At 48.4% G+C, this 72,089-nt stretch overlaps 2 protein-coding genes across 4 annotated transcripts in view; both read right to left on the bottom strand.

Annotated features, from left to right (window-relative positions):
* Positions 1-23,509: 23,509 nt before the first annotated feature.
* lin7c (lin-7 homolog C, crumbs cell polarity complex component) lies at positions 23,510-33,174 on the bottom strand. Its single transcript, XM_033038638.1, has 5 exons — positions 33,088-33,174; positions 31,860-31,978; positions 29,644-29,715; positions 26,948-27,157; positions 23,510-24,302 (listed from the first exon to the last, which is right to left on the bottom strand). Exons 1-5 carry the CDS (start codon positions 33,122-33,124, stop codon positions 24,141-24,143), a joined length of 600 nt encoding a protein of 199 aa, XP_032894529.1. The 5' UTR covers positions 33,125-33,174; the 3' UTR covers positions 23,510-24,140.
* Positions 33,175-57,748: 24,574 nt separating this feature from the next.
* The window catches only part of bdnf (brain derived neurotrophic factor), a 15,108-nt gene continuing 767 nt past the window's right edge, over positions 57,749-72,089 (bottom strand). The window contains exons 1-2 of one of the 3 annotated variants that reach the window (XM_033038635.1): positions 71,002-71,258; positions 57,749-59,418 (exon numbers count right to left, since the gene is read on the bottom strand). In XM_033038635.1, the coding sequence (XP_032894526.1) occupies positions 58,663-59,397 (735 nt within the window). In that variant the 5' untranslated portion in view covers positions 59,398-59,418; positions 71,002-71,258 and the 3' untranslated portion in view covers positions 57,749-58,662. Of the gene's footprint in view, positions 59,419-65,037; positions 65,180-71,001; positions 71,259-72,089 lie in introns of those variants that run through there. The other 2 variants (XM_033038637.1, XM_033038636.1) reach the window with 2 other exon arrangements.

Here is a 72,089-nt window from a genome sequence, read left to right as displayed (position 1 = left end):
ACTACACTCAACTAAACTATAGGTAGTTTACACCCCAGCGGTATGAACATTGACTTCTCTAATTTTAGATAGTCCTTGCTTTCCCCCTCCCCCTTCCCAGCTCTCCCACAAAGCCCACCGTCTCTGCCTCTTCCCTTATTTTTCCCACCCCCCGTGACATCAGTCTGAAGAAGGGTCTCGACCCGAAACGTCGTCTATTTCCTTCGCTCCATAGATGCTGCCTCACCCGCTGAGTTTCTCCAGCATTTTTGTCTACCTCCGATTTTTTTTCCAGCATCTGCAGTTCTTTCTTAAATACTAAATCATCAAAACACTCATCAGGAATGCCAGAGAGAATTCCAACGGGAAGAACAGGAAGAGAAACAGTGTAAATGGCTGGAGGTCTTCTCACCAATGGAGTTCCAGCAATTAATAACCAAAAATCTGTAGACTCCAAAAATCTGGTATTTTGTTGGTTCACATGCTTGATCAATGGTGTTTTATCATTAATGTTTTATTATTATCAATGTTTAGTATTTTCTGAGTCATTCGTAACCGTCACTGTATGTCATGTTGTTACTTGTGGGCGGAGCACCAAGGCAAATTCCTTGTATGTGAATACTTGGCCAATAAACGTACTTACTTACTTACAATAACAGCATGGGTCCAGAGATCCTCAAAAGTGCCAAAGGTAGACAAAAATGCTGGAGAAACTCGGCGGGACAGGCAGCATCTATGGAGCGAAGGAATAGGTGACGTTTCGGGTCGAGACCCTTCTTCAGACTGATGTGGGGGGGTGGTGGAGAGGGGGGGGCGGGAAGAAGAAAGGAAGAGGCGGAGACAGTGGGCTGTGGGAGAGCTGGGAAGGGGAGGGGAAAGAGGGAGAAAGCAGGGACTACCTGAAATTGGAGAAGTCAATGTTCAAACAATTTAAACAACCATAAATGCCAAGGTCATCATTGTAGGAAGAAAGTGAAAGCTTCAAGGAGATCCACTTTACTTGAAGGCTGAGTCGCTGCCACACCTGGTGATGCAGCCTGACTTCTGTCAACAAACGTAAGCACCTGAAAGGGCTTAAGCATTCTGCTGATTAATATTGAACAGGCATTTACCATGGAGTGCATTTAAAATAATTGCTGATAGGATTATCTCTTCCCCAACATCCTGTCTTCCTTTCTTTGTCGATAAGACTGATGTCTCAAATAACAAAGTGTAGGAAGGAACTGCAGATGCTGGTTTACCTTGAAGATGGGCACCAAATGCTGGAGGAACTCAGCGGGATGGGCAGCATCTCTGGAGAGACGGAATGGGTGATGTTTCGGATCTGGACCCTTCCTGAAACGTCACCCATTCCTTCTCTCCGGAGACGCTGCCCGTCCCGCTGAGTTACTCCAGTGTTTGTATGCCTCTCACAAGACAATGCCTGATGCGCCAGCGAAGATAGGACACAGAGTGCTGTAGTCGCAGCGGGCCAGTCAGCCTAAAGAAGGGTCGCGACCCAAAACATCACCTAGCCACGTTCTCCAGAAATGCTGCCTGGCCCGCTGTGTTCATTAGATCATGTGACAGGAGCAGAATTAGGCCATTCAGCCCATCAAGTCCACTCTACCATTCAATCATGGCTGATCTATCTCTCCCTCCTAACCCCATTCTCCTGCCTTCTCCCTGTAACCTCTGACACCCGCACTAATCAAGGACCCGTACTAATCAAGTGTTACTCCAGAACTTTGCTTCTTTTTTTTTGGTAAACCAGCATCTGCAGTTCCTTGTGTCTACAAATGGCGTTCGCAGGGACTAAGGGGGGCGGCTCTGAGTGAGTAGGGGGGTGGCTCTGAGTGAGTAGGGGGGCGGCTCTGAGTGAGTAGGGGGGCGGCTCTGAGCTGGGCTTCAAGCTTTGACCATCCCGCTTGTTAGATCTATACTTATCCAGACAACTCACGAGGATTCCGATGGCCTTCTAAGTTGGGTCCAGTAAATGATCTGCCCAACATTCAAGGTATGTGAACGGCAGAGTATACGATTCCTTCACTGGAATCTTTGTTTCCACTAGTAGGGAAGCACATTGGCAACTGGGGCTGGGATGGCAGTGTGTGTACTCGCAAGCAGGGGGCGGAAATCGCTTTTTAAACATGGGGGGGTGTGGGGGGGGACACAATGAGGCCTGACATCATAGGACAGGTGTCGGCAACCTACGGCCCACGGGCCGAATCCGGCCCCTAGCCCCAAATCATCTGGCCCTAAGCCGTTTTTTTTTTTCAATTCGTTTTCTCGACCTGTGCGCTACAGCCAGTCCCGAGTCACGCAGGCGAGCTGATCTGGGCGTGCAGGTGACCTGGGAACTGCAGGTCCTTTGGCCCACCGTGTCCGCACTGACCAGCAATCACCCCGTATAATACTTAAATTTTGGAAACATACATCAGCCCCTGCTCTTACGATGTGGATTATAAACATGTCTGAGATGCTACCTCTTGAAAATATTAGACTTGTCTTGGCAGATAAACCAGATCATTTTTCGAAGATATGACACCATTCATTGATTTATTACAAGGATAGCATGGCACAACACAACTTTGGATTTAAATCTAATTACGGGTTGGGTGAGGTGGGTGGGGGGGGGGGGGGATGTGAGGCAGGTATATCACCACTTTTTTCTCTCTTTCTCTTTTTGTCCTTTTATTTATTTTTCCTATTCCTTTCTTCTTTCTTTCATTTATTCCCTCTTAGTGCTGGTGCTAGTGTGCGGGGTGGTGATCGCTGGTCGGTGCGGACTCGGTGGGCCGAAGGGCCTGTTTGCGCCTTGTGTGGCGATAAGAAAAATGAGAAAAAAGAGAAAAAAGTGGAAAAAACGAGAAAAAAAGTGAAAAACAAAAAAAACAATTTTTCTCTTTTATTTGTTTTTCACTTTTTTTCTCGCTTTTTTCTCTTTTTTCTCATTATCTAATAGAAAATAAGAAAAATGAGAAAAAAGAGAAACGTTGTATCTTCAAAGTCTAAGTGCCTGTCGATCCTGTTTCCTGTGCATCTGCAGTTCTTTCTTAAAGATAGACACATTTAGATCCTGTTTCCTGTTGTCAGGGTGCATCTACTGCACATGTAAAGCCATCTTGTACAGTGTATATACGGGGCAGTCTGCTGACTATCATAAGACAGGTGCAGGCATGTGTCCCCCCCCCCCCACCCCCCCCACTCCCCCTTCTGCACACACGAGAAGTCAAAAGGTTTTCTTTCACAAAACGTGTTCTCTTTGCATCATCGTTCAACTATTTTGAATTTCTAGCCACCCAGCCATGTGTAACGGCACAGATCAAATTAACCAGATGCAATGGACGTGGTCACCAGCTGTCCCACTGTAGCTGAGCCTTGTGAAGGTGGCTGTGTCTCTCTGGGATGTTTCCCTGTTTAGTTTAGGGATACAGGCCCTTCGGCCCACCGAGTCCGCACCGACCAGCGATCCCCGCACACTAACACTACCCTACACGCACACTAGGGACAATTTACACTTACTGTACACCAAGCCAATTAACCTACAAACCTGCACGTCTTTGGAGTGTGGGAAGAAACCAAAGATCCCGGATAAAATCCACGCAGGTCACGGGGAGAACGTACAAACTCCGTACAGACAGCGCCCGTAGTCGGGATCGAACCCAGGTCTCTGGCGCTGCAAGCGCTGTAAGACAGCCACTCTACCGCTGCGCCACCGTACCACTGCGTACGACTATTTGTAACCTCATTCCTCCCACACTCCAAAGACGTGCAGGTTTGTAGGTTAATTTGCTTGGTAAAATTGTAAATTGTCCCTAGTGTGTGTGGGATAGTGTTGGTGTGCGGGGGTCGCTGGTCGGAGCGGTCCCGGTGGGTCGAAGGGCCTGTTTCTGCGCTGTTTCTCTAAACTAAACTAAAGATAGACACAAATAGCTGGAGTAACTCAGCGGGGCAGGCAGCATCTCTGGAGAGAAGGAATGGGTGACGTTTCGGGTCCAGACCCTTCTTCAGACTGGTTAGGGATAAGGGAAATGAGAGATATAGTCTGATTAAGTCTTGAGAGATACAGTCTGAAGAAGGGTCTCGACCCGAAACGTCGCCTATTCCTTCGCTCCACAGATGCTGCCTCACCCACTGAGTTTCTCCAGCATTTTTGTCTATCTTCAATTTTTGCAGCATCTGCAGTTCTTTCTTAAAGATAGATACAAATAGCTGGAGTAACTGAGCGGGACAGGCAACATCTCTGGAGAGAAGGAATGGGTGACGTTTCGGGTCGAGACCCTTCTTCAGACTGGTTAGGGATAAGGGAAACGAGAGATATAGACGGTGATGTAGAGAGATAAAGAACAATGAATGGGAGACATGCAAAAAAATAACAATTAACTAAACTAAATGAGTCTGAAGAAGGGTCTCGACCTGAAACGTTGCCTATTTCCTTCGCTCCATAGATACTGCTGCACCCGCTGAGTTTCTCCAGCATTTTTGTCTACCTTTGATTTTCCAGCATCTGCAGTTCCTTCTTAAACTAAATGAAAAGTAGTTCTCTAAAACAATGAACGGTTTTGCAACCCATGGTTTTTCTGTTGTAAAAGAAAGCTTCACTCGAACCTGTGAGTTGAAATGAGGTAGATCTTAATCAGGCTAAACTCTAGACAAGCATTCTGGTGTCCTGTTGGCTTTCTTTGAACAGATCGGAGGGCTGCCGGCTTTGATGCCACTGATAATGAAGGTAGCTGTTTGTGGTAACTGATAGAGGCTGATCTATTATTGATCGATGTGCAGTGGGCAACAGTAATTATTCATGAAGAAACTATCCCCTATATAAACTAATAGCATCTCTCTAAGAGGGCGGCACGGTGGCGCAGCGGGTAGAGCTGCTGCCTCACATCCCCAGGGAACCCGGGTTCGATCCCGACCTCGGGTGCTGCCCGTGCGGAGTTTGCACGTTCAAGAAGAGAGTCAAGAGTGTTTTATTGTCATATGTCCCAGACGGGACAATGAAATTCTTACTTGCTGCAGTACAACAGAATATAAGTGAATATGTCAACATTGTATATAACTGGAAAAAAAGAAACATGTCAATAAATAACAAATATAGTGCAAATAACAAATAATAATATAGTCTTTTGCAGTTCAGAGCTCAGAGCTTATTTGTTGTGTTTAATAGCCTGATGGCTGTGGGGAAGAAGCTGTTCCTGAACCTGGACATTACAGTTTTCAGGCTCCTGTACCTTCTGCCCGATGGCAATGGTGAGATGAGTGTGTGGCCAGGATGGTGTGGGTCTTTGATGATGCTGGCTGCCCTTTTGAGGCAGCGACTACGATAGATCCCTTCGATGATGTGGAGGTCAGAGCCGGTGATGGATTGGGCAGTGCGTGGGTTTGCATATGATCATATCGCCATTCAATCGTGGCTGATCTATCTCTCCCTCTCATCCCCATTCACCTGCCTTCTCCCCATAACCCCTGACACCCGCACTAATCAAGAAAGGTTTTCTCCGGGTGCTCCGGTTTCCTTCCACATCCCGAGGACGTGCGGGTTTGTAGGTTAATCGGCCCTCTGTTAAATTGCTTCTGGTGTGTAGGGAGTGGATGAGAAAGTGGGATAGCATGGAACCAGTGTGAATGGGTGAGTGGGCCGAAGGGCCTGTTTCCGTGCTGGAATCTCTAATTCATCATCGTTGAAAACATTAGCGACGCAGTGGTGCTGGTTTCCGACAGGTCTCTGTCCTCCAGTTCCTGCGGACTCCCGCCGCTGGAAGTCTAGGATGTTGGTGTGTGTGTGTGTGTGTGTGTGTGTGTGCTTTATCATCACTCCTTACAATGCTACGTACAACAGTGATCGCAACTTCTACTGAAGTGTGTGTGGATGGCCGTTGGCTCGCTAGGAGCTCATCCGCCCTTTGACAGGTCTTGTGTTTGGTCCTGCTGGGGGTCCACAGCCCCCTCCTCACCTGGCAAACCAGGTGGGAGAGACGGTTCAGTCGCCGACTACCCGATCATGGAGCAGGTAGCACGGGATTACATGGTACCCGTGGCGGAGGGGAACTCCCCCCGACCTGTCCTGAGATGTAGCTGCTCTGCTACTTACAGGGGGGTGTGGGGGGGGGGGGGGGGGATTCAGGTCCACAGTAAAGGCAGAACCTGGAGCTGAACATCAGCATTCCACAAACATTTTGCCTTCTCAGAATATCCAATTAACAATTCCGCAATTGTAATTATTTGATGTGGTCGAGAAGATACTTTTCTATCATCAGTGGCTTATTCAGCTTAAGTAAATATTCAAAATCTTTTTTTAAATCCATCTTTTGACACTTTGGATCAGCTGTGAGGTTCTGTGTTTGCATATTTGCCGTAGAAAGAACCACTCCATATATTAAAGGTGAGGCAGCATCTATGGAGCGAAGGAAATAGGTGACGTTTCGGGTCGAGACCCTGGTTCGATCCCGACTACGGGTGCTGTCTGTACGGAGTTTGCACGTTCTCCCCCGTGGCCTGCGTGGGTTTTCTCCGAGATCTTCGGTTTCCTCCCACACTCCAAAGACGTACAGGTTTGTAGATAAATTGGCTTGGTAAATGTACAGAAAATAATTGTCCCTAGTGTGTGTAGGATAGTGTTAATGTGCGGGGATCGCTGGTTGGTGCGGACTTGGTTGGCCGAAGGGCCTGTTTCCGTGCTGTATCTCTAAACTAAATTAAACGTGAAAATCGAAATTCTTCAATTGCAAAAGGCTTCACATCTTTACAACATTTCACAATGCGGTGAAATGTAATTCTCACTGATCTGACTTCCTGTCACTTGACATTGAAGACAGGCTTCGAGTTCTTTCATTATTCCCTTTCAAGGCAATGCAGAATAATTCTAGTTGGCATGGTGCGTACATCATGAGGCTTAAACCATAATTGGTGTCGGCTGATACAAATATTTTGTAATTCAATATAGTTATTACTCACGGAATCCATTCCGGTGAGGCCATTGGCCTTGGTGAATTAGTTATCAAACAGCTTTAGAATTTGAAGCACTAGCCCGATTCTGTCTTCTTCCCATACATCTGTTCGGGACAGTGTGCGATTTGTCACATCAGCACAAACTTACAATTTGTCCCCTCTCCAGTCCACTTTATTCCTATTTATGGTTCCGTTCATCAACACTCAATGTCTTTGAGCTCACGATTTGCGAATCGGGCATTTAGTTTAGAGACTCCGCGCGGAAACAGGCCCTTCGGCCCACCGAGTCCGCGCCGACCAGCGATCCCCCCGCACACTAACACTAGTCCTACACGCACCAGGGACAATTTACATTTATACCAAGCCAATTAACCTACAAACCTGTACGTCTTTGGAGTGTGGGAGGAAACCGAAGATCTCGGAGAAAACCCACGTACAAACTCCGTACAGACAGCACCCATAGTCGGGATCGAACCCCGGTCACTGGCGCCGTGAGGCAGCAACTCTACCGCTGCGGCACCGTGCCGGCCATTTGTTGTAAACCTTTGTAGAGTGCGTTACAGATAGTTAATAGACTCGGCTTGTACTCGCTAGAATTTAGGAGATTGAGGGGGGATCTTATAGAAACTTACAAAATTCTTAAGGGGTTGGACAGGCTAGATGCAGGAAGATTGTTCCCGATGTTGGGGAAGTCCAGGACAAGGGGTCACAGCTTAAGGATAAGGGGGAAATCCTTTAAGACCGAGATGAGAAAAACATTTTTCACACATTTTTCAGTGGTGAATCTCTGGAACTCTCTGCCACAGAGGGTAGTTGAGGCCAGTTCATTGGCTATATTTACAGTGCCTTGCAAAAGTTTTCATACCCCTTGAACTTTTCCACATTTTGTCACGTTACAACCACAAACGTAAATGTATTTTATTGGGATTTTATGTGATAGACCAACACAAAGTGGTGCATAATTGTGAAGTGGAAGGAAAATGATACATGGTTTTCAAATTTTTTTACAAATAAAAAACTGAAAAGTGTGGCGTGCAAAAGTATTCAGCCCCCCTGAGTCAGTACTTTGTAGAACCACCTTTCGCTGCAATTACAGCCGCAAGTCTTTTGGGGTATGTCTCTACCAGCTTTGAACATCTAGAGACTGAAATATTTGCCCATTCTTCTTTGCAAAATAGCTCAAGCTCAGTCAGATTGGATGGAGAGCGTCTGTGAACAGCAATTTTCAAGTCTTGCCAGAGATTCTCAATTGGATTTAGGTCTGGACTTTGACTGGGCCATTCTAACACATGAATATGCTTTGATCTAAACCATTCCATTGTAGCTCTGGCTGTATGTTTAGGGTCATTGTCCTGCTGGAAGGTGAACCTCCGCCCCAGTCTCAAGTCTGTTGCAGACTCTAACAGGTTTTCTTCCAAGATTGCCCTGTATTTGGCTCCATCCATCTTCCCATCAACTCTGACCAGCTTCCCTCTCCCTACTGAAGAAAAGCATCCCCACAGCATGATACTGCCACCACCATGTTTCACAGTGGGGATGGTGTGTTCAGGGTGATGTGCAGTGTTAGTTTTCCGCCACACATAGCGTTTTGCATTTAGGCCAAAAACTTCAATTTTGGTCTCATCTGACCAGAGCACCTTCCTCCACATGTTTGCTGTGTCCCCCACATGGCTTGTGGCAAACTGCATACGGGACTTCTTATGGCTTTTTTTCAACAATGGCTTTCTACTTGCCACTCTTCCATAAAGGCCCGATTTGTGGAGTGCACGACTAATAGTTGTCCTGTGGACAGATTCTCCCACCTGAGCTGTGGATCTCTGCAGCTCCTCCAGAGTTACCATGGGCCTCTTGGCTGCTTCTCTGATCAATGCTCTCCTTGCCCGGCCTGTCAGTTTAGGTGGACGGCCATGTCTTGGTAGTTTTGCAGTTGTGCCATACTCTTTCCATTTTCGGATGATGGATTGAACAGTGCTCCGTGAGATGTTCAAAGCTTGGGATATTTTTTTATAACCTAACCCTGCTTTAAACTTCTCCACAACTTTATCCCTGACCTGTCTGGTGTGTTCCTTGGGCTTCATGATGCTGTTTGTTCACTAATGTTCTCTAACAAACCTCTGAGGCCTTCACAGAACAGCTGTATTTATACTGAGATTAGATTACACACAAGTGGACTCTATTTACTAATTAGGTGACTTCTGAAGGCAATTGGTTGCACTGGATTTTATTTAGGGGTATCAGAGTAAAGGGGGCTGAATACTTTTGCACGCCACACTTTTCAGTTTTTTAATTGTAAAAAAATTTGAAAACCATGTATCATTTTCCTTCCACTTCACAATTATGTGCCACTTTGTGTTGGTCTATCACATAAAATCCCAATAAAATACATTTACGTTTGTGGTTGTAACGTGACAAAATGTGGAAAAGTTCAAAGGGTATGAAAACTTTTGCAAGCCACTGTAAGAGGGAGTTAGATGTGGCCCTTGTGGCTAAAGGGATCAGGGGGTATGGAGAGAAGGCAGGTACGAGATACTGAGTTGGATGATCAGCCATGATCATATTGAATGGCGGAGCAGGCTCGAAGGGCCGAATGGCCTACTCCTGCACCTATTTTCTATGTATCTATGTATCTAATAGACAATAGGTGCAGGAGTAGGCCATTCGGCCCTTCGAGCCAGCACCGCCATTCAATATGATCACGGCTATACAGTCATTTACCTGTACCAGTGATCTGGCACGGTGGCACAGTCGTAGAGTTGCTGCCTTACGGTTCAATCTTCCCCCCCCCCTCACCTTGAACCTGTCTCTCAAAGTTCTTGGGCAATGAGAGGTAAAAAATGTAATAGGAACTTTTTTTTACAAAAGTATGGTGGATGTATGGAACGAGCTGCTGGAGGAGGTAGTTGAGGCAGGGACTGTCACAATGTTTAAGAGACATTTGGATAGGTACATGGATAGGACAGGTTTAGAGGAATAAGGGCCAAGAGCGGACACATGGGACTGGTGTAGATGGGGCATGTTGGTCGGCATGGACAGGTTGGGCCGAAGGGCCTGTTTCCATGCTGTATGACTATGACTCTAAGCAGGACATGTCCAGTCAAATAGAAAAGATGGGTCAAGGAATTGACATAATCTTGTCTTATCTAAAATTGATAATGATGCCATTCAACCCATCATGTCCATACTAGCTGCCTAGAAGAACACTCTGGAGAGGATGTTTCCACTAGTGGGCGAGTCTCGAACCAGTGGGCACAGCGTCAGAATAAAAGGACGTTCCTTTAGAAGAGAGATGAGAAGATGTTTCTTTAGTCAGAGGGTGGTGAATCTGTGGAACTCATTGCCACAGAAGGCGGTAGAGGCCAAGTCAATGGATATTTTGTAAGGTGGAAGTTGACAGATTCTTGATTAGTACGGGTGCCAGGGGTTATGGGGAGAAGGCAGGAGAATGGGGTTGAGAGGGTGAGATAGACCAGCCGTGATTGAATGGCGGAGTAGACTTGATGGGCCGAATGGTCTCATTCTTTTCCTCTCACTTCTGAACTTAAGAACACTCTCATTTGTCCGCTCCCCCCGTCTCTAAACTCCCTGCAGCCCAGCAACTAGTTTTCTCGCACATATCCATCAGCTCCCCTCGTTGGCCTTCATTGCCCTAAAGTCTGCACTAAATTATCAGCAGATCATTAACCTACCAGCTCCTCTTTGGGATGTGGGAAGCAACTTAGGGAAGCAGAGAGACAAGGAGCAAATTTAACGCAGATACTGGCGAGCTCGGGATCAAAACCATGTCCCCGGGACCGTGATCCAAACCTGGAAATAGATGGAGCTAGAAACTTACGATGGAGACTGAAGGTGGATTTCTGAAGATGTTAAACCATGTTTAATATATGAACTTCTATTGAGCACTGCCACCCAGTGTAGCTCGTGCAGAACTGCAGGCCGTTATGCTAACGGTGGACTCAAAATAGCTGGAGTAACTCAGCGGGTCAGGCAGCATCTGTGGAGAAAAAGTCTGAACAAGGGCACCGACCTGAAACATCACCCATCCTTTTTCTCCAGAGATGCTAAGAGCACGGGGACGTCTCTTAGCGCTAACGGCAGGTAAGCACGGGAAGACTCCTGAAGATTTTTCAACATGTACCGAGTACCCACGAGTGGCCATTGCCGTAAATCTCCGAGTTCGAATCAGGGCAAACTCGGGAGAGGTCTTGGAATGAACTCGTACCGTGGGACAGGGGTTTAAGGGTAGGAGACTTATCCTTGGGGGGTAGCCTGCAGTGGTTTTCGCCTGCACGAAATTCAAAGACTTTATTTTTGGGAAGTCTGTGACTATAGAAACAGGCCGCCAGCCGCTGGTCACCATCTTGACTAAACCCGTCCACGCCGCTCCGGGCTCGCCTGCTACGGATGATGATGCAGCTGCAGCTGCAGCGGTTTGATTTCAACATTGTCTACACAAAGGGCAAGGGCCTGCACATAGCTGACACGCTATCGAGAGCCCCACGCAAAACCAGCGAACAACAGCCCTCTGAACAGGACCGGTTCTCAGTCATGAAGGTGTCGTACGTTCCCACTGATTGCTTAAGCAGCCTGGCAGAGCAGACGGCTGCTGACGAGACTTTACAATTGCTGTCCGCGGCCATCCGGCGTGGCTGGCCGGATAAACAACACAGCAACCCGCTCGCGATCCGCCCATACTTCCTGGTTCACGATGAGCTGGTGTTACAGGACGGGATTATAGTCAAGGGCCACAAGGCAGTTGTCCCAGCTGTCCTCCGGGCCAAGTACTTCGACACCGTCCACAGGGGCCACCCTGGCGTGGAGGCAAACGCTACAATGGGCACAGAGCCGTCTCTCAGTCTGAAGAAGGGTCTCGACCCGAAACATCGCCCATTGCTTCTCTCCAGAGATGCTGCCGGTCCCGCTGAGTTACTCCAGCATTTTGTGTCTGTCTTCAAATGACGTCACGCGCTCCAGGCGGCTGTGCGGACGCATGAAGTCACGCGCGACCTTCACGGGACCGTCGCGCCTCAACGCGACCGCGAGGTGGCGTAATTAGCGTGCCAAGGACACGTGAGTGGGGCAGGGGCTTTACTGTAATGTCCTGCAGACCAATGTGTTGTATCGTGACGTGTGCACGACTCGACTCATTACACAACCTCCGCTGGGTTCATCCTTAACTCCCCCCTCCCCCCTCCCCCTCTCCCACAGGTTACAGTTCAGTTTATCGTCACGTGTACCGAGGTACAGTGAAAAGCTTCTGTTGCGCGCTAACCAGTCAGCAGAAAGACAATACGTGATTACAATCGCTCCGTCTACAGTGTATAGATACAGGATAAGGGTATAACATAGTCAGAGTCATAGAGTGATACAGTGTGGAAACAGGCCCTTCGGCCCATCTTGCCCACACCGGCCAACATGTCCCAGCTACACTAGTCCAACTTGCCTGCGCTTGGTCCATATCCCTCCAAACCTGTCCTATCCATGAACCTCTATAACTGTTTCTTAAACGTTGGGATAGTCCCAGTCTCAGCTACCACCTCTGTCAGCTTGTTCCATACACCCACCACCCTTTCTGTGTGGAAAAGTTACCCCTCGGATTCCTATTAAATCTTTTCCCCTTCACCTTGAACCCATGTCTGGTCCTCGATTCACCTTCTCTGGGCAAGAGACTCTAAAGTGCATCTAAAGTAAGTAAATTAAAAGTAAAGGAAGTAATGTTGGTGCAGGAGTGGAGATTGAAGGATGTGGATCGATTGTAATATGTGATGGTAGATCTGCTTCCGTGGCCAGCGCGCAAATAATCGCCTGGGCTGGTCGCCATCTTGCCTTCATTTTGTACCATACCTGAGAAGCCATTGGCTTGTCCACTCAACCCCCATCCAAACCCCACCCAATTCCAGCAACCTGTACACTGGCTGTTTGCCCTTATATGAGTTCCGTCCAACAGAATGCGGAGGCACGGTGGCACAGCGGTAGAGTTGCTGCCTCACAGCGCCAGAGACCCAGGTTCGATCCCGACTACGGGTGCTGTCTGTACAGAGTTTGCACGTTCTCCCCGTGACCTGCGTGGGTTTTCTCCGAGACCTTCAGTTTCCCCCCCCACACTCCAAAGACGTGCAGGTTTGTAGGTTAATTGGCTTGGTGTAAATGTAAATTGTCCCTGGTGGGTGTAGGATAGTGTTAGTGTGCGGGGATCGCTGGTCGGTGCGGACCCGGTGGGCCGAAGGGCCTGTTCCCGCGCTGTATCTCTAAACCAAAAAACTATATTAGAATAGAATGCCTTTTATTGTCATTCAAACAGCTTGGTTTGAACGGAATTGCATTTTCTAGTCTTACATTACAAAAAAATCCATGACCCACACTTAACACAATTTACATAAACACCCATCACAGTGAATCTCCAACACCTCCTCACTGTGATGGAAGGCAAAGTCTTATCTCTTCCCTTTGTTCTTCTCCCACAGTCCAGCAGTCCGGCTGCAGCATCGAGGATCACTGGAGCTACCGATGTTAAAGCCCCCGGCGGGCGATGGTAAGCCCTGTGGCCGTTTAAGCCGCGCCGGGCAATGTTAGGCCCCGCTCCGTGTCCTTTAAACCCCGTGATTCCAGCGGGAGAAGTTGCCGTTGCGGGAGCTCCGAAAAGCGGTCTCCCACCAGGGACCTGGAGCTCCCTATGTTCCTGTCCGCCGGGCCTCAGCTTGGAAAAATCTCCAGGTCAAATCAGGCATTGGGAGATTCAACTGAGCATCCTTGGACGACTCTAGTCACCCCTGTGATCAAACAAAATGCTGGAGTTATGCCCCCGTCCCACTTAGGAAACCTGAACGGACACCTCTGGAGACTTTGCGCCCCCACCCAAGGTTTCCGTGCGGTTCCCGAAGGTTTTTGTCAGTCTCCCTACCTGCTTCCACTACCTGCAACCTCCGGCAACCACCTGCAACCTCCGGGAACCGCACGGAAACCTTGGGTGGGGCGCAAAGTCTCCAGAGGTTTTTGTTCAGGTTTCCTAAGTTGGACAGGGGCATAACTCAGCGGGACAGGCAGCATCTCTGGTGAGAAGGAACGGGTGACGTTTCGGGTCGAGACCCTTCTTCAGACTGAGAGTCGGGGGAAAGAGAAACGACAGATATAGACGGTGATGTAGAGAGATGTGGAACAAATGAATAGAAGATGAGCAAAAATGTAATGATGATAAAGGAAACAGGCCGTTGTTAGCTGTGACCTAGGTGAAAACGAGTTACAAACAATGAGACTCAACAAGCCAACTATGAAGCTGGTACAATAACAAGGGTGAGGGAGGGATGGGGAGAGGGGGGATGTAAGGGTTCCTTGAAGTTAGAGAAATCAACATTCATACCAAAGATGGACACAAAATGCTGGAGTAACTCAGTGGGACAGGCAGCATCTCTGGAGAGAAGGAATGGGTGACGTTTGGGGTCGAGACCCTTCTCCGGTCTCACTTTTCAGTCTCGACCCGAAATGTCACCCATTCCTTCTCTCCAGAGATGCTGCCTGTCCCACTGAGTTACTCCAGCATGTTGTGTCTAACTTCAGTGTAAACCAGCATCTGCAGTTCCTTCCCTCACAATTACACACTCTCAATAGACAATAGGTGCAGGAGGAGGCCATTCGGCCCATCGTGCCAGCATCACCATTCAATGTGATCATGGCTGATCATCCACAATTAATACCCCGTTCCTGCCTTCTCCCCATATCCCCTGACTCCGCTATCTTTAAGAGCCTTATCTAGATCTCAACTCCTGAATCTTGATTGTTTCATCTTATTTTGTTCTAAATTGGTAGAAGTCTGCCATCTAGTGGATTATAATTACAGACCCAGTGCAAAGTTGCACCAAGAATTTGAATGGCACATAAATTGTCTTGTGTTGGAAGGAACTGCAGATGCTGGTGTCAGATAGACACAAAAAGCTGGAGTAACTCAGCGGGACAGGCAGCATCTCTGAAGAGAAGGACAGCAGGTTGGCTGGATGGCAGAAGACAAAGAGTGGCAATAAAGGGGGCTTTTTCTGGTTGGCTGCCAGTGACTAGTGGAGTCCCACAGGGCTCGGTGCTGGGGCCGCTGCTCTTCACGTTGTATATTCATGTTTTGGACGAGGGGATTGAAGGCTTTGTGGCCAAGTTTGCAGATGATATGAAAATGGGTGGAGGGGCAGGTAGTGTAGAGAAAGCAGGGACTCTGCAGAAGGACTTGGACAGGTTGGGAGAGTGGGCAGAGAAGTGGCAGATGGAATATAGTGTAGCAAAGTGTGGAGTCATGCATTTTGGTCGTAGGAATCAAGGCGTAGACTATTTTCTAAATGGGGAGAGAATCCAGAAATCGGAGGTGCACAGGGACTTGAGTGCTGGTGCAGGATTCCCAAAAAGTTAATCTGGAAGTCGAATTAGTAGTAAAGAAAGTAAACGCAATGCTAGCATTTATTCCAAGAGGGCTTGTATACAACAACAGGGATGTATTGCTGAGGCTCCATAAGTCGCTGGTCAGGCCACATTTGGAATATTGAGAACAATTTTGGCCACCATATCCATGGAAGGATGTACTGGCTCTGGAGAGGGTCCATAGGAGGTTTACAAGAATGATCCCAGTAATGAGTAGGTTAACCTACGAAGAGCCTTTGTCAGGACTGGAGTTTAGAAGAATGAGGGGGGACATCATTGAAACGTACAGAATAGTGAAAGGCTTGGATAGTGGATGTGGAGAGGATGTTTCCACTAGTGGGAGAGTTTAGGACTAGAGGTCACAGCCTCAGAATTAAAGGACGTTCTTTTAGGAAGGAGGTGGGGAAATGTTTTTAGTCAGAGGGTGGTGAATCTGTGGAATTCTTTGCCACAGAGGCTGTGGAGGCCAAGTCAGGGGATATTTCAAAGGCAGAGATTGATAGATTCTTGATTAGTACGGGTGTCAGAGGTTATTCTTGACAAGGCAGGAGAATGGGATTAGGAGGGAGAGATAGATCAGACAAGATCGAATGTCGGAGTGGACTTGATGGGCCGAATGGCCTAATTCTACCCCTATCACTTTTGATCTTATGACCTTATGAATGGATGACGTTTCGGGTCGAGAGTTTTCTTCAGACTGAGTCAGGGGAGAGGTAAAAAAGAGATATCGACAGTGAGATATAGAACAAATAAATGAAAGATATGCCAAAAAGTATTAATAACAAAGGAACGATGATGACGTTGCCTTTATCATTGTTATTTTTAGCATCTTTGGCTTCTGTAAATTGCCCCCTAGTGTGTAACGTGGTCCCGTAGTGGTTAAAGGAATCAAGGGAGAAAGCAGGAACGGGGTACTAATTCTGGATGATCAGCCATGATCACATTGAATGGCAGTGCTGACACGAAGGGCCGAATGGCCTACTCCTGCACCTACTTTGAATGTTTCTATGTGGGGAGTGGGATAATACAGAACTGGGCACCATGTTATAGGAAAGATATTGTCAAGCTTGAAAGGGTTCAGAAAAGATTTAAGAGGATGTTACCGGGACTAGAGGGTGTGAGCTATAGGGAGAGGTTGAGTAGGCTGAGTCTCTATTTCTTGGAGCGCAGGAGGATGAGGGGTGATCTTATAGAGGTGTATAAAATCATGAGAGGAATAGATCGGGTAGTTGCACAGAGTCTCTTGCCCAGAGTAGGGGAATTGAGGACCAGAGGACACAGGTTCAAGGTGAAGGGGAAAATATTTAATAGGAATCGGAGGGGTAACTTTTTCACACAAAGGGTGGTGGGTGTATGGAACAAGCTGCCAGAGGAGGTAGTTGAGGCTAGGACTATCCCATTGTTTAAAAAAGTTAGATAGCTTCATGGTTAGGACATGTTTGGAGGGATATGGATCAAGCACAGGCAAGTGGGACTAGTGTAGCTGGGACATTGTTGGCCGTGGTGGTCGACTCATCTCTCCGCTGCCTTCAGGTAGAAGGTACAGGAGCCTGAAATCTGCAACATCCAGGTTCAGGAACAGCCGCTTCCCCACGGCCATCAGACTATTAATGGCCGTGGGGATTCCCCATCCATATAAACGGGACTGAGGTGGAGCGCGTCTCCAGCTACAAATTCCTCGGGGTACATATCTCGGAGGATTTGTCCTGGTCCCTCAACACATCCAAGCTGATCAAAAAGGCGCAGCAGCGCCTTTACTTCCTGAGGAGGCTCAAGAAAGCCCACCTGTCCCCCCAGATACTGACCAACTTCTACCGCTGTACCATCGAGAGCATCTGACCAACTGCTTCACGGTATGGTACAGCAGCTGCACTGTTGCGGACAGGAAGGCACTACAACGGGTGGTGAAAACCGCGCAGCACATCATCGGTGCCCCGCTCCCTGCCATGGATGCCCTCCACCGAAAACGGTGTCTGAGACGGGCTGGGAAGATCATTAAAGACCCCTCCCACCCCAACCATGGACTGTTTGCCCTCCTCCCATCAGGGAGGCGGTACAGGAGCCTCAGGTCTCGTACCAGCAGGATGAGGAACAGCTTCTACAATTATACCATCACATTGCTGAACTCGGAGTCCCGCCGATAGATTTCTCCGGTCCCTCCGTCCCCATTGTTTTTGTATTTTTGATTATTCTGTATCTTCTTTTTTTTAAATTTCTATATGCACTACTACTACGGACTGACGCAAAACTGCATTTCGTTGTACCCATACTTAGTATTTGTGCAATGACATTAAAGTTGAATTGAATTGAATTAAACTCAACTCAAACAAAAATCTGAACTTTAATATCCTATTGCACTATTTATGTGTGTGTATATATATATATATATATATATATATTCAATGGTATATGGACACACTGATCAGTTCTGTATTTATTTATGCCTACAATATTCTGTTGTGCTGAAGCAAAGCAAGAATGTTGTTGTCCTATCTGGGACACATGACAATCTTGAATCTTGAGTTGGGCTGAAGGGCCTGTTTCCACGCTGTATCACTCTATGACTCTATAACGAGTTTGAACGAAAGGGTGATCGATGGTTGGCGAGACTTGCTGTATCTGTAAAAACTAAACAATGAACGAGACATTGTGGCTCACCATGGATATCATCGGAATGAGCGATTTATAGAATTTTAGGAGGCAGATGGAGATGGTCAGACTGACTGTGGCAATCCTGCCCCTCTCACCACTAACTTGAATTCTCAACCCCAGCAACTAAACTGTTATTTTCAACAAGTCGTCCACTTGCCAGCGTCTTTGCCCCCAAATGCTGCCTATTTATTAGCCACAGTAAAAGCTCACACTTTGAAGTGAAATTGTTTTATACATTGCTCCGTTAAGGAAATGAACAAAAGCAACATTAGATTTTGCAAACGCTTCAATGAAATTTGTAAGAAGAGTGCACACAGGTCTGTCTCTACAACTTTATTTTGAATACAAATCACCACATTCACAAGATAGACAAAGATTAGGTTAAAAGTTCAAATTTAAACTGGTTACAAATCAGACCCTTCAATGCGGGGCGGCCTTGTCTCTGAGAAAGTTCTATTCTACACAAACAAAGTTAGATATTGTTCACAATTGTGTAAGAAGGAACCACAGATGCTGGTTTAAACCGAATACAGACACAAAAAGCTGGAGTAACTCAGCGGGACAGACAGCATTGCTGGAGAGAAGGAATGGGTGACGTTTTGGGTCGAGACCCTCGGTTTGGCTTCAAAATACAGTGCCCTCCATAATGTTTGGGACAAAGACCCATCATTTATTTATTTGCCTCTGTATTCCACAATTGGAAATTTGTGATAGGAAAAAAATCACATGTGGTTAAAGTGCACATTGTCAGATTTTATTAAAGGGTATCTTTGTACATTTTGGTTTCACCATGTAGAAATTACAGCTGTTTATACAGTCCCTCCAATTCAGGGCACCATAATGTTTGGGACACATGGCTTCACAGGGGTTTGTAATTGTTCAGGTGTGTTTAATTGCCTCCTTAATGCACGTATAAGGGAGCTCTCAGCACCTAGTCTTTCCTCCAGTCTTTCCATCACCTTTGGAAACTTTTATTGCTGTTTATCAACATGAGGACCAAAGTTGTGCCAATGAAAGTCAAAGAAGCCATTATGAGACTGAGAAACAAGAATAAACCTGTTAGAGACATCAGCCAAACCTTAGGCTTACCAAAATCAATTGTTTGGAACATCATTAAGAAGAAAGAGAGCACTGGTGAGCTTACTAATCGCAAAGGGACTGGCAAGCCAAGGAAGACCTCCACAGATGATGACAGAAGAATTCTCTCTATAAAGAAAAATCCCCAAACACCTGTCCGACAGATCAGAAACTCTTCAGGAGTCAGGTGTGGATTTGTCAATAACCACTGTCTGGAGAAAACTTCATGAACAGAAATAAAGAGGCTACACTGCAAGATGCAAGCCACTGGTTGGCTGCAAAAATAGGATGGCCAGGTTACAGTTTGCCAAGAAGTACTTAAAAGAGCAACCACAGTTCTGGAAAAAGGTCTTGTGGACAGATGAGATGAAGATTAACATATCAGAGTGATGGCACGAGCAAAGTATGGAGAGAAGGAACTGCCCAAGATCCAAAGCAGACCGCCTCAAATGTGAAACACGGTGGTGGGGGTGTTATGGCCTGGGCATGTATGGCTGCTGAAGGTACTGGTTCATTTATCTTCATTGATGATACAACTGCTGATGGTAGTAGCATAATTAATTCTGAAATGTATAGACAGATCATATCTGCTCAAGTTCAAACAAATGCCTCAAAACTCATTGGCTGGCAGTTCATTCTACAGCAAGACAATGATCCCAAACATACTGCTAAAGCAACAAAGGAGTTTTTCAAAGCTAAAAAATTGTCAATTCTTGAGTGGCCAAGTCAATCACCCGATCTGAACCCAATTGAGCATGCCTTTTATATGCTGAAGAGAAAACTGAAGGGGACTAGCCCCCAAAACAAGCATAAGCTAAAGATGGCAGCAATACAGGCCTGGCAGAGCATCACCAGAGAAGACACCCAGCAACTGGTGATGTCCATGAATCAGCCAAGTGTAGCACTTCAAGCAGTCATTACATGCAAAGGATATGCAACAAAATACTAAACATAACTACTTTCATTTACATGACATTGCTGTGTCCCAAACAGCTTTTTCCCCCACGAGCAGTAGCTCTATTCAATAACCAAAAGTCTGCAGCCTCTTTTTGCTCTGGTATTTTATTTCATTCACATGTTTAAACTATAATGTTTTATTAATGTTTTATGTTTTATTCTTAATGGTTTACTGTGTGTTGTGCTGATACTTGCGAGCGGAGCACCAAGGCAAATTCCTTGTATGTATATATACTTGGCCAATAAACCTATTCATTCATAATGGTGCCCTGAAATGGGGGGACTATGTATAAACACAGCTGTAATTTCTACATGGTGAAACCAAAATGTATAAAAACGGCCTTTATTAAAATCTGACAATGTGCACTTTAACCATATGATTTTTTTCCTATTACAAATGTAAAATTGTGGAGTACAGAGACAAATAAATAAATGGGTCTTTGTCCCAAACATTATGGAGGGCGGTGTAAATCACTGAAAGCAACTACATTTTCTGCTCAAATTGAGGGCAGTTTAACATTAAACGCTGCGGTACTTTCCCCAGCAAGTTGGATAGTGTTGTAATGAATCCCAGGTTGCAGGATAAGACACAAAGTGCTGGAGTAATTCAGCGGGTCAGGCAGCATCTGTGGCGGAAAAGTACGGGTGCCGTTTCGGGTTGGGACCGTTCTTCTAACGGGTTCCGACCTGAAACGTCACCTATCCTTATTCTCCACAGATGCTGCCTGACCCGCTGAGTTACTCCAGCACTCTGTGAAACGTCACCTATCCTTATTCTCCACAGATGCTGCCTGACCCGCTGAGTTACTCCAGCACTCTGTGTCTATCTTCGGTATAAAGCAGCATCTGCAGTTCCTTCCTACACATTCAGCTTGTACGAATTTGCTCAGACCTGTAAACACGAGTCTTTACTGAATCAATTTGAGTTTAAACCTCATGTGTTCCATGATTTGCTCTTCATAGTTTAGGCTCAGTGATTTTTTTAAGATCATTCTCAAAACGATGAACAAAATGCGTATAAAATCAAGGTACCACATCAGTGCATGGAGTGAACTGTCTGCATGTCCTGTCACCAAGTTAAAATGTTATCAATATGACAAGATTAGACATTGTTTAATACAAATATTGCCCAATAAACTGATTTCCAAACCTACAACTGTTGGCTTTCAACAAAAGATTATCTTTTGAATAGAGGCAAGGAAGAAAAGATTTAGTTTAAAAAAGACCTTCAGCCACAAAGTTCAGTAAAGGTTGAGAATGATTATGAAATATATATTTAGCAAATAACTTTATATATATATATATATATTTAGGCTCCTGACGCTAAGGATGTAAGCACTAAGACACAGAATCAGTTCAGCACAACCACCAGAGAAACATTTGATATTTAAATGCATTCTACAAACTACAGCAAAGTATAAAAGAGCATATTACAGTACAGCATTAAATGATGTAACTACAGGACAAGGAAACATGCAGAATTTTGAAAGTTGATTTTAAAACATTTTAGTTTGCAATGCACAAACTGAAGACGTCCAGTTATAGTTTCATGTTATTGTACTTTCCATTATGTGTGAAAAGTTCAAGTGTTGATAAACAGTAGAGCAGTGGGCAAGTTAGAAAGAGACAATAGGCTCAGTGCCACCTCAAACAGTCGACTCATTTAAGCTTCTGTTCCTAGCACCAGCTGATACTGATGGCAGAATGAATGTTCCCTGCTAATCTTTAGTGAGTGGTTCGCGATTGAAGTAACTATTTTTGCATTTAACCGTAGGGCTGCTAAATCGCGAAGTTTCTAAATACAGTTTGGTACAAAGATTAAGATGTCCAAATACAAAATTAGTTCTTTTAAAAACTGTCAATAGAAGTGGTAGAAAAGCTGAAGTAAGAAGTTGATTAACAGAAGCCTCCGTGTATTCAATTTTAAGAAAATATATCCAGCGTCGTTCTGAGATGATAAAAATTAAATTAGTGGATGCAAATCAAGGGTCTGTAAGTGATTTATCCTTGCATTTGATCATAGATTCTCTGTGCTATCGTGCTCTATTGAAAGGTACAAGAAGCTAAGCTCCGAGGAGCTTGGAACTGTGTGAGAGCCATGCACGTCAGACGCCAAGTCAAGCCAAGCAGATTGTCTAACTTTCACTTGATCAATGTGGCCCAAATGTCCAACAGTGGATGACAGCAAGAAGTAACACTAATATGCTTAAGATAGACACAAAAAGCTGGAGTAACTCAGCAGAACAGGCAGCATCTCTGGAGAGAAGGAATGGGTGACGTTTCGGGTTGAGACCCTTCTTCAGACCCATTCCTTCTCTCCAGAGATGCTGCCTGTCCCGCTGAGTTACTCCAGCTTTTTGTGTCTATCTTCGGTTTAAACCAGCATCTGCAGTTCCTTCCTACACACCAGCCAAGTGTAGCAGGACAGAGGGAGAACAGCCCGGCTGCACCTAAACCATTGCCCCCAACACTAACTGGTACACTTTTGTCCAGTCTGACATGACAAAGGCAAAATAGACACAAAATGCTGGAGTAACTCAGCGGGACAGGCAGCATCTCTGGAGAGAAGGAATTGATGATGTTACTTCAGTCTGAAGAAGGGTCTCGACCCGAAACGTCACCCGTTCCTTCTCTCCAGAGATGCTGCGTTACTCCAGCTTCTTGTGTCGATCTTCGGTTTAAGATAGCATCTGCAGTTCCTTCCTACCAATATGCTTAACCCGAACCATGACTAATTTATTACCAGTCAGTTTTACAGGAGCAGAATAACAATTGTTATTGAAAGAAAGGTGATCTCTGCTCAAATCTACAGCAGAGCTGTTTATTCATGTGGAAAACATGCACAAGAAATCTGTAGAAATCAATGCTAGAAATCTGAAAGGGAAACAAAAAAAATGCAGGAAATACTCCAGATCAGGCAGCCTCTGTGGAAAGAAACAGAGTTAAGGATGGGCCTGTCCCACTTGGGCGTCATTTTCGCTACATCATTTACGCGTCATGCACGCACGGCGTGTGGTGAGGCGTGGTGGCGTAGGCAGTGATGCGCGGTAGCGTGCGGCACCCTAGGATTTTGGGATTCTGAAAATCCTCGCGCGCCACCTGCGTGACGCACAAATGACGCCCACGTGGGACAGGCCCTTTAGTGTTTCAGGCCAAGAATGTTTTACAATCGCTTTCCAAGCCTTTTCTGTTCTTATCCATCTGTGTAAAATCTTAACGTCACCTATTCCTTCGCTCCATAGATGCTGCCTCACCCGCTGAGTTTCTCCAGCATTTTTGTCTACCTGCTTTCAAACATGCAACATTTTGGAAGATCAGTGGAAGACATATCTGCTTTTTAAAGACTCCGGCGACAGCTGTTGGGGTTTAGCCCGTGATTAACTTGCCAAAGTGTGTCTAATTGCACCAGAACATGTCATGAGATGATTCACACCTCTGACAACATCATATCATCAATCTTTGTTTCCAGATATTTCATGACAATCATCGGGTCAGGTAGAGGAATAGAAGAACTAGGTGATCATTGAAAAAGTGAGTATTTGAAGCAATTAAATCCATCTACATTATAAATCAAACACTGGAGAAAGATAAAGTTTAGTGTTACATGGTCAATGTGGCCGGGAGGTTTAAACACGGCGCTGTTTGATCATCTTAATCTCGTCACTAGTACAGGTCCACCAACAATTCCCCGGCAACTGATGGGTCGGCACCTCCTTCAATCCAGACAAAGTTACAAGAGAGCACTTGAAATCCGGAGATCCCCCCGAAAATGTGTCCCCTGGGCCGGGTGAGGCGGCCGATCTCGACCTCACCGGGACTTCAGCGGCCGATCGGCGGGTGGAATCTGCCGCCTGTGTCCGGGGCTCTGGAACTCCGGCCCGGGGGCTCTGGAACTCCGGCCCGGCCACAGCCGGCAGATCCGGTTCCATTGCCGACTTCCGATGCCGACTTTGCCGGCCGGTGTCTCGGCACCCCCCCCCCCCCCGGTGGAACGTTCAGGTACCGTTGGAGGCCGTGACCTCTGTTGGTCGGGCAACACGAATAATCCATAAAGGCTCTGGAACCAAGGGTGCCGGGAGATCTGTGGTGGACCTGTAGTATAACACATTGAATAACAGTGGAGGAGGAAGACAGATTATTGAGCTACTTAGTTAGTAATTGATTTGCTGCCTGCGTTTTGCTGATCTCATTTTTTCAAACCGTGACTCCATTTCCTCCAGCACCTTCGGTGTGTATCTGACGACCAACTTGACAGTTCCATGCGCAGCCTTCAGAAGATCAACTGCTTTTTCATGGTGCTCCCCTTCCACACTCTGAAAACAAACAGACACCATTATTTAGTTTTGAATTGAATTGAATTGAATGCCTTTATTGTCATTCAGACCTTACGGTCTGAACGAGATTTCGTGCCTGCAGTCATACACACAATCATACAATAATAACAACACTAAACACAAATTAACATCCACCACAGTGCGTCCTCCAAGCACCTCCTCACTGTGGTGGAGGCAAAAATCTTAGGGTTACTGTCTCTTCCCTCCTCTTCTCCCTCTGCGCTGAGGCGATTCCCCACCGGGCGATGGTACAAACAGTCCCGCGGCTCACCGAACCCCGCAAACGGGCCGGCTCAAACACCGCGGCCCGGGGTGGTCGAAGCTGCCGCCCTCCAGTCCAACGGACGCAGCCGCTGGCCCGCGGCTCAACCCCGGACTCAGGTCATAGCCGCCAGAATGCCGTCCCAGCCACCGGAGCACCGTTCCAGCCCCGAGCCGGATCGCCCTCACGGGAGCGCCATTCCTCCCTCGGGCTGGGCCACTCCGATGGGAGTACCGTTCTCCCTTGGGCTGGGCCACTCCGACGGGCCACAGCCCCTCACGGGAGAGTCTCTCAGCCCCTCGCCAGGCCGCTCTCACGAGAGTGCAGTTCCAGCCCCGGGCTGGGCCACCCTCACGAGAGCGAGCCCAGGGCGAGTCCTGTCAGCTGCCTCCAGAGTCCCGAGGTCGCCAGCTCCGCCATTAGGCCTCAGCGTAGACGGAGGCAGAGAAGGGGGATACGACAAAAAGGTCGTATTCCCCCGAAGGGAGAGACAGCAAGCCCCGTTTCCCCCCCCCCCCCCCCCCCCCCCCCACATAAACACAACCAAAAAAACAAAAACGTAACTAGACAAAACGGAAAAAAAACAACACAAAAAAGTAAAAGACAAACGGACTGCAGGCGAGCCGCAGCCGTTCCCAGCGCCGCCACTTCCGGACATTCAGTTCAGTTTAGTTTGGAGATACAGCGCAGAAACAGGCCCTTCGGCCCACCGCGTCCGTGCCAACCAGCAATCCCCGTATATTAACACCACCCAACACACACACACACACACACACACTAGGGACAATTTGCACTTGCACCAAGCCAATTACCCTACAAACCTGTACATCTGTGGGGTGTGGGGGGGAAACCGAAGATCTTGGAGGAAACCCACGTGGTCACGGGGAGAACGTACAAACACCGTACAGACAGCACCTGTAATTGGGATCGAACATGGGGTCTCCGGCACTGCAAGCGCCATAAGGCAGCAACTCTACCGCTGCGCCACCGTGCCGCCTCTTGTCCTAATACTAAACTGCATACTCCACACTGCCCAAATCTTTCAGCAAATGCAACATTGTCCCAGATGCAATAGTCAAGAGCATTGAATTATCATGCATACCGACAACAGAACAATGAAACACAATAATTAAACTGAATTTTGCATGTTATTGAAGGAATTCTGATTGTTGGACCAGTTTCATAAGTTCATACGTTGTAGGGGCAGATTTTGGTCATTCGACCCATCAAGTCTACTCTGCCATTCAATCATGGCTGTTCTATCTTTTCCCCTCAACCTTATTCTCCTGCCTTCTCCCCATAACCCCTCACACCCTTATTTCTTGTAAATAATGATAAATGGATTAAAAACATAGAAGATAAGTGCAGGTGGAGGCCATTCGGCCCTTTGAGCCAGCACCGCCATTCAACATGATCATGGCTGATCATCCAAAATCAGTACCCCGTTCCTGCTTTCTCCCCATATGCCTTGATTCGGTTACTCTCTCTTGAAAACATCCAGTGAATTGGCCTCCACTGCCTTCTGTGGCAGAGAATTCCACAGATTCACAAGAAAGGTTTAGAAGGATATGGGCCAAACGTGGGCAGGTGAGACGAGTGTAGATGGGGCATCTTGGTCAGCATGGGAAAGTCGGGCTGAACGACCTCTTTCTGTGCTGTATAACTCTATAAACTAACTGTTTAGGTGGAGTTTAAAATCATGTGAAGAGGAGCGAAGACTATTCTGAGTCAAAAAAAACAAACCAATCGACTAAAAGTCTCAGTGGAATGCAGAATGCTTGCCCCTATACTGGAGATTACACGTCAAGAATTATAACCGGCTGCGAGACATTTTGGGACATTGTGTAGGCACAAAAAATAAAAAAGGATAAGTCAAGTTTCTTTGAAAAAAATCGTCAGTCTTGTTCAGGAAGGATCTTTAGATTTCTCCCCAAGAAATGCAGCATGGAAACAGGTCCTTCGGCCCACTGAGTCCAGGCCCATCACCCACTATTCTATGTTATCCCACTTTATCATCCACTCCCTACACACTAGGGGCAATATACAGAGGGCCGATTAACCTACAAATCCGCACGTCTATGGGATGTGGGAGGAAACCGTGGAACCCAGGGGAAGTGAACATGGAGCAACAGAATTCAGAACCCTAGCTGCGTGTAATATAAACAATATTAATCCCGCTGAGTTACTCCAGCACTTTGTGTCCTTTTGTGTATTAACCAGCATCTGCTGTTCCTTCCCACACAAGCAGTTGGATGGTGTTCAGAATCAGTGCCAAAGTCATGACGTATATTCTCTGTCCAACCCCACCCCAGTGCTCGCAGGGTTAGCTTTGTTGTAAACCAGATGTTGGCGATATACTCACCTCTCCATTTACTGACAAGAGTTGATCGCCACGTTTCAGGCCACCGTGTCGATCTGCAATGCCGGCAGGGATGATGCGGGAGATGTATATGGGAGAGTTTTGCTCTTTTCCTCCCATGATATTGAACCCGAGTCCTTCGTCGGTTTTGGGTAATTCCACCACCCTTGGGTGAGAGTGGCCCTCACTGGCAGCAAACGCCGCCACTGTTGCCTGGCAGAGAAACCAACCCGTTACATTCACATTAAACACCACACAACTCAATCCTGTCTGTCATACAGACATTAAGCATCTGCTCATTCCATGCAATACACCCAGTGTTAAACAGCAAGCAAGACTGTCTCACCTCCCCATAGAGTATTCCTTTGTAAAACAGTACAAAGTTCAATATCAGGCTTTACCCAACGCGGTGAAACCTCGTGACCACGGGGCCTCGGCAGCGGTGAAACCTCGCGGGTCGACCCACGGTTGACAGTCGATGAGAGCATAGAGGACCGCCGTGAGGGGGGGGGGGGGGGGGGGGGGAGGGAGGGGAAGAACAATGGAGGACCCGACATGGAGGGGACCGTTGGGAGGGGGGTGGGGGGAGAATAATGGACAATAGGGGAAACTGTTGGGGGGGGGGGGGTGGGGACAAAAAGGGGAGCTGGCGTGCTTTGTAACTTTGTCAGTGCTGTGGTTGGCCGCTATTTGTATACACTGTGTACGCAAGCAAAGAATCTCACTGGTCTAGATTCAGAACCCTAGCTGCGTGTAATATAAACAATATTAATCCCGCTGAGTTACTCCAGCACTTTGTGTCCTTTTGTGTATTAACCAGCATCTGCAGCTCCTTCCCACACAAGTAGGAAGTATTCCTATTCCTATTCTCCCTGCAACAACCACTTTCCAAATCATTTCCCCTGATAGTTTTTCTGCTCTTCCTCAATTACCCAGTTTAATCTCGGGGAATGATACTATGGCACTTGTTCTTGTTTTAACGGGTTACACTGGTGAATTCTCTGTATAATCGTTTTGGATTTCTGAGGTTCTTGACCCGAAACGTAACCTTTCTCCAGACATGTTGCCAGACCTGCTAAGTTACTCCAGCATTTTGTGTCTATTTTAGGTCAAATGTTGTATTAATTTCTATTTTTACATTTCTAAAATTATTCTACACTTTGCAATTAAACTCCTGAATGACTTTAAAACATTTTGTGCGTGGCTTTCTTTTAATGGGCTTTAGTTAACTGTTTGGACCAAAACATTTTCAAAACAGATTGCATAATAATTTCAGTTACATTACTGCATTCAACAAACATTTAGAAAATATAGATATTCTGAAGCTCAATGATGTCGCTTTCCCAGAAGAAAGAATACCTTCATTATTGTGTCTACACCATTTGGCAGAGGATTCATTATTTTACAGATGTGTTTCCCATTCTATTGGTCACAGGAGTTGCAAACTATACATCAAAATTACCGGGCGACACAGTGAAAGTTAGTAGAACAGTTGCCTCACTCTCACTGTACATCTTGTATGTGTCTGTGACAAATAACGTTGACTTGACTCCATGACGCAAGATCAAACTTAATCTCTGCTGCTCACTGTGTGGGACGTGCCCACGCGAGTTTCCTCCCACTTCCCAAAAACATCCTGTTTTTATTTTAGCGATACAGCATGGAAACTGGCCCTTCGGCCCATCGAGTCCATGCCGACCATCGATCACCCGTTCACACTAATTCCACACTATCCCACTTTCTCATTGCACTCCCTACACAATATGGGCAATTTACAGAGGGCCAATTAACTTATAAACCCCCACGTCTTTGGAATAGACTCATAGTTCCCAATTGCCTGCGCTTGGTCCATATCCCTCCAAACCTGTCCTATCCATGTACCTGTCCAACTGTTTCTTAAACGATGGGATAGTCCCAGCCTCAACTACTTCCTCTGGCAGCTTGTTCCATACACCCTCTCATGATTTTGTACACCTCTATAAGATCACCCCTCATCCTCCTGCGCTCCATGGAATAGGGACCCAGCCTACTCAACCTCTCCCTATAGCTCACACCCTCTAGTCCTGGCAACATCCTCGTAAATCTTTTCTGATCCCTTTCAAGCTTGACAATATCTTTCCTATAACATGGTGCCCAGAACGAAACACAATATTCTAAATACGGTCTCACCAATTTCTTATACAACAGCAACGTGACCTCCCAACGTCTATACTCAATACTCTGGCTGATGAAGGCTAAAGTGCCAAAAGCCTTTGTGGGAGGAAACCAACGCAGTCACAGGGACAACGTGCAACATTCGCACAGACAGCACCCGAGGTCAGGATCGAACCAGGGTCTCTGGTGCAAAATGCTTGAGAAACTCAGTGGGTCAGGCAGCATCTGTGTAGAACATGGATAGGTGACGTTTCAGAGTGCTGGAGTAACTCAGCGGGTCAGGCAGCATCAATGAAGAACACGGATAGGTGACGTTTTGGGTGGGAACTTTTCTTCTGACTGATCAAATAAAATGTTGATCAAACATGATTCAATTTATTCCAATAAGATGTGGTGCTTTTGCAGTACTAACGTGCATCGATAGTCCTCACAGCAAACCGCTTAACATGGAGTGCTCAACAATTATATTTAAGAATGTATACAAAGATCTAAATGCTCCCATCGTATGAAATGACAACAAATTGAATGAAGGAATATTTTCTTACCTTTGCTGTGGCATTGGCCCTCACATCGGGAGTGCTGTTAATATCCACAGTCTCGTAAACGTGCTCATAAACCTGCAGACAAAATACCCCACGGTACTGCCATGACCTGACTCATTTCCAGATTTAGGTTTGATATTATCACGTGTACTGAGGTACAGTGAACAGCATTGTTCTGCATGCTATCCAAACACACCAGATAATACTGTACATAAATACAACCAAGTCAAACTCAAGTACAACAGTTGGAGCAAAGGGGAAGATACAGAGTGGAGAATATAGTTCTCAGCATTGTAGCGCATCAGTTCCAGAGACAAAGTCCAATGTCCATAATGGGGTAGAGGTGAATCGGACAGTACCCTATGGAAGGACCATTCAGAAGCCTGATAACAGAGGGGGAGAAGCTGTTCCTGAGTCTGGAGGTGGCGCGCTTTCGAGCTTCCACAGCAATCAGTCAAACCAAAGGGACAAATTCCTGTTGTAGAGTCTTAAAAAATGTAGCTGTACAATGGTACACGAGTTGTTCACAATCCTTCAAAATGTGCTAAATGCTGGAGGTATCCAAATGAATTGGAAAACTAAATGTGACGGCCTCTTCAAGGAAAGAGTAGATAGAATGCAGGAAACATGAAGCCTGTTAGTCTAACGTTGTTGGAAAATTGCTAGAATCCTTGTAAGAATGATGAAATATATACAAAGTCATGAATCAATTAGTGGGCAAAAGTGCTGGAGAAACTCAGCGGGCGCAGCAGCATCTATGGAGCGAAGGAAATAGGCAACGTTTTGGCCCGAAACGTTGCCTATTTCCTTCAGGGTTTCGGCCCGAACGTTGCCTATTTCCTTAGCTCCATAGATGCTGCTGCACCCGCTGAGTTTCTCCAGCACTTTTGTCTACCTTCGATTTTCCAGCATCTGCAGTTCCACCTTAAACACTTAATCAATTAGTGGAGTTGACTAAGTGTTCAAAAAGGAACTGCAGATGCTGGAATATCGAAGGTACACAAAATTGCTGGGGAAACTCAGCGGGTGCAGCAGCATCTATGGAGCGAAGGAAATAGGCGATGTTTCGGGCCGAAACCCTTCTTCAGATCTTCAGGTCTGAAGAAGGGTTTCGGCCCGAAACGTCGCCTATTTCCTTCGCTCCATAGATGCTGCTGCACCCGCTGAGTTTCCCCAGCAATTTTGTGTACCAGTGGAGTTGACTAATTGTGTTTGACAAATGTATTCGAGTTCTTTGACCATGTATCAGCAGGGTGGATAACGTGAACTCAGTGATTAGCCTGTTAGGATCTTGGATAAGCTACGGATAAGATGACTACACGGGATGAGAGATCAAGACATTGAACGCAATTGGGTTTTTTAAGGTAACAGCTAAACAGAGACCAGAGAATGAATGAGGTAGACACAAGGAACTGCAGATACTAGTCTAGAGAAAAAACGTCACAAAATGCAGGAGTAACTCAGTGGGTCAGGCAGCGTCTTTGGAGAAGGTGGATAGGTGACGTTTTGGGTCGGGACCCTACTTCAGACTGATGGTGGGGGGCGGGCAAAGCCTGGCAAGTGATAGATAGATAGATACAGGTGTGGTGGGGGGGGGAGGGAGGCTTTTAGTTGGCAGATGGGTGGGCAAAGGCCAGAGATAAAAAATAAATAAATTGTGAGACAAGGAGAGATGAGGCGTGAAATGTGAAAGTCGAGAAAGGAATATGGGTGGAAGAGAGATGGGGAGGAGGGCGACAGGGGGAAATAGGGAAGAGAGGGGACAAAACACATGCACAAATTGTATTCAGACAGATCAGCCAAGCCCAAGGGATATTTTTATAAAAGAGATGCAGCATTTAAACAGCCCCATCTGCCCGCGATGACCATCGATCGCCTATTCACGCAGGTTCTATGTTATCTCAGTTTCACAGTTTCCGCACGCAAGGGATAATTTACAGTGGCCAATTAACCTACAAACCCGTACATCTTTGGGATGTATGGAGGGGGGAAACCGGAGCACCCGGAGGAAACCCACACGGTTGCTGGGGCGAAGTGCAATCTCCACATACAGACAGCACCCGTAGTCAGGATCAAACCCCGGTCTCTGGCGCTGTGAGGCAGCAGCTCTGCCCACTCTCCGAACTTCAGCTTTTACAAACTATAGTTATGAGTTCAGTGGTTTTAAAATAAAATTGACTGCACAAGATGCATTAGGGAGAAAATGTTCAAATACATACTTCCCGCACGGCAACGCAGAATTCACTCTGAAGCACTCGCTGCAAGGCCTGCAGCTTCTGCGGAGGCACCTCCCCAGTCCGCTGCAACTTCTCCAGCAACTCAATAGCTCGACTCACGTCTGGAAAGCAGAGATTCAGGCACAGTCAGACAGAGACACCAACTCCTTCACCATCCATTACAGTGACCAAATACGATTGTGTTTCTGATCAACTTCCCTATCAACGTACCTAATAGTCATAGAGTGATACAGTGTGGAAACAGGCCTTTCCGCCCAACTTGCCCACACCGGCCACAATGTCCCAGCTACACTAGTCCCACCAGACTGCGCTTGGTCCATATCCCTCCAAACCTGTCCTATCCCTGTACAAAGTTTAGATATTGATCAACAGTAACAGAGTTGGTATTTTGCATTTCCCCACCGAGTCACACTCCATCCCAGCCTCAAGAAACACTTACGCTTATTTAGAAACATAGAAAATTGGTGCAGGAGTAGGCCATTCGGCCCTTCAAGCCAATATGATCATGGCTGGTCATCCACAATCAGTACCCCGTTCCTGCTTTCTCCCCCATATCCCTTGATTCTGTTCACCCTCAGAGCTAAATCTAACTCTCTCTTGACAACATGCAGTCTCTATTCCATGGAGCTCAGGAGGATGTGGGTGATCCTTTAGAGGTGTATAAAATCATGAGAGGAATAGATCGGGTAGACGCACAGAGTCTCTTGCCCAGAGTAGGTGAATCGGGGACCAGAGGACATGGGTTCAAGGTGAAGGGGAATCCGAGGGGTAACTTTTCCACACAGAGGGTGGTGGGTGTATGGAACAAGCTGCCAGAGGAGGTAGTTGAGGCTGGGACTGTCCCATTGTGCAAGAAACAGTTAGTCAGGAACATGGATCGAACAGTGGTTTCTTGGTCCTCCAAAATATTCCAAATGGAATTTAAACTGGAGGTGGTGGAGGGAAGACTTAAACCAGAAAGGGTGTTTGGGAAGAAAGGGCTACCTTGGGATATGGGCCTAGTGTGGCAGGTGGGACATGTTGGGCTAGTGTGGGCAAGTTGGGCCGAAGGGCCTGTTTCCATGCTGTACCACACTGTGGGTGGGTGAGGAGAGTCTGGGGGGGAGAGGGACCGACAGGCCTGGGCCTGCTCTGGGGCTAGGACGGAGCCTCGGGCTCGCGTGGGGCCGCCGCCGCCTCCGGTCTCCGAGCCGCGCGGCCGGGAACTCACCTCGGTCCAGCCGTATCGGCTCCATCAGTAGCGCCATTGTTGCCCCAGCCCCAGCCCCAGGCCTGCCGACTGCACCGCCACCTGCCGGCCGGCGGCCGTCACTGCAGCTGCAGCAGTCCGCCCCCGACACCGCCCCCTCCCGCTAGCGGCCGCCACTGCAGCTGCAGCAGTCCGCTCCCGACACTGCCCCCTCCCGCTGGCGGCCGCCACTGCAGCTGCAGCAGTCCGCCCCCGACACCGCCCCCTCCCGCTGACCACCGTCACTGCAGCTGCAGCAGTCCGCCCTCGACACCGCCCCCTGCCGACTGCACCGCCCCCTGCCGGCCGGCGGCTGCCACTGCAGCTGCAGCAGTCCGCCCCCGACACCGCCCCCTCCCGCTGGCGGCCGCCACTGCAGCTGCAGCAGTCCGCCCCCGACACCGCCCCCTCCCGCTGGCGGCCGCCACTGCAGCTGCAGCAGTCCTCCCCCCCACACCGCCCCCACCCGCTGACCGCCGTCACTGCAGCTGTAACAGTCCTCCCCCTGCCGGCCGGCGGCTGTCACTGCAGCTGTAACAGTCCTCCCCCGTCACCGCCCCCTACCGCTTGCCGCCGTCACTGCAGCTGTAACAGTCCTCCCCCTGCCGGCCGGCGGTTGTCACTGAAGCTGTAACAGTTCTCCCCCGACACCGCCCCCTCCCGCTGGCCACCGCCACTGCAGCTGCAACAGTCCGCCCCCGACACCGCCACCTCCCGCTGCCCGCCGCCACTGCAGCTGCAACGCCCTCGTCTATGTATCAATGACTCTCAAACATGCACAATGCAAATTGAAGCAATGTGTAGGAAGGAACTGCAGATGCAGGTTTAAGCCAAAGATAGACACATAGCATGTCCATGGTCATAATAATACATTTTCTAGACACAAAATGATGGAGTAGCTCAGCGGGGCAGGCAGCATCTCTGGAGAAATAGAATATGTGAAATTAAGGGTCCACCCCATTCTACTGACCAGAAACGTCACCCATTCCTTCTCTCCAGAGATGCTGAACATTGTGTGTCTATCTTCGGTGTAAACCAGCATCTGCAGCTCCTACCTACTCAATGCATTTTGTTATTTTCCACATCTTTTGAATCATAGGGACATACAGCACAGAAACAGGCCCTTCAGCCCATCTTGCCCCTGCCGACCAAGATGCCCCGTCTACACTAGTCCCACTTGCCCGCATTTGGTCCATATCCCTCTAAACCTGTCCTGTCTGCAAACCTGTTCCAAGTGTTTTGTTTCGATGCTGTTATAGTGCCTGCCTCAGCCACCCTGTCTGGCAACTAGTTCCATGCATTTTGCAATCACATTTTTTCATATTGTGAACTAATTTATATTCGCGGCAGAGTGCCGCAGCGATTAGAGCTGCTGCCTCACAGCACGGACTCCACATAGACAGCACAGACTCCACACAGACAGCACCAGGGGTGAGGATTGAACCCTGGTCTCTACACAGTGATGCAGCAGCTTATGAAGCGATGCCACTATGCTGCCCCTGGTATTAAAGAGCTGGGGAAGTGCAGGCAGAAGATAAGTGCCTATCCAAGTCATAGAGATACAGCGTGAAAACAGGCCCTTCGGCCCAACTCGTCCATGCCGACTATGGTGTCCCATCTAAGTCAGTCCCATTTGCCCACATTTGGTCCATATCCTTCTAAATCTTTCCTATCTTTTTTAGTTTAGTTTAGAGATCCAGAGCGGAACCAGGCCCTTTGGCCCACCGAGTCCGCGCTGACCAGCGATCATCTCGTACATCTTATCCTAGGCTTGGATAGAGTGGATGTGGAGAGGATGTTTCCCACTGGTGGGAGAGTCTAGGACCAGAGGTCACAGCCTCAGAATTAATGGGCGTACCTTTAGGAAGGAGATGAAGAGAAATTTCTTGTCAGAGGGTGGTGAATCTGTGTAATTCTTTGCCACAGAAGGCTGTGGAGGCCAAGTCAGTGGATATTTTTAAGACAGATTATTGGTTAGTACGGATGTCAGGGGTTATAGAAACATAGAAAATCGGCCCTTCGAGCCAGCACCGCCATTCATTGTGATCATGGCTGATCATCCACTATCAATAACCCACGCCTGCCTTCTCCCCATATCCCTTGACTCCACTAGCCCCTAGAGCTCTATCTAACTCTCTCTTAAATCCATCCAGTGACTTGGCCTCCACTGCCCTCTGTGGCAGGGAATTCCACAAATTCACAACTCTCTGGGTGAAAAAGGTTTTTCTCACCTAATTTCTCATCTCACTTCCGCCCATAACCCCAGGGTTATGGGAGAAGGCAGGAGAATGGGGTTAGGAGGGAGAGATAGATCAGCCATGATGATTGAATGACAGAGCAGGCTTGATGGGCCGTATGGCCTAATTCTACACCTATCATTTATGATCTTATGTAGACAAAAATGCTGGAGAAACTTAGCGTGTGAGGCAACATTTATGGAGCGAAGGAATAGGTGACATTCTGGGTCTTGACCCGAAACGTCACCTATTCCTTCGCTCCATAGATGCTGCCTCACCCACTGAGTTTCTCCAGCATTTTTGTGTACCTTCGAATTTTCCAGCATCTGCAGTTCTTTCGTAAACCTATGATCTTATGATCTTACACACACTTGGGACGATTTGACCAAGCCAATTAACCCTCAAACCTGGACGTCCTTAGAATGTGGGAGGAAACCGGAGCACCTGGAGAAACCCACACAGGTCATGGGAGAAGATTGGACCTTTAGTCAGGATCGAGCTCAGGTCTCGGGCGCTGTGAGGCAGCAACTCTACCGCTGCACCACCGTGCCTTTCCCGATCCTTTCTTAAGCCCATGAACCTAAATTTACAATTCAAAGGCCATGACGTAACCCCCTGTTAGTTTGCAAGCTGGGAACGGTTCAGCTTGATTTCATTCCCACTATCCAGCTGTGTTAAATCTTGCTTCATTACTTTTTTCAGCTGGTTCTGCTACTTTTACGGATTCAAGATCATTTTAGAGGATCCTTGGCTTTCTGAAATATTTATCACAAATCTGCAAATACTTCTTATTAAATTTTTATGGATTTGAGGAAAATGTGCAAAAAATCTGTGAGTTTAGCCAACTGTACATTTAAAGACACGGCATTTTCATTAAAAACCTGGGCCGGATAAAATGTACGTTTAGATCTATTATTGTCATGTGTTCCGAGGTTCAGTGAGAAGGTTTGTTTTGCATGCTATGCAACCAGATCAGATAATACTGTACAGAAATACAATCACGTTTAACTCACGTCGCGATAGGGCAGCGCGGTGGCGCAGCGGTAGAGTTGCTGCCTCACAGCGCCGGTGACCCGGGTTCAATCCCGACTACGGGTGCTGCCTGTGCGGAGTTTGTACGTTCTCCCCGTGACCTGCGTGGATTTTCTCCGAGATCTTCGGTTTCCTCCCACACTCCAAAGACGTGCAGGTTTGTAGGTTAATTGACTTGGGTTTGTATACTTGGTATAAGTGTAAATTGTCCCTAGTACGTGGTGGATAATGTTAATGTACAGGGATCGTCAGCCGGCGCGGACTCGGTGGGCCGAAGGGCCTGTTTCTGCGCTGTATCTCTAAACTAAACTAGACTAAAGAGGGTCTAGAGATGAAACGTCACCCATTCCTTCGCTCCAGAGATGCTGCATGTCCCGCTGAGTTACTCCAGCATTTCTGTGTCTATCTTCGGTTTAAACCAGCATCTGCAGTTCCTTCCTACATAGGACATGTACAGAGTAGGCACAGGTCCTTCTGCCCACAATACCTGGGCCTGTAGTCGGGATCGAACCTGGGCCTCCGGCGCTGCAAGGCAGCAACTCTACCGCTGCACCACAGAGTCGCCACTAAGTTTGTGTGTGAACCACATTGAATTGGCAGCAAATTGACACTGACCTGAAATATAGGGTGTTCTGCAGCTGATTCCACAACCAGTGTTATTAGTACATTGTGTGCAGTTTTGGTCCCCTAATTGGAGGAAGGACATTCTTGCTATTGAGGGAGTGCAGCATAGGTTTACAAGGTTAATTCCCGGGATGGAGGTACATCAACTCTCTGGTCAAGAGCTAGCATGCTAGCTACAGACAGAAGTCTATTGTCTATTGTCTATTGAGAAGCAGATGGCAGCACTCAATCCCAAGTTGGAGTGAAAACGTCATAGATCGATAGAAACTTTTGGGTTACAGCACGGAAACAGGCCCTTCGGCCCACCTAGTCCGTGTCGAACTTCGATCACCCTTTAGATTATCCCACTTTCTCATCCACTCCCTACACACTAGGGGGCAATTTACAGGGGACAATTAACCTACAAACCCGCACGTCTTTGGGATGTGGGAGGAAACCGGAGCACCTGGAGGAAACCCACACGGTCGCAGGGAGAACGTGCAAACTCCACACGGGCAGACAGCACCAGAGGTCAGGATCGAACCCGGGTCTCTGGTCCTGTGAGGCAGCAGCTCTACCCGCTGCACCCACTGTACTGCCCAAGTCTGAGAGATATATCTTCTGTAGATCGTTGATTATAAGAGAACTCTCCTCAACTTCGTGTTTCTGATTATTAGTTAACTTTCCCTAGTTAATTAAAGTCCGACAGGCATGGAAACATTTTCAGTCAGGAGTGAAATAAAAATATATTCAAAGAAATACTCGAGATTATGTGCAGGAAGGAACTGCAGATGCTGGAGTAACCGAAGATAGACACAAAAAGCTGGAGTAACTCAACGGGACAGGCAGCATCTCTGGAGAGAAGGAATGGGTGACGTTTCGGGTCGAGACCCTTCTTCAGATTGAGAGTCTCCCTTTCCCCCCGACCCTCAGTCTGAAGAAGGGTCTCAACCCGAAACGTCACCTACTCAAGATTATGGTGGTTTACTTTAGTGATACAGGGTGGAAACAAACCCTTCGGCCCATCGAGTCTATGCCGTCCAGCGATCGCCCTGCACACTAGCACTATCCTACACACACTAGGGATAATTTATAATTTTTACCAAAGCTAATTAATCTACAAACCTGCACGTCTTTGGAGTGTGGGAGGAAACCGGAGCACCCGGAGGGAGGAAACCCACGCGGTCACAGGGAGAACGTGCAAACTGCACACGGACAGCGGCCAAGGGTAGGATCAAAGCCAGGTCTGTGGCGCTGTAAGGCGGCAACTCTAACCCTGTCGCCGCTCGTATCTCCGTGTCTCAGCTTGTCAACACTCTGAACAACAGCTGTGATCATTCACCACCATGGATAAGGTTTGACAGTGTTAAGTCTGACTTTCAGAGGACCACAGAATGGAACTGAAGAATGTTTATAATAGGCTTATAGCGATGTGTGGACAGGCTAATAGAGGACAAGAGATTGAGATCATTAATCCATTTGCTGTTCAATAATAAAAATCCAGCTGTTCCGTCTCGACTCTCAGTGGCTGACACAGATTGTAATCAAACTGTTACGCAACAGGATAGGTGTGGAACAGAGTTACAAACTAGCCCTGATCTCACCGAATTACCAAAGGAGCCCGGGGGGGGGGGGGGGGGGGGGGGGGGGGGCTGAGTGTCTCTTCAATTATCCTTCCTTGACCACCTGCTGAAGTATTACTAAATCAATTCAACACCTATTTGCTTTTTAAATGGCACAGCGGTAGAGTTGCTGCCTCACAGCGCCTGAGACCCGGGTTTGATCCTGACTAACGTTGCTGTCTGCGCGGAGTTTGCACGTTCTCCCTGGGACCGCGTGCATTTTCAGTTTCTGCGCTGAATGGCTCTATGGCTCTATAAGGGGGAAGTCTCTTAGGACCGAGATGAGAAAAAAAATTCACACAGAGAGTGGTGAATCTGTGGAATTCTCTGCCACAGAAGGTAGTTGAGGCCAATTCACTGGCTATATTTAAGAGGGAGTTAGATGTGGCCCTTGTGGCTAAAGGGACCAGGGGGTATGGAGAGAAGGTAGGGATGGGATACTGAGTTGGATGATCAGCCATGAATGGTGGTGCTGGCTCGAAGGGCCGAATGGCCTACTCCTGCACCTATTTTCTATGTTTCTATGTTTAAACAGAAAGAATGTACGGGTTACGCTGGCCGTTAATATCGTAAAATAATGTGTGTTGTATTAACAGTCGGGATGCGTTGTGTTTGATCCATTTTTACAATTGGTCTATATTTCATGGCGTGTTGTAGTCTTTCTTCTTTCTAAGGCCCCCTTCGGTCGTGGCTAGCCATGGGTGGCTCCAGGGTTGGAGGTCGCCTGTGCGTGACTTTGTTTAACATGGGGAGACTGGTGCACAGACAGCCACCCCACGGTCCTTGACAGATCTGGGTCAGGATCCAGTGGCATGGAGTCCAAGAGGACCGGGGACCCTTTTCTGCTGCAGCCTTCATCCGCCTTCCCAGCCGTTGTGACGCTCCACTAAGGTCAGCCATCATCCTCCGCCTGTTCCACCGTTGAGGTCTTGGTTGGATCCCTCTTTGTCAGAGACCTCCCCCTCGTCCTTACCGCCATGGGTGGCCCTACCAGGAGCGTAGCTCCAGACGGCATCGCTCTCAGGATCTCAGGACCACACAAGCTTCACCACCACGACAAGGTGACAATCCACAGAGAGGTAGTCTTTATGTAACTTTAATTGATGGGATGCGGCCAAACACACATGAAAATTGGGAACTTTCACAATCACATCATATTATTTCTTTAACTTTTTTTACTTTTTGTTGTACCACTGTACACAATCATGAGAGGAGTAGATCTGTTAAACACACAAAGTCTCTTGGCCAGAGTAGGGGAATCGAGGTCCAGAGGGTATAGGTTTATGATGAGGGAGGGGGGTGGGGGGGGGGAGATTTAATAGGAACCTGAGGGGTAACTTTTTCACAAAGGGTGGTGGGTGTATGGAACGAGCTGCCAGAGGAGGTAGTTCAGGCTGGGACTATCCCAACGTTTAAGGGCCTGTCCCACTTGGCCATCATTCGCGCGCCATTTACGCGACCTGCTAGCGTGTGGGTAGCGCGGGAAGGGCGCATGGAGTGGCGTGGAGGAGTGTGGACTAAATCTTCGTCCTGCACTAAATCTTCGCTCGCCACTGGCCTGTCGCGGAACTGACGGCCAAAGTGGGACAGGCCCAAGACACTGGCGCGGTGCAACGTCTCACCTCCAACAGCAGCAGAAGCAGGCAAACGATCGGCGAGCTCGGCCTGGGGCTCACGGCCGTTGCGGATCCGGATCCGCCCCCACTCCCAGTCCCAGAGCGGGGCCAAGATGATTGGAGATAGACACAAAATGCTGGAGTAACTCAGCGGGGCCGGCAGCATCTCTGGAGAGAAGCAATGGGTGACGTTTCGGGTCGAGACCCTTCTTTCAGACTGAAGAAGAGACTCGACCCAAAACATCATCCATTCCTTCTCTCCAGAGATACTGCCAGTCCCGCTGAGTTACTCCTGCATTTTGTGTCTATCTTCAAATGACGTCACGCGCTCCAGACGGCTGTGCGGGCGCATGATGACGCGCGCGACCGTTGCCCGTCAGTCACTACCAGCCTGTCGCGTAAATGACAGCCAAGTGGGACAGGTACATGGATAGGACAAGTTTAGAGGGATTTGGGCCAAATGCAGGCTGGTGGGACTAGTGTGGGTGGGACATGTTGACCGGTGTGGGCAAGTTGGGCCTGTTTCTGAGCTGTAAACCTACTTTTGTAAAAACCTACGGCAATCTATGATGTGCAGCTCGTTCATATATTGGTTTATAAATCTAACATGTAGTCAGGATGTGACTCTGCCCCAGCCTTCATTGGGATTCTCACCCGACTTGTACAAGACGTCAAACACATTCTTTCACTTCTTAACATGAGTGGAAATGTCAGACAAAGAAGAGGGATTAAATACCACAAATGTAAGTCAATAAGAAATCATTCTCAATCCCACAGTGAAAATATTAGCAGTCAGATACCTACATACCTCAGGCAGCTGCGATTTGCCTAAACATCTGCAATACCAGATGTTCACGAAAGCTTGCAAGGCATCGTACTAATTGGGTGGAATTTTTTTTAAAGTATATGACACATGTTAAGAGCGAAGGTCCTCGATAAAGTTATAAAACATTAACTAGTTACTATGGCTATCAGCTTGCCTCTCCAATGAAAGCATATTAATGTTTCAATTTCCCTTCATGGAAGGCAGGGAGGCGGGGAGCGGTGGAACGAATGCGTGCGATATATTATAAAAGTAACAGACCACATCTAGCTGTTAGCGCTTTGTCAGCTGGGTGGGAGAGTTGGATGAATGATTGGTGTAACTATGTTGAAACAAAACAAGCTTGAAAGCGCGCACCACCAGACTCAGGAACAGCTTCTTTCCCTCTGTTATCAGGCTTCTGAACGGTCCTTCCAACAGCTAGGGTGCTGTCCGATTCACCTCTGCCCCATTGTGGACATTGGACTATGTCTCTGTAACTGATGCGCTACAACGCTGAGAACTATATTCTGCACTCTGTATCTTCCCCTTTGTTCCACCTGTTTAAGGGTTTAGGTGAAGTTTTGGGTTGAGGCCCTTCTTCAGACTTACAAATTCGGAACTGCAGATGCTGGTTTACCAAGCAAAGACACAAAGTACTGGAGTAACTCATCGGGTCAGGCAGCATCTCTGGAGAATGTGGACTCTGAAGAAGGGTCCCGACCACATTGTCCCCTGTCCACGTTCTCCACAGATGCTGCCTGACCCGCTGAGTTACTCCAGCACTCTGTGAAACGTCACCTATCCATGTTCTCCACAGATGCTGCCTGACCCGCTGAGTTACTCCAGCACTCTGTGAAACGTCACCTATCCATGTTCTCCACAGATGCTGCCTGACCCGCTGAGTTACTCCAGCACTCTGTGAAACGTCACCTATCCATGTTCTCCAGAGATGCTGCCTGACCCACTGAGTTACTCCAGCATTTTGTCTTTCCTCCCTTGTTTAAACAGTCTCAGTCTCCCCCTGTGTTCGGTCGCGGCCCCAAGTTGCCTGATGTAGATAATTAGTGTGTCTCAACTGAACCATCCTACCACAACCAGAGAGCAGTCCTGAACTACCATCTACCTCATTGGAGACCCTCGGATTACCTTTGATCAGATTGGCTTTACTTTGCACTAAATGTTATTCCATCATTTATCTGTACACTGTAAGCGGCTCGATTGTAAACATGTATTGTCTTTCCGCTGACTGGTTAGCATGCAACAAAAGCTTTTCACTGTACCTCGGTACACGTGACAATAAACTGAATTGAGAACTAAGTCTGTACACACACAAGGCTGGCCAGCATCGCAGTACCAACTGACCCACAGAGCCATCTCAATCCACGGCCCTCCACCCACCTCTCTTTCCCCACCCCACCCCCTACCCCTAAAGAGTTGGCCATTTCGGACTGAGATGAGGAAAAACCTTTTCACCCAGAGAGTTGTGAATCTGTGGAATTCTCTGCCACAGAAGGCAGTGGAGGCCAATTCACTGGATGTTTTCAAGGGAGAGTCAGATTTAGCTCTTGGGGCTAACGGAATCAAGGGATATGGGGAGAAAGCAGAAACGGGGTACTGATTCTGGATGATCAGCCATGACCATATTGAATGGCGGTGCTGGCTGGAAGGGCTGAATGGCCTACTCCTGCACCTATTGACCATGTTGCTATGTTTTAAATGTTGTTGTTGTACCTGCCTCAAATATCTCTTCGTTGAAAACCGCTTGCGTGACATCTCACAAAGATGCTCGGAGAGGACAATAGCAGCTAATTTTGTTATGAATGTGGCAAATCGACAAGAACTTTTAGCCCTCTTTTGTTTGCTAATTGCTGCTGGGAGTCGAACATATTAGCAGCCTTGTCACTATAGTGAGCTCCTAGCCACAAAGCACTGCCCATGCACTGCAGTAGAATCGTGCTATTGTGATAGGCTTGGCCCGCAGTCCGAATGATTGCTATAAGTGGTCTATAATTAAGGCTTCTTCTCATGCTTCCTTCAGCTAAACAACCCCAATCATTGGAGCAGAGGCACCATTTTGCCTCGGGTTATGGGACTTAAAAAAATCCGTCCCAGAGAGAGAGAGAGAGAGAGAGCAATGAAAACCAGTTGGTTTAAAGGGAAATGCTCCCACTGGCCCCACATGCAGCAAACAGTGGAAAACCTGCAAGGAACAAGGACTACAGCACTGGAGTAACCGTACTCACACCTCGACTCACTTTGACTGCACTTCCTTGACTCTGACAGTGTTTTTAGAGATGCAGCTCGGACAGAGGCCCTTCGGCCCACCGAGTCCGTGCCGACCAGCGATCCCCGCACGTTAACACTACCCTACACGCTCGAGGGACTATGTTATATTTACACCAAGCCAATCAACTTACAAATCAGCACGTCTTTGGAGTGTGGGAGGAGACGGAAGATCTTGGAGAAAACCCACGCAGGTCACGGGGAGAACGTACAAACTCAGTACAGACAGCACCCGTAGTCGGGATCGAACCCGGGTCTCTGGCGCTGTGAGGCAGCAACTCTACCGCTGCGCCACCGTATTTTTCAGTCCATTTCCCAGGATAGTTGATTCAACGGGAACGAGCTGCCAGTGAAGGTAGTTGAGGCAGGTGTTATCACAACATTTAAAATACACTTGGACAGGTACACGGACAGGGCAGGTGTAGAGGGATATAGGTCAAATGTGGGCAGGTGCGAGCATCTTGGTCAGCATGGGCAAGTTGGGCCAAAGGGCCTGTTTCCGTGCTGCAACTCAATGACACAATGTCTTTTTTCCAGGTTATCCGACTGTAAAACTAGGGGGGCATTATAGTTTTTAGTTTACAGCACGGACACAGGCCTTTCGGCCGTTCAAGTCCATGCTGACCATCGATCACCCGTTCACATCCACTCCCTACACACGAGGGCCAATTTACAGAGGGCCAATTAACCTACAAACACGCACGTCTTTGGAGTGTGGAAGGAAACCGGAGCACCCGGAGGAAACCCACGCTGTCACAGGGAGAACGTGCAAACTCTGCACGGACATAAACTCCCAAGGTCAGGATCGAACTGGGCCCCCCTAAAGACTTAGGGTGCGAGGGGAGAGATTTAAGAGGGACCAGAGGGGAGACTTTTTCACTCAGAGGGTATGAGCTGCCAGATGAAGCTATAGAAGTGGATGTAATTACCAATTTTCTAAGACATTGGTACAAGTATATATGAACAGGTAGGTAGACACAGAATGTTGGAGTAACTCAGCGGGACGGGCAGCATCTCTGCAGAGAAGGAATGGGTGACGTTTAGCGTCGAGACCCTTTTTCAGACTGGTCTGAATTTGTGAGTGTGAAGAGGGGTCTTGACCCGAAACGTCACCCATCCCTTCTCTCCAGAGATGCTGCCTGTCCCGCTCAGTTACTCCAGCGTTTTGTGTCTATCTTCGGTTTAAGCCAGCATCTGCAGTTCCTTCCTGCACATATTGTGTGAACAGGAAGGGTTGGTTTCGAGCGTTATGGGCCAAATGCAATCAAATGGGTCTAGCCCAATATGCCGACTTGGTCGGCATGGACAAGGTGGGCCGAATGGCCTGTTTCAGTGCTGTACATCTGTAGGACTCCAATCAGTGAATTAGTGTCACAAAATACTGGTGTTGGGTCTAACACAGAGAGGACAACATGGGAAACACAGCAGATAAATCTGCTGATGATCATCGAGGGAGTTCAGCATAGGTTATCAATACTGCTGGTTAGTATTGATTAGTATTGATTAGCGTGAAACACAAACTGGCTTTGGCATCCAAACTTTCATCTTAATATGTGTGCGGTAATTTGACTTATAGAAACTTAGAAAATAGGTGCAGGAGGAGGCCATTCGGCCCTTCGAGCCTGCACCGCCATTCAATATGATCATGGCTGATCATCCAAAATCAGTACCCCGTTCCTGCTTTCTCCCCATATCCCTTGATTCCGTTAGCCCTAAGAGCTAAATCGAACTCTCTCTCGAATATTATTGAGAGTGAGAGGCCATTTCAACTGGGATTCCAGTGAATAACACAGTTAGTATTCGTCAATGAATTGTGCAAATTCACTCCCTCCCCCCCACCCCCCCACCCACCCTCCACTACAACAAATATTATAATGTGTTGGCATTTAGTTATTTAGTTGTGTTGCATTTAAATCCAGGTGTTTAGACACACTGGCTGGTTTGTTGTTCTTTTGCCAATCATCTGGATTTTAATGGAATCCAGACAAATAGGATACAACTTTATACTTTACCAGTTGTACAAGTTTGATGAAAGTGTGGCTGCAGAACTAACAATCCAACTTAGAAAAGTGAAAACTGGTACAGATCCACCACTGATTCTCCGGCACCCTTGGTTCCTTGGTTCCAGAGCCTTTCTGGGATTATCCGTGTTGCCGGATCAACAGAGGTCACGGACCCTGAGAGGAGTCCAACTGTACCGGAATGTTCCGCCTCGGCCGCCGTGGGGTTGAGACACCTTTGTAGGTTAATTGGCTTTGGTGTAAATGTAAATTGTAGTGTGTGTAGGATAGTGTTAGTGTGCGGGGATCGCTGGTCGGTGTGGACTCGGTGGGCCGAAGGGCCTGTTTCCACACTGTATCTCTAAACTAAACTATGAAACGGTAAAAAAATGTAAGTCCCTGTAGGGGAGAGGAATGGACAGTCAATAGACAATAGACAATAGGTGCAGGAGTAGGCCATTCGGCCCTTCAAGCCAGCACCGCCATTCACTGTGATCATGGCTGATCATCCACAATCGTTACCCCGTTCCTGCCTTCTCCCCATATCCCCTGACTCCGCTGTCTTTAAGTTTGTGTAGACACTGCACATGAGTCAGACAAACACCCCCAGATCCCCAGCGCGCTTTGTTTCACATTCTCCATGTATCTCCAGTCTCACGAACCCTCAGATGTGTCATATCCTTTCATTATAACACAGTTTGCTCTTGGGCTTCTCATTGATATAAAAGAGGCTGCATGGTTTGTGTGTGTGTTTCCCCAGTCGGTGTATGACTCTACCCTTCAAAGCATCTCAGTGGACAGCCACAGCTGGCCAGACTGCGTCATCACACAAGGAAGAACACCTTCGCACCATTGCTTGAGGGAACTTGCGTGGAAAAATTAAACCAAAATCAAAATTCATCTTTGCAGAGAATTAGCATCGAGTTATTCACACTGCAGCATGTTGGAATATCTGTGACAGAAAAAAATAGTTTCCTGTTCATCATCTGAAAGTACTTTAGTACACCTTGTCCCAAGAACTAAGATCCTAGCCGGGCCTCTGGTACTGCCAGTCAGCAGCTCTACCCGCTGCGCCCTAATTTTGCATTATTTGAAGTCACTTTTCACCCAGAGAGTTGTGAATTTGTGGAATTCTCTGCCACAGAAGGCAGTGGAGGCCAATTCACTGGATGTTTTCAAGAGAGAGTCAGATATAGCTCTTAGGGCTAAAGGAATCAAGGGATATGGGGAGAAAGCAGGAACGGGGTACTGATTATGGATGATCAGCCATGATCACAGTGAATGGCGGCGCTGGCTCGAAGGGCCGAATGGCCTACTCCTGCACTTATTGTCTATTGCCTATTGACTGTCCATTCCTCTCACCTCCAGGGACTTACATTGGCTCGAAGGACTGAATGGCCTACTCCTGCACATATTTTCTATGTGTCTAAGTTTTTTTTTCTTTGTTATATTGTTTATTACGATTTCATGCTTAAAATTTCTGTCTTCAAAATATCCATTGACTTGGCCTCCACAGCTGTCTGTGGCAAATAATTCCACAGATTCAACACCCTCTGACAAGAAATTTCTCCTCATCTCTGTCCTAAAGGAACTTCCATTAAATCTGAGGCTGTGACCTCTGGTCCTAGACTCTCCCACTAGTGGGAACATTCTCTCCACATCCACTCAGAATCAGAATCAGAATCAGATTTTATTCGCCAAGTATGTTTTGCAACATACGAGGAATTTCACTGGCCAGGTCAGTCATACAATTAAAAGCAACAGATCACTTCAAAACCACATTTTAACATGTACATCCACCACAGTGACACCTACACATTCCTCACTGTGATGGAAGGCGAAATAAAGTTCAAGTCTCTTCCTTTGTTCTTCCTCGGTCGGGGGGGCCTCGAGCCCCCGTTGACGGGACGGTCTTAACTCCCGTAGCCGGCGGGGTTCAGGCCCTCCACGTCGAGGCGATCAGCTCCTGCATCGGGGGGATGTCAGCTCCCCCGCGCCGGGCGATCAAACCTCGTGTCGGGGCTGGTCGAGCCTTCTGCGGCGTTGGAGCTCCCGACTAGCCTCTCCCGAGACTGCGAGCCCTTGTTGGTAAGTCCGCAGGCCGTGGTGGGAGCGATCCCAGGCAAGGGATCCGCTCCGATGTTAAGTCCATGCCCCGTGGTGGGGCTCACGACAGTCCGAGGCGGCTCCAGCTCCAGCGATGGTCGGCCGCAGAGTCCGGAGAATGGGATCCAAATATTGATCACATCTCCGGGAAGGTAGGAACTTGGAAAACAGTTTCCCCCGATCCCCATCTTAAACAAACTTTTAACAAACGCTAAAAATAACAAAAAGATGAAATAACGAACAGACTGCTGGCAGGGCTGCCAGCTCCCTGGTGCCCCCTGGTGGTGGAGGCTCTATCCAAGCCTTTCACTATTGATAAGCTTATAAAGTCAGAAAGAATAGGAGTAGAATTAGGCCATTTTTGCCCATCCATTCAATCATGGCTGATCTATCTCCCCCATTCTCCTCATAACCTCTGACGCCTGTACTAATCAAGAATTCAGTAGGTTTCAATGAGGTCCCCCCTCATTCTTCTAAACTCCAGCGAGTACAGGCCCTGATCAGTTTCTGCATTCACTGTGTGTCTTATACCATTCTTAGCTTGCAGATTCACAGTAGCTACTAACCACAAACTACTTATTAATCAGCACACACTTTACTCTGACCTGGCAATTGACAAATAGTCAACTCTCCCTCCCTCTCTCACTCCCCTGACAATCCTTCTTTATGAATCCTAAAATATCTCTGACACTGAATCAATTTCTGTACTTACACATCTTGCTACTCTATTCACATTAGGCAGATGAACCGAGCTAATTACTTGTTAATCAATATTTTAAATGAGGAGCTGCCAGCTGTGTTTCAAAGGCTAATAAATAACTTTTAAATTAATGACTCGCTGTTCTACAATGATTGTCAAGGAAGGATGAATGTCTTTTTTTAGGCAGACAAAAATGCTGGAGAAACTCAGCGGGTGAGGCAGCATCTACGGAGCGAAGGAAATAGGCGACGTTTCGGATCGAGACCCTTCTTCAGACTGATGCAGAGTGGGGGGGGAGCAGGAAGAAGAAAGGAAGAGGTGGAGCCAGTGGGCTGAATCAGAGCTGAGAAGGGGAGGAGAAAGTAGGGACTACCTGAAATTGGAGAAGTCAATGTTCATACCGCTGGGGTGCAAACTGCCCAAGCGGAATATGAGGTGCTGCTCCTCCAATTTCCGCTGGTCCTCACTCTGGCCGTGGAGGAGGCCCAGGACAGAAAGGTCGGATTCGGAATGGGAGGGGGAGTTGAAATGCTGGGCAGTTTGCACCCCAGAGGTATGAACATTGACTTCTCCAATTTCAGGTAGACCCTACTTTCAGATTCAGATTCAGATTCAGATTCACTCTTTATTGTGTCATTGTGCAGTGTACACCTTGTACAGAGACAACGAAATGCAGTTAGCATCGCCCCAGAAGAGCGAACATAGAATAATGAGCAATAAATATATATACGTACGTACAGTCGCAGTGGTGCAATTTATCTGGGGGAAGGAGTGTCCGGGGAGGGGTGACTGGCAGTCACCGAGGTGCAGAGTTAAGTAATGTAAGGGACGACAGATGGCACAATGGGCTAAGTGTTCGGCTGGCAACCGGAAGGTAGCCGGTTCGAATCCCGCTTGGAGTGCATACTGTCGTTGTGTCCTTGGGCAAGACACTTCACCCACCTTTGCCTGTGTGTGAATGTGTGTGAATGTGTGTGAGTGATTGGTGGTGGTCGGAGGGGCCGTAGGCGCAGATTGGCAGCCACGCTTCCGTCAGTCTGCCCCAGGGCAGCTGTGGCTACAGAAGTAGCTTACCACCACCGAGTGTGACTGAGGAGTGAATGAATAATGCGATGTAAAGCGCCTTGAGTATTAGAAAGGCGCTATATAAATCCCATCCATTATTATTATTAATGTAACAGCCACAGGGAAGAAGCTGTTCCTGGACCTGCTGGTCCGGCAACGGAGAGACCTGTAGCGCCTCCCGGATGGGAGGAGGGTAAACAGACTGTGGCTGGGGTGAGCCTCCCTCTCTTCCCAGCTCTCCTTCAGCCCACTGGCTCCACCTCTTCCTTTCTTCTTCCCCCCCCCTCACTATTGTTTCCGATGTAGTTCAAGTGCGTTTAGTCTGAAGGCAACTCAACAGACAGGGGAGCATTTAAACGCTGTTGATCGCGGAGACCTTTAACTCAATTGACTAACTCAAACTAGTCTGAAGAAGTTATTCTTGGGGCGAGGCTGATTGAATCCACAAACACACTTCTCAGAAGCTTAGTTTAAGAAAGAACCTGCAGATGCTGGAAAGATTCGAAGGTAGACAAAAAAATGCTGGAGGAACTCAGCGGGTGAGGCGGCATCTATGGAGCGAAGGAATAGGTGACGATTCGGGTCGAGACCCTTCTTACGAAGAAATATAGAAACATAGAAATTAGGTGCAGGAGTAGGCCATTCGGCCCTTCGAGCCTTCACCGCCATTCAATATGATCATGGCTGATCACCCAACTCAGTATCCTGTACCTGCCTTCTCTCCATACCCCCTGATCCCTTTAGCCACAAGGGCCACATCTAACTCCCTCTTAAATATAGCCAATGAACTGCCCTCAACTACCTTCTGTGGCAGAGAATTCCACAGATTCACCACTCTCTGTGTAAAAAAGTTTTTCTCATCTCGATCCTAAAAGATTTCCCCCTTATCCTTAAACTGTGACCCCTTGTTCTGGACTTCCCCAACATCGGGAATAATCTTCCTGCATCTAGCCTGCATCGGGAACCCGCCCCTCCCCCACCTCCACATCAGTCTGAAGAAGGGTCTCGACGTCAGTCTGAAGAAGGGTCTCGACCCGAAACGTCGCCTATTTCCTTCGCTCCATAAATGCTGCCTCACCCGCTGAGTTTCTCCAGCATTTTTGTCTACCTTCGATTTTCCAGCATCTGCAGTTCCTTCTTCAAAAAATGTTTTTTTTTTTTGTTTAGTTTTGTTCCGGGATACAGCGCGGAAACAGGCCCTTCGGCATACCGAGTCCGCGCCGACCAGCGACCCAGGCACACTAACACTATCCTTACACACTCAAACTTACTACTGAATACATCAGCTAGTGCATGTTCCAAATATAGCATGTTCATTCTGGAACGATGTCAACAAACTGTCTTTATATCAAATACAGTTATTATGAATTATGATATTCTGCTGGTAAATTGGAGAATTCTTGGCTCAAAGGTCCTTTCCTGCAGAGTTGCACAGCCCTGCTCTCAGTCTGCAGTAGTATACACTCTAATTGAAAACTGATTATCCTTTTTATATATATTTTAAATATTAACAGCTGTGCTAAATTGAACAATCCTGCCAAGAATATAATTGATACAATGCAGCCCAGACATGTGAATGTAGGGGATAGGGTAATAGCAGGAGTATAACAACAAACCCTCACCTCCACACCCTCCTAAGGTCAGTGGGATAGATCAGTCAGAAGAAGGGCCTCCACCCGAAACGTCACCCATTCCTCTCTCTCCAGAGATGCTGCCTGCAAAGAGTAGGAGTAAACGGGTCCTTTTCACAATGGCAGGCAGTGACTAGTGGGGTACCGCAAGGCTCAGTTCTGGGACCCCAGCTATTTACGATATATATTAATGATTTGGACGAGGGAATTGAATGCAACATCTCCAAGTTTGCGGATGACACGAAGCTGGGGGGCAGTGTTAGCTGTGAGGAGGATGCTAGGAGGCTGCAAGGTGACTTGGATAGGCTGGGTGAGTGGGCAAATGCATGGCAGATGCAGTATAATGTGGATAAATGTGAGGTTATCCACTTTGGTGGCAAAAATAGGAAAGTAGATTATTATCTGAATGGCGGCCGATTAGGAAAGGGGGAGATGCAACGAGACCTGGGTGTCATGGTACACCAGTCATTGAAAGTGGGCATGCAGGTGCAGCAGGCAGTGAAGAAGGCGAATGGTATGTTAGCATTCATAGCAAAAGGATTTGAGTATAGGAGCAGGGAGGTTCTACTGCAGTTGTGCAGGGTCTTGGTGAGACCACACCTAGAGTATTGCGTACAGTTTTGGTCTCCTAATCTGAGGAAAGACATTCTTGCCATAGAGGGAGTACAGAGAAGGTTCACCAGACTGATTCCTGGGATGTCAGGACTTTCATATGAAGAAAGACTGGATAGACTCGGTTTGTACTCGCTAGAATTTAGAAGATTGAGGGGGGATCTTATAGAAACGTACAAAATTCTTAAGGGGTTGGACAGGCTAGATGCAGGAAGATTGTTCCCGATGTTGGGGAAGTCCAGAACAAGGGGTCACAGTTTAAGGATAAAGGGGAAATCCTTCAGTACTGAGATGAGGAAAACATTTTTCACACAGATAGTGGTGAATCTCTGGAACTCTCTGCCGCAGAAGGTAGTTGAGGCCAGTTCATTGGCTATATTTAAGAGGGAGTTAGATGTGGCCCTTGTGGCTAAAGGGATCAGGGGGTATGGAGAGAAGGCAGGTACAGGATACTGAGTTGGATGATCAGCCATGATCATATTGAATGGCGGTGCAGGCTCGAAGGGCCGAATGGCCTCTACTCCTGCACCTATTTTCTATGTTTCTATGTCCCGCTGAGTTACTCCAGCATTTTGTATCTATCACTGGTACTGATAACTCCAGATTGAGGGGGGATCTTATAGAAACTTACAAAATTCTTAAGGGGTTGGGCAGAGTAGATGCAGGAAGATTGTTCCCGATGTTGGGGAAGTCCAGAACAAGGGGTCACAGTGTGAGGATAAGGGGGAAGTCTTATAGGACCGAGATGAGAATATTTTTTTTTCACACAGAGAGTGGTGAATCTGTGGAATTCTCTGCCGCAGAAGTAGTTGAGGCCAGTTCATTGGCTATATTTAAGAGGGAGTTAGATGTGGCCCTTGTGGCTAAAGGGATCAGGGGGTTTGGAGAGAAGGCAGGTACAGGATACTGAGTTGGATGATCAGCCATGATCATATTGAATGGCGGTGCAGGCTCGAGGGGCCGAATGGCCTACTCCTGCACCTATTTTCTATGTTTCTATGTTTCCATAAGGAGGTATAAAGGGGACCAGGTGAACCTTTAATCCCAACTATCGCAATGCTCAAGAGACAGTTACACAGGTACATGGTAGGACAGGTTTAGAGGGATAGGGGCCAAACGCAGGCAGGGGGGACTAGTGTAGATGGGACATGTTGGCCGGTGTGGGCATGTAGGGCTGAAGGGCCTGTTTTCACATTGTAAAACTCTATGACTAAAAAAGACAAAGTGCTGGAGTAACTCAGCGGGTCAGGCAGCATCTGTGGAGAAGATGGATAGGTGACGTTTCACAGAGTGCTGGAGTAACTCAGCGGGTCAGGCAGCATCTGTGGAGAACATGGATAGGTGACGTTTCGGGTTGGGACTTCTCTTCAGACTGATTGTACTGGGGGAGGGGGGGGGGAGAAAACTGGAAGAGAGGTGGGGGTGGGACAAAGCCAGGCAAGTGATAGGTGGATACAGGTGAGTGGGGGGTTATTTGACAGATAGGTGTACAAAGGCCAGAGATGAAACGCCAAAAGGCTGTGAGAGAAGGAGAGGAGCAATGTGAAGCCAGAGGATGGGATGGAGGTGGAAGGGGACGGGGGAAGGGGGAAAGGGGATCGGGATTGTGGAGAATTGTTTGTGCATCCTTGTGAAGCACAAGGAAGGGAAAGGAGATAAGGGAGGGTATGGGAGGGGGTGGTTTATGGGTGAGTTACCTAAACCTGGAGCTCAGATTGTAACTGGCCTTCCCACCACCAGGTGGCACAATGTGGCTTTGCTCCAAACCAATTATCTCCACATGAAGTGGATGATAAAACAAACGGGGAATCTTTCATTTATCAATGTAATGAATAATTGTTATGCTTATGAGGCAATTTACCAGCAAGGCATAGAGTACAGGGATTGTCGTACTGTGTCATTCCATTGACAACTTGTTGCAGTAAAGTGCAATCCACTGCCTCGCAGAGCCGGAGACCCGGGTTTGATCCCAACCTCGGGTGCTGCCTGTGTGGAGTTTGCATGTTCCTCCGGGTGCTCTGGTTTCCTCCCACATCCCAAAGTCGTGTAGGTTTGTAGGTTAATTGGCCCGCTGTAAATTGCTCTAGTGTGTAGGGAGTGGATGAGAAAGTGGGATAGACAATAGGTGCAGGAGTAGGCCATTCGGCCCTTCGAGCCAGCACCGCCATTCAATGTGATCATGGCTGATCATCCCCAATCAGTACCCCGTTCCTGCCTTCTCCCCATATTCCCTGACTCCGCTATCTTTAAGAGTCCTATCTAGCTCTCTCATGAAAGTATCCAGAGAACCGGCCTCCACCGCCCTCTGAGGCAGAGAATTCCACAGACTCACAACTCTCTGTGAGAAAAAGTGTTTCCTCGTCTCTGTTCTAAATGGCCGACCCCTTATTCTTAAACTGTGGCCCCTGGTCCTGGACTCCCCCAACATCGGGAACATGTTTCCTGCCTCTAGCGTGTCCAAACCCTTAACAATCTTATATGTTTCAATAAGATCCCTTCTCATCCTTCTAAACTCCAGAGTGTACAAGCCCAGCTGCTCCATTCTCTCGGCATATGACAGTCCCGCCATCCCGGGAATTAACCCTGGATAACATAGAACTAGTGTGAACGGGTGAACGATGGTCGGTGTGGACTTAGTGGGCCGAAGGTGGAGGAGAACATGGTGGAGGAAAACATGGCATTTAACTGTAATAATTGAGAGACTTCTCAAACTCTTTGATATTGGAACATGTTTCAAATATGCAATTCACATTGATCTGAATTAAAGTTTTTCTAATGTTGCATCTAAAATGTTATCTTAAATTTTGCTTTGATCCTCAATAAAAGTAAATACCAGGAGAGTGAGGTATGTGCTGTTGTTAATATTGCTTTATTAATCCTACAAATTACAAATGTCATTTCATTCTGTACTAGAAGGTGGTGGGTGTATGGTATGAGCTGCCAGAGGAGGTAGTTCAGGCAGGTACTATCGCAGTATTTAAAATACACTTGGACAGGTACATGGATAGGAAAGGTTTAGAGGGATATGGGCCAAATGTGGTGGTCTTTAGTTGTGTCATCAGCTATCCCCTCTGTTATCAGGCTTCTGAACGGCCCTTCCATAAGCTAGGGTGCTGTCTGGTTCACCTCTACCCCATTGCGGACATTGGACTTTGTCTCTGGAACTGGTGGCTACAATGCTGAGAACTATATTCTGCACTCTGTATCTTCCCCTTTGCTCCACCTATTGGACTTGAGTTTGATGTTTGCATTCATGTCTAGTATTATGTGATCTGTTTGGATTGCAGAGAAAACAAAGCTTGGTACAGGTGACAATCAGAAACCTAAACCAATATTATGCCAAGTTACTTGTTTAGTTTGATTTGTGCAGGAAGAAAATACAGATGTGTCGGAAGGAACTGCAGATGCTGGTTTAAACTGAGGATAGACACAAAAAGCTGTAGTAACTCAATGGGACTGGCAGCATCTCTGGAGAGGAATGGGTGACGTTTCAGGTCGAGACCCTTCTTCAGACATTGCTTTGGGTCGAGATCCTTCTTCAGAAGAAGGGACTTGACCCAAAACGTCGCATATTCCTTCTCTCCAGAGATGCTGCCCGTCCCACTGTGTTACTCCAGCATTTTGTGTTTACCTTTAGTTTGATTTAATGTTTTTTGTTGAAAATGTAATTCCTAATTTCTCATTGTTGGAGTAGTGTTACACCCCTCCCAACACTAGTTCTGTAACTGGCGAAGATTGAGAAGCACATCAATTAATCAAAATGAAATTTAAATCCGATGGAACTGCACAGTGCTGGAGTAACTCAGCGGGTCAGGCAGCATCAGTCAAGGTGGACAGGTGACGTCCTGGGTCGCGACCCTTCAACTTGATGGGTTATTTTTGCGGTATCAAAATTGATGGATTTGTTTTTTTTCTAACAAAGCATTAAGCATGATAAAGTGCCAAAGCGTTTCTCAAGATGAATCACTGTCTTTGTTTAATGTCATGATTCATGTGCGGAGGTGAATCTAATAGGTATATTAGCGTTTGTTAGTTGTAATTTTTCTTTTATCAATTGGTTTTGATAAATTGATTCAGATTTGCTCTGTTTATCCTTATATTTAATGAAGGAGTCACATCCACTCAACCATTAATCCATGAAAACAGATAGCTGTCTCAGGTTAAAGATGTCAACAAGCTGGGCGGCACGGTGGCGCAGCGGTAGAGTTGCTGCCTCACGGCGCCAGAGACCCGGGTTCCATCCTGACTACGGGTGCTGTCTGTATGGGCTTTGTATGTTCTCCCTGTGACCGCGTGGGTTTTCTCCAGGTGCTCCGGTTTCCTCCCACACTTCAAAGACGTACAGGTTTGTAGGTTAATTGGCTTCGGTAAAGATTGTAAATTGTCCCTCGTATGCAGGATAGTGCCAGTGTACGGGGACCGCTGGGCAGGGTGGACTTGTTTTCATGCTGAATCTCTAAACTAAAAAATATATAGAGAATATAAATTCCCCAGTTAGTGTGGCATGATCTAAACTTGTGTCTCTGGGTCAGTCATTGAGATCTCCTGGCAACAGTCCAGTGACCCAAGCATTATGGAGTCATTGTAGATAGACACAAAATGCTGGAGTAACTCAACGTGACAGGCAGCATCTCTGGAGAGAAGGGTCTCGACCCAAAACGTCACCCATTCCTTCTCTCCAGAGATGCTGCCTGACCCGCTGAGTTACTCCAGCATTTTGTGTCTATCTTCGGTGTAAACCAGCATCTGCAGGTCCTTCCTATAATACACATTGTGATTGGCCATCTGGTTGAGTTGCTCGTGTACATCGGACAATGAAACGGCAACTCCGTCTGATCGCTGAAACTCATTGGTTTGTGTTTGATCTTCCCACACCAGCGACTTGACTTTGGTACAGGTTTCGTTTAGTTTTAGTTTAGTGATACAGATTAACACTATCCAACACACACTAGGGAGAATTTTATACATTTACCTACATATCGGTACATCGGAGTGTGGGAGGAAACCGAATATCTCGGAGAAAACCCAAGCATGTACAAACTCCGTACAGACAGCACCCACCCATAGTCGGGATAGAACCCGGGTCCTCGGCGCTGCAAGCGCTGTCAGGCAGCAACTCTACCGCTGGGCCACCGTGCCACCTGTGTTCAGGAAGTAGTACAAAGGGAGATGTTCTTTGGAGTTTCTGCAAAGTCCAGCTACCATTGCACTACTCTCTGAAGGCGGACGGGCCAATGTTCAAAGTCTAGTTGAGGTTCTGCCCGCTGAGTAATTGGGCAAGTGGGGAGCTCAGTGCGGTGCGGTTCATCAACGTGTCAACGCTTCTTTAGTCAGAGGGTGGTGAATCTGTGGAACTCATCGCCACGGACGGCTGTGGGGGGCCAAGTCGGTGGATATTTTTAAGACAGAGGTAGACAAATTCTTGATTAGAATGGGTGTCAAGGGTTATGGGGAGAATGCAGGAAATTGGGATTATGAGGCAGAGATCAGCCGTGATTGAATGACGGAGTAGACTCGATGGGCCGAATGGCCTAATTCTACTATAGTGTGTGAACTTGTGAAAGTATCTGTGTTTGACTGCAGAGTGAAAGCTGGGCTGGACCCAAATATGGCCCAGGACATTTGCCCGTCTCTCCCAATTACCCTCTCCTCCAGTCCCCTCCACGAGGGCACGAGATAGTGTGAATGCACAAAGTCTACTAGCCAGAGTAGGGGAATGCAATACCAGAGGACATGGGTTGAAGATGAGAGTGATTTCATATGAAGCCTTGGGGCAACTAATTCACACAGTGTAAGGAACCAACTGCTAGAGGAGGTAGTTGAGGCAGGTAGTTGTCGTGCCTATCCGTGTACCTGTCCAACTGTCTTATCTATCTTGTAATATAATGATATGCATATAATGTGTACATGTATATTGTATACATGGCCATGCATTTGATGTACATGGATAGGACAAGTTTACAGGGATATTTAAGGCAGAGATAGATAAATTCTTGATTAGTGCGGGTGTCAGGGGATATGGGGAGAAGGCAGGAGAATGGGGTTAGGGGGGAGAGATAGATCAGCCATGCCGTGATCGAATGCCGGAGTAGACTTGATGGGCCGAATGGCCTCATTCTTCTCCTATCACTTATGACCGTCTACGTTAAACAAAAGCAAGCGGCAGGTTTTTAAAACCTTAATGACATGGGCCAAACGCAGGCTGGTGGGACGAGTGTAGATGGTGCGTCTTGTTCGGCATGGGCAAGATGGGCCGAAGGGCCTGTTTCCGCGCTGACCCCCCCCCCCCCCCCCCCCACACACACACACACACAACAAACACAAGGGAGGGTTCGTGTTTATTTTCAACACCTTTATTACCATTACACAATAGAGGCAATATGTATAACATATTCAGCTAGTGAACTCCAGATGACTGTTCCCTCTCCCTTCTCTCCCCTCCCTTCTCCCCTCTCTCCCCTCCTCTCCCCTCTCCCCTCCCCCTTCCCCCCTCGCGGGTTTTAGTTGCATGCAATGGGGGTGCGGGGTGAGCGTCCCCCCCCCCCCTGCATGTTACCTGCATGTTACCTGCACATTGCGTGTAAAAGCAACGGGATTTTTTTTATTTTACAGCCAAACAGCCAACAGGTGGGGAACAGCTCGAGTTGGTTTGTCGATGTAAATCCCAGGGGAATAAAATTAAGACTAGTGAGGATTGATGACAGCACCTTGACTTTTTTTTTTTTTTTTTATTCCAACGCCACGGGTAAAGCAATCAACAAAGATAATACTAAGAAGGAGTATAACCACTTTACTGGCGAATGTAAACGGATGGTGTCATGGGCTTTTTTTTTTACCCCCCCAATGGACATGTTGGAACCGGGCCATCTCAGCAGCATGCATTTATTATTTACGATTATTCTTGAAAACTTTCGGGTCAAGTCTTGGCAAAAGTCACGCAACAAGCCACGATACTCTGAAGAATGTAATACAGGCTGGTTGGTTGTTTGTTTGTGCGCGAAATGGTCCTTTCTCCCCCCCCCCCCCCCCCCCCCCCCCCCGCCCCCCAACACACACACTTCCTCGGGCCATGGACATGTTCAATAAATAGACCGTACAACCACTTTTTTTTTTAACGGTATAAACTTCATTTACACATGCAGTCCATAAAATTAGTATTGTGTATCATCTCGACGGAATAAATTACCCTGTATGTAATATATACAAATAGATTACTTCTCAATAAAATCTATATACACCAATTTATTATCTCCCCCTCTTAAAGGTGAGCGTACATACACACGACGTGTCTATCCGTATAAACCTCCACCCAATCTTCTTCCTACTATCCATGGTTAGAGCTCGCACATAGGATTGGCTGGTTCTACACTGCGAATTCCAATGTTTCTTGTCTATCCCTCTGCAGCCTTCGTTGGTGAAACCCTTGGGGTTACATTTGGTCTCGTAAAAGTACTGCTTAAGTTGGCCGTTCTGGACGAGGATTTTTTCCAAGACGCTGACCGTCTGGCCAGACATGTCCACGGCAGTCTTCTTCTTGTCGGCCGTCACCCACTGACTGATGCTGTCACACACACTCAGCTCCCCTCTCCTCCCCGGGTCGGAGTGGCGCCGGACCCGCGCCGACATGTTGGCCGCTTCCAAGTAGTTCCTGTACTCTTCCATCAGGAAGAGCAGGGGCGGCTCCAGAGGCACTTGGCCGCTCAACATCACCCGCGACGAGTACAGGTCGACTTCCTTGTTGCCTCCGCCGTCGCTGTCGCTGTCGCTCGCCGGTCTCTCCGGCTCGTCCACCTCCTCCAGCAGTTCCTCCAGTACATGTTCCACCGTCTGGGCCAGCGCTCCCAGCCCGCGGGCCGGTCCCATCCCGTCTCTCGCCCCGTCCGGTCGCCCGGGGTAGAAGGAGGCGCCGGCTTCTTTCATCGGGGCTGCTTGCGGACAACCGAAATATGAGATGACCATAGCCAGGACCAAGATGACCATTACTCCCTTCACCCGGCGGGACTGTGGGCGACACAAGAAGAAAGGGACACCACGTTACAGCAACAGCAAATACAACAACAAACTTAGTATTATTGACAATACAACTCGTTATGTTGCCATTATTATTTCCCCTGGGACCGCGTGGGTTTTTCTCCGGGTGCTCCAGTTTCCTCCCACACCCCATCCAGTCTTTGAGAAGTTGGAAAATATTGATCACATCGAATGGCGGTGCTGGTTCGAAGGGCCGAATGGCCTACTCCTGCACCTATTGTCTATTGTCTATTGATGATCAGTCTGAAGAAGGGTCTCGACCCAAAACGTCACCCATTCCTCCACTCCAGAGATGCTGCCTGTCCCGCTGAGTTACTCCAGCATTTTGTGTCTATCTTTGGGTTGCTCCCTGCCGACATTGGCGGGTCACCAGATGCCCAAATGGGGGCAGCTGCTAGAGTTCTTGTCTCACAGCGACAGAGATCCGGGTTCGATCCTGGAATGAACTCACCGAGTCCACGCGTCACCCTAGTTAGTTCTATGTAGTCCCATTTGATCACCCACTCCCTACACACCGGGGGGGGGGGGGGGGGGGGGGGGCAATTTACAGAGGGCCAATTAACCTACACACCCGCACGTCTTTGGGGTGTGGGAGGAAACCGGAGCACCCGGAGAAAACCCCACGCGGTCACAGGGGGAACGTACAAAGTCCACACACAAACAGCATTCGTGGTCAGGATCGAACCCTGGTCTCTGGCGCTGTGAAGCAGCTGCGGCACCCTGCTGCAAGTTAATATTCCTGCAGGAACTAACATTTCCCCCAAGGCATTTGTCCCAGAAATAGTAAAGGTAATCGAACATAGTACAGCGCGGGGAGCGGCCCTTCGGCCCACAATGTCCGTGCTGAACATGATGATGCCAAGACCAACTCTTATCTGCCAGCACGTGAGCCATATCCCTCCATTCCCCTGCATATCCATGTGCCGATCCAAAAGCCTCTTAAACACCACTATGGTATCTGCCTCCACCACCACCCCTGGCAGCGAGTTCCAGTCACCCACCTGTGTAAAACATCTTCTCCTTTAAACGTTGCCCCTCTCACCTTAAAGCTGTGCCCTCTAGTCTTTGTCATCTCCAATCTTGCCCCCCCCCCCCCCCTCATCTCCTTTATATTTAATGTATGGACCACACATAGGGCGCCAAGATATTTTAATACCAAGTAATACATGTGGCCATTAATGCCAGTGTCGGTAACATCTGGCGCTGTTTCAATTAACGGCACTGAATTCAACAAAGTAACGCCCGATTGTTTTCTTTTTGTTCATACGTATGACTCTCTTAGCACCATCGATAAGGATCAATCGCCAATATCAACATGTTCGCGTCTGAACACAGAGCACGGGATCTCCGAACACCGGTAATGTCGAAAGGTTTCCACACAAGTTGGAAAGTTTCCACACACTTGAAAGTTTAATGCACATTGAAAACTTGCCACACTTTGAAAAGCCACATGTAGACCATTGGGAACACGAAGTGGGGGGAGGGGGGGGGGGTACATGGACCACCTACTATACACCTTGAAAGTTGCTGAATTTCCGGCTATTTCCGCTTTTCCAACTGACCGAATTATGTAATTCACACATCGCGGAAACAGGCCATTCGGCCCAACTTCCCCGTGCCGCCCAAGATGCCCCGCCTACACTAGTCTGCCGAATAGAATATTTAAGGTCGAATCAAACATTCAACCAGACTCTTCACAAACTTTTACAAAGAAAAAAAACCCTCCAACTGAACACAGATTCCGGAAATGCAACATTTACAGTAAAATCCTAACGTATTTGTACTGAAGTAACTTCAGCATCAACGGAACTTGTATTTGAGACTAGGCAGAAAAACTAATTTGAAACACAGACCACGACAAATGCAACAGTCATGAAAAAACAGGATTATTATTTTTCTTTTTGTAAACAGGAACCTACGTCCCAAGGTGGGAATATGAAATATTCCAGGTCTTGGCTTTAAGGCGAGGTGGGCAACGTTGAGAGGAGACGTCTGGGGGCAAGTTTGTTTTTACACAGAGGGTGGCGGTGGAGGCGTTTGAAAGACCTCTAGAAAGACGCATGGACATGCATGGAATGGGGGGATTGGGATTATGTGCAGACAGAGGAGATTAGTTTAACCTGGCATCATGTTTAGCACGGGCAACGAGGGCCGAAGGGCCTGTTCCTGTGCAAGAAGGAACTGCAGATGCTGGATTAAATCGAAGGTAGACACAAAATGCTGTCAGGCAGCATCTCCGGAGAGAAGGAATGGGCGACGTTGCGGGTCGAGACCCTTCTTCAGACCTGTTCCTGTCCAGAATTCCATATTAATAATTTTACTGAGCGTGCCATAGATAATACTGGCAGCTTCACGACATAAAACACGCCCAGAAAAACTACACTCGTTCTCGCTGCGAGTAGCCACATTATGTGGTATTATTTCTCCACTGGGAACCTAACGGCCTGAGATCCACGTGAATACTCAGAAGGCCAAACGCTTTTAGCTTAGATTATCGATACAGCGCGGAAACAGGCCCTTCGGCCCACCGAGTCCATGCCGACCAGCGATCCCCGCACGCTAACACTATCCTACACGCTGAATGAGTGTAGGAAATGCTGCTGGATCCCGGATAGGTCGGGATCGGTGCCGTTATGGGAATTTCAATAAACTTCCGGAGGCAATGTGATCCCGGTAGGTATCGACATGTGTAAATGAAGCTTGTGTTTGGGAAGGTGGAGAGAGCGGCTGGATGACGAGGCGAGGCAGCATCGAGTATATTAGTCTTGTGGGTACTACGGGTTTAGTGTAGTTTAGAGTGAGACACAACATGGAAACGGGCCCTTCGGCCCACCGAGTCCACGCCGATCACTGATCATCTGTTCACACTAGTTCTAGCTTTTCCCACTTTCACATCACTATTTACACACGAGGGGCTATTTACAGAGCTCAATTAGAAACATAGAAACATAGACAATGGGTGCAGGAGTAGGCCATTCGGCCCTTCGAGCATGCACCGCCATTCAATATGATCATGGCTGATCATCCAACTCAGTATCCTGTACCTGCCTTCTCTCCATACCCCCTGATCCCTTTAGTCACAAGGGACACATCTAACTCCCTCTTAAATATAGCCAATGAACTGGCCTCAACTACCTTCTGTGGCAGAGAATTCCACAGACTCACCACTCTCTGTGTGAAAATGAACCTACAACCGACACACGACACAGAGTGCTGGAGTAACTCAGCGGGTCATGCAGCATCTCTGGAGAACATGGATAGGCAATGCTTCGGATCGGGACCCTTCTTCGGAGTCAGTCCATGTTCTCCAGAGACGCTGCCTGACTCCCTGAGTTAATCCGGCACTTCGTGTCTTTTTCTGTAAACCAGCATCTGCAGTTTTTGGTGTCTCCAACCTACAAACCGGTGGGCCCTTGGGAGTGTGGCCGGAAACCGGAGCACCCGGAGGAAACCCACGCAGGTCACGGGGGAAACGTGCAAACTCCACACGGACAGCACCCGAGGTCAGGATCGAACCCGGGTCTCTGGCGCAGTGAGGCAGCAACTCTACCGCTACGACAATAACTAGTGACAACACAGGGGCCAAGGGCAAGGACTAGTTCACTGAAGGTTGATTATAGAATATAGACGTGACTCCTTCCCGCATCTACAAGCCCAGCGCTACGATGCTGACCACCAGTGATCAGGTACATTCGAAGAATTTTAATACATTTAAACGTGGACAGTTTTGTGACCGACCCTTCGCGGCCGAGTTTAATGTAGTTTAGAGATAGCACGGAAACAGGCCCTTCGACCCACCCGCTAGGGGGATTCTACGGGAATTCTAAGTCCGTGCCAAGGGGATTCTATTGTGTAGGAAGAAACTGCAGATGCTGGTTTATACTGAAAATAGGGTCAAAATGCTGGAGTAACTCAGTGGGACCGGCGGCATCGCTGGTGAGAGGGAATGGGTGACGTTGCGGGTCGAGACCCTTCTTCAGACAGAGAATCAGGGGAGAGGGGAGATACAGAAATAAGGAAGGGTGGGGTGTGAAAACGAGACATTAAAAGAGATGGGGTCAAGGAAAATGTAGAATAGACCATTGTTAGCTGAGAGGAATTGGCAACCAAGCAAACGGATGAAATGTAGTCAGTGACAGTCAGACTGGGCGGAGAACGGGGAATGGGGAGGGATGGAGAGAGAGAGAGGGGGGGGGGGGGGAGCAAGGGCCTGACCCGCTGAGTTACTCCAGCACTCTGTGAAACGTCACCTATCCGTGTTCTCCACAGATGCTGCCTGACCCGCTGAGTTACTCCAGCACTCTGTGAAACGTCACCTATCCATGTTCTCCACAGATGCTGCCTGACCCGCTGAGTTACTCCAGCACTCTGTGTCTGTCGAGGGGATTCTATTTGCCGGCGAGACAAAAATGCGATCGTATCACAGGGCAAATATTCGTGGGTGAAAAATATGTGGGCGAATAAATAATGGAGTGGACATTGAGATTTACAGCGTCGTGTCTCATTGCATCAAGGGCATCTGTTACCGAGTGAACCCCGCCAATATAAACGCCGCCGTGTATTAAAGCCACGGGCATGACTTCATTTATCCCACGCACTAAAACAAAGCACCGCACCGTTCCCGCTTCACTTGTCACCGCTTGTACAGTATTGCCGCGAGTATTATCACATTTAGCAGAGCACGTATAGCAGCAACCTTAACACCAATTAGTATTGAAATGTATTCAAGAGAGAGTCAGATTTAGCTCTAAGGGGCTAACGGAATCCAGGCGATATGGGGAGAAGGCAGGAACGGGGTACTGATTGGGGATGATCAGCCATGATCACATTGAATGGTGGTGTTGGCTCGATGGGCCGAATGGCCTACTCCTGCACCTATTGTCTATTGGCTGTGTGTTTCTAATCGTGTAGGCTGCATCGGATCAAATCCTGTTCATTCCACTCGGGGAGTGAGGGGGTGTTTGCGAGGAAGTTTGAAACGCGGCCAGTCGCTTCGCGACGTTGCCCCGGGAGCTGGGGGTGAGGGAGCAGCGCGGGTCTGAACCCCCCCTCTCCCCCTCCCTCCCCCTCCCTCCCCCACCCCACCCACACCCCGGGGGTCCAGCGGGAGAGGTGCTACTTCCCCGGCACCGGCAGCATCTCGCCACAGCTTCGGCAGCGGTTTACCGAGACCTATCATTCCACCGGCACTAAAACAGGGGAAGACTGAAACATTCCTTTGTTCCCGTCTCTCTCCCCCCCTCCCTCCCTCCCTCCATCCCTCTCCCCTCTCCCCCCTCCCCTCTCCCTCCCTCCCCTCTCCCCCCTCCCCTCTCCCCTCTCTCCTCTCCACCCTCCCCTCTCCCCCCTCACCTCTCCACCCGCGACCGCCACACCACCTCTCTCTCCATATCTCACATCTATTGTCTAATTCCCAATCTGTGGCTTTTGTCCACCCAACCGCATAACAAACCTCCACTCGTCTGTGTCCACCTATCACTCGCCAGGCTTTGTCATGCCCCCCCCCCCCCCACCCCCTCTCTCCCAGCTTTATACCCCCCACCCCCACCCAAGTACAGTCTGAAGAAGGGTCCCGACCCGAAACATCACCTATCCATGTTCTCCACAGCTGCTGCCTGACCCGCTGAGTTACTCCAGCACTCTGTGTTCCACGCAAGATGCCAGCGTGTGCAAGTTCCTTGTGTCTCCCTCGGCCACCACCGCTACTCTGCTGGCGGCTGGAGACTGACACCGCCGCTAATGCTCCAACTCACAGGACTTGCTCCCGCCCTCTTTTAAAGAAACTCTCCTTCAATCGAGACAAGGAGAACGCCTCCAGTCCACGCCCTCACAGCGGCGCTGTTCGTAGGAACACACAGATATAGAGAGAAAATAGGTGTTCAAGAAGGTACTGCAGATGCTGGAAAATTGAAGGTAGTCAAAAATGCTGGAGAAACTCAGCGGGTGCAGCAGCATCTATGGAGCGAAGGAAATAGGCAACGTTTCGGGCCGAAACCCTGAAGGAAATAGGCAACGTTTCGGGCAGAAACCCGGAAGGGTTTCGGCCCGAAACGTTGCCTATTTCCTTCGCTCCATAGATGCTGCTGCACCCGCTGAGTTTCTCCAGCATTTTTGTGTACCTTAGAGAAAACAGGTGCAGGAGTGGCTGATCATCCCCAATCAGTACCCCGTTCCTGCTTTCTCCCCATATCCCTTGATTCCGTCAGCCCTAACAGTTAAACCTAACTCCCTCTTGAATACATTATAACTCGTTCTCACCTCGCCCACAGCTAGCAATGGCCCGTTCTTTTCATCACCGTTATTTCCTCGCCTATCTTTCATTCATTTGTTCTATATCTCTGGTCTCCCTCTCCCCTCACTCTCAGTCTGAAGAAGGGTCTCGACCCGAAACGTCGCCCATTCCTTCTCTCCAGAGATGCTGCCTGTCCCGCTGAGTGACTCCAGCTTCGTGTGTCCCACCTGTGCCACCTGTCCCACCTGTGCCCAGGTGTCACCAAATCACCTGCATCTCTAGAACCTTCTCGTTAGTTCACGAAACGAGACCTGATTGGATAACTTTGGGGTTACCTTTGAGTTTTAGAACCATGGGATCTCACAGCAGGGAAACAGGCCCTTCAGCCCATCTAGCCCATGCCGACCAACATGCCCATCCACGCTAGTCCCACCTGCCCGCGCCTGGCCCATATCCTTCAAGACATTTTCTGTGCTTGTACCTGTCTAAGTGTCTTTTAGACATTTGGACAGGAGCAATTCATGGCTCAATGGTACTTGAAAACACATCTTCCTAAAGTCCTCGTTCCTCATTCACTATTGTTCCTCCATTAATGTCAATATGATATCGGGGATGCATGGTTCAAGAGTTAGACCAAGAGTTAGCACTAATGAGTCGGGTTAGTAATAATTAGTGCGACCTTCTTTCCCCAACGTTGGGCCAGGCGCCCCGATGCCACGTTGACCCGCTTGCTCCTACTCGCCTGTTCCGCGAGTTTGTATATGGAGTTGAGCAGTACATGTCAAACATCTACTTCAGCTAGTTTGGCCCATAACCCCCCCCCCAAACCCTGTCCATGTAGGGCCGGAGTAACTCAGCGGGCGTGGCAGCATCTGTGGAGAACATGGATAGGTGACGTTTCACAGAGTGCTGGAGTAACTCAGCGGGTCAGGCAGCAACTGTGGAGAACATGGATAGGTGACGTTTCACAGAGTGCTGGAGTAACTCAGCGGGTCAGGCAGCATCTGTGGAGAACATGGATAGGTGACGTTTCACAGAGTGTTGGCGCAACTCCGTGGGTCAGGCAACATCTCTGGAGAACATGGACAGGTGATGTTTCTGGTCGCGACCTTTCTTCATGCACCTGTCCATATGTGTTTTCTCTGTTCTTGTGTACAACGTTAAAGACGCCACTCGGTCCCACCTGCCCGCCGCGTTCCTGGGTCGATGTCCGACAAGGAGTTGATATTTTATGAATGGAGCAACGTGGATGGAGGCTGGGGTTGGGCGTTGGGACGAGAGCGCCCAGTGACCGGCACAAGGGCGAGATGATTCCTTCATGAGATGAGTCTCTCTCCCCCCCTAATCCCCGCTCACGGCGCGGCCCCTTTCACCCCCTCGCCCGCGGGCTGCCTCGCACCCAGTCTCAACGGCGGCGCCTTCGGACAATGGACGTCCCACCTAAGTAGCAGAATTGACCATCCAAACACGTGTCCGCCTAGGACAGGTGCAGGAAGCAACTGCAGATGCTGGTTTACACCGAAGATAGAGGCAAGAAGCTGGAGTAACTCAGCGGGACAGGCAGCATCTCTGGAGGGAAGGAATGGGTCGAGACCCTTCTTCAGACTGACCATGTGTAAGGGTCAAGAGCGAACAAGACCACGAGACCCTGACACTGGCCACGATGCCCGCCTGTCTCCTGCATCGATTTATGAATGAATGAATGAATGAATGAATGAATGGCACGTTGTATTTGCACAGAGCGGTGACACAGGGCAGCCAGCGCCAATACATTTACATCTCAGATGATGGATCTATTTATTCTGCACTTGCGTCATTGTAGCCGGGGACTTCTAAATTTAAACCAGTCTGAGTCGCTCCTTCCTTCAACAGCTTATTCTCTCGGCTCTCTACTGACGCGCGGATGGACCTCACACGCCAACCGCAGCCCCCAGTGTTAATAGTATTAGTTTAGAGAATCGGACATAAAACAGGCCATTCGGCCCACCGAGCCTATGTCGGCCATCAATCCCACTTTCTCATCCACTCCCCGCACACACTAGGGGAGGGGGTATGTTTACAGAGGGCCAATTGACCTACAAACCCGCCCGTCTTTGGCTTGTGGGGGGTAAACCGGAGGAAACCCACGCTGTCACAGGGAGAACGTGTAAGCTCCACACAGACAGCACCCGAGGTCAGGATTGAACCCGGGACTCTGGCGCAGTAAGGTGGCGGCTCCACTCGTTGCTCTGCTGCGCTGCAACTTGTCTTAACCTGAAGAAGGGTCTCGACCTGAAACGCCACATATTCCTTCTCTCCAGAGATGCCTCACCCGCTGAATTACTCCAGCGTTTTGTGTCCATCTACCCTCCGTGAATCTTTACCTAACAAAAGGCGACACAAAAGTTGTCGTGCCCCCCCCCCCCCCCCCCAAAGTAAACCTGCCGCCCGGAGCTTCCAGCGGGTCAGGCAGCATCTGTGGAGAACATGGATAGGTGACGTTTCACAGAGTGCTGGAGTAACTCAGCGGGTCAGGCAGCATCTGTGGAGAACATGGATAGGTGACGTTTCACACAGTGCTGGAGTAACTCAGCGGGTCAGGCAGCATCTCTGGAGAACATGGATAGGTGACGTTTCGGGCGTGGACCCTTCTTCAGACTCCAGCTCCTTCAGCGTTTTGTTTCTGTCGGTTCAAATCAGCTTCGCCAGTTGCTTCCTGCATATTTCCTTTGTCTCTCCGCCTCTCCCATTTGCAGCAGGTTGTGTTGCAATTGCCTTAAATCCTTTAATGCAGGGCTTCGGCGTTTCACAGGGTACAGACCCACTACCAATACATTCGAGTGTTAACAGTGTGAATGTTGAATTCTCCAATTTCAAGTAACCCTGACATTCCCTTTTCGCTCCGTTCCTCCCCCACCCTACTAGTCATCCTGCTAGTTCCACTGTTCGCATCCTTCGTTATCACCTCTCCCAAAGCCAACAATGGAGCATTGTGGACTCTACCTCTCCTCGCCCATCGGCGCCGGCTCTGATTTGTTCCGCAGCTTTTCATACCTCTAGTTTCCCTCTCCCCTGACTCTCAGTCCCAAGAAGGGTCTCGACCCGACATGTCACCTATGCCTTTTCTCCAGACATGCTGCCTGACTCGCGGAGTTACTCCAGCATGTCGGTGTAATCCAGCACCTGCAGTTCTTTCCTGCAACACGCATTTGAGTTTTGGTTTTTGTACTTCCAAGTTTTCTGGAGAGAAGGAATAGGTGACGTTTCGGGTGGAGACCTTCATCAGTCTGAGGGTCAGGGCAGGGGGAAACTCGAGGTCCGGGGAGCCACAAAACCAAGCAGACTCTGCATCGACGACTCGGGAAAGGTGGAGCCAACAACGCTCCATTGTGGGCAGGGGGCGAGGTGAGAACGAAGGGTGAAATTTGCAAGATGACTAGGGTGGGGGGTATGTGGGGGGGGGGGGGGGTGTCGGAGAGAGGGAGGGAATGAGGGAAGACAATACGTGATTACAATCGATCCATTTACAGTGTTATCGATACATGATGAGGGAACAATGCAAAGTAAAGCCAACAATGTCCGATCAAAAATGTCCGATCAAAGATAGTCCGAGGGTAGACGGTAGTTCAGCACCGCTCTCTGGTTGTGGGAGGACGGTTCAGTTGCCTGATAACAGCCGGGAAGAAACTGTCCCTGAATCTGGAGGTGTGCGTTTTCAAGTACTCGAAGTTACAGAAGGTTGAGCATTTTGTGTCTTCGTTGTAAACTCGCACACACAGAGTTCCTTTCTACACTTCCAAGTTGTCTCCCCGTATGTGGAGTCGTCACGCCCAAGCGCCGGGGGTCGGTCGGTAACTAACCAATCTTGACAAACACAAAATGCTGGAGTAACTCAGCGGGACAGGCAGGCAGCGTCTCTGGAGAGAAGGAATGGGTGACGTTTCGGGTCCCTTTGCCATGGCTCTCAGTCTGAAGAAGGGTCTCGACCCATTCCTTCTCTCCAGAGATGCTGCCTGCCTGTCCCGCTTAGTTACTCCAGCATTTTGTGTCTATCTTCGGTGTAAACCAGCATCCCGTTGTTTCTGCACTGTACACATAATGACCGACCCTGCCCCTTGCCCCGGGCAGAGCTGTCGACGCCCACACGGGGGCAGTGTTGATCGCGCTTGCGTCTGCTCGCTCTGCAGGAGGTCGCTGGGCCACAGATATCTGGCATTCTTCATACATCAGGGAACTAAACGTGAATGAGTGTGACCATGTATTTATTCACACGCGCGCACACACACACACTCACTCACTCACTCACTCACTCACACACACACACACACACACACACACTCACTCACTCACTCACTCACTCACACACACACACACACACACACACACACACACACACACACACTCACACTCACTCATACACACTCACACACACTCACATACACACACACACTCACACGCCCAAACACACACTCACACACACACACACACACACGTATGTGCACACTCACACACACACACACACGCACAAACACACTCGCACACATACACATACACGCATGTGCACACTCACACTCACACACACACATACACACACACGCACAAACACACTCACACACACACACACACATGTGCACACTCACTCACACACACACACACATGTGCACACTCACTCACACACACACTCACACACACACACACACACACACACACACACACACACACACACACTCACTCACACACACACACTCTCTCACGCACACACACACACACCCACACCCACACCCACACACTCACACTCACACTCACACTCACACTCACACTCACACACACACACACACACACACACACACTCACACACACGTATGTGCACACACACACACACACACACACACACACACACACACACACACACACACACACACACACACACACACACACACACACACACACACACACACACACACACACACACGGCGTGTTGTCGTTGTAACGAGTTGGCTACGATACCCACTCTTTGGGAAAGATCCCGTGCAAACTGGGACCAAACTAGACTCCACTGGGACACCCAGTCCCGTCTGATTCCCCGCCACAAACTCACGGCAACTTGGCTGGAAACTAGGCGGGAGTGCGGGGATGTTTGGAGCGTTAGTCCGGGGATGGGGGAGCGTTAGTCCGGGGATGGGGGAGCGAGGCGATCACTAACAAGGTTCATAAGTTGCACTTTGACCATAGCTCCCGCCGCGCCGACAGTCCGACCCGCAGCGTCAGTCTGGAAGCAGTCGGTCACTCGGTAACGTGGGAACAAGCGCAAGATGAGGGAACACTCAACAATTACTACTGACCTTCACGTAGAGTCGCCAGTGGACACGAAGCACCCGCCTGACTGACGCCTGATCTCCCCCCTTGCTTCAGTACATCCCCAGCCAGCAGTGTGTGAGCGTGGACCCGCTAAACGCTGCAGGTCCCAGATCAACCCGACCGCGCTTCGCTTCACATCTTGGTGGAAGGAGCAGTAGCGCGTTTGTTCAGAGAGAGGGAGCTTTGTACGGCTCGCTCCACTCCCCACTCCCCACTCCCCGCTCACTCCCCACTCCCCGCTCACTCCCCACTCCCCACTCCCCACTCACTCCCCGCTCATTCCCCACTCACTCACTCACTCACTCACTCACTCAGCGATCCTGGCGCGGCCGCACATCGGGTTTCCTATAAAATCTTGATGAGATCTCAAGAGTTAATGCGCCGCGAGATTCACCTGGCGAGTGTCATCCTGCAGGCAATACACACTGGCCATTGGACACAGAGCACTCCTTCATATCGCCACACACACTCACACACACTCACACTCACACTCACACTCACACTCACACTCACACTCACACTCACACTCACACTCACACTCACACACACACACACACACACACACACACACACACACACACACATACACATTCACACTCTCACACACACACACTCACACACACACACTCACACACACACACTCACACACACACACACACACACACACACACACACAGCTTGCTGTAGTTCCAATTCCAATTCATTGAGAGGACACGCACACACCACAAAGGCAGACGGGGGGAGAGGGGGGAGGGTGGGGAGGGGGAGGGGGGGGGGGGGGAGAATTGGCCGATATACAACAACTGGCGGTTTTAAATCAATCTAAAAGCTGGAGTAACTCAGCGGGTGAGGCAGCATCTATGGAGTGAAGGAAATAGGTGACGTTTCGGGTCGAGACCCTTCTTCAGACTGATGTGGAGTTGGGGGGGGGGGAGATAGACTGACGTCGAGACCCTTCTTCAGACTGATGTGGGGATGGGGGAGGGGCGGGTTCCCGGGCGGGTTCCCACCCCTCCCCCACCCCCACATCAGTCTGAAGAAGGGTCTCGACCCGAAATGTCACCTATTCCTT

The sequence above is a fragment of the Amblyraja radiata genome, chromosome 20 (assembly GCF_010909765.2).
Source record: "Amblyraja radiata isolate CabotCenter1 chromosome 20, sAmbRad1.1.pri, whole genome shotgun sequence".
NCBI lineage: Eukaryota > Metazoa > Chordata > Chondrichthyes > Rajiformes > Rajidae > Amblyraja > Amblyraja radiata.
The sequence above is the reverse complement of the archived record's forward strand: the minus strand, read 5'-3'. Positions and strand labels throughout refer to the sequence as shown.

Coding starts and splice junctions, on each gene's coding strand:
- lin7c (XM_033038638.1), bottom strand. CDS start 33,124: ATGGCGCTACTGATGGAGCCGATACGGCTGGACCGAG. Junction 31,979..33,087: donor GCCGATACGGCTGGACCGAG/GTGAGTTCCCGG, acceptor TCTGCTTTCCAG/ACGTGAGTCGAGCTATTGAG. Junction 24,303..26,947: donor TCTTGTCAGTAAATGGAGAG/GTGAGTATATCG, acceptor GTTTGTTTTCAG/AGTGTGGAAGGGGAGCACCA.